Here is a 65,231-nt window from a genome sequence, read left to right on the forward strand (position 1 = left end):
ATGGATTAGTCATTTTTTTCCGAAACTCCTGGGGCATGTGGATATATCAACTGTAGACCAGTTTGAAAGATTGAAAAATAATATGGATTCGGTTCCTGCTATATTATCTGAAACATTTCGTTCCTTGAATTTCTGTGGACGTGAAGGAGTGGGACGTTTTATAGGTCGTGCACCTTTGTTAATGGTATGGATTCTGAATCATTTTAAGCCTGAGGAAAGAGCTCTTGGATGAGTATTTTTAGAAGATTTTTCACTTTTACAAGATTTTCTTTCTCGAAAATGGCCTGGAGGTTAAAATGAAGAAAAATGGATGAGCATCTTTCGTAATCTTGAAGACAATGACATGTTATGGTGAGCCTCATGGAATACTTCTCCAAATATATTGTATAAGTGTGCAGAGTATGATTGGGTCCCTTTACCTGGCATTTTGGGTTCTGTAGGATATTCACCTTTGATGGTCTCCAGACAGTATGGATCATGACAGTTTATTCCTGCAACATCAGGTTTATCTGAAACAGAATTTGCATTTAAAAGGGATCAATACAAGGATAAATTCAGAAAGTTTGCTGAGGTTTGGAAATGGATTCATCGAGTAAATTTATTCACTTTCAGTCAAAAGCCTTCACCCAAATATGAGCAATGGAAAATTAGCCGAGTCAACGACAACATTCCAATGGTTAATTTCGTGAATGTTCAACCCACCAAAGAATATTTGAGAGTTATACCATCTCCATTAGAGATGGCAAAGCAAGACTTCGAGAGCAAAAGAAAGTAATGGACAAAAACTCTGTAAAAGCTGAAAGAGAAGTATACTATAAGGAAATTGAGATAGACATCTATAAAGGATGAGCAAATCAAGTTAGAAAAGTTGAAAAATAGCTCAGGTTAGATTTCAACGATCTTCAGTCATCCTATCAGCGGGAAGTAAAGAATCAGATTACAGAAGGATCAAGTAAACAAGAGTCAACAGGTTTTAAAAGAAAAGATGAAGAAGGCAAAGAGGAGCCCAAGCAAAGAAAACACCATGTTAGGATAGTTTCCAAAGAAAAGGAGGCATTAGAGAAAAGACTATTGGAAAATCAAGCTCAAAACCATAAATTAAAAGGCAAGATCATAAGGTTGGAAACTGCACTGCAAAGTTAAGAAAGTAACTCAAAAGTTAAAAACTTGCGGAAGAAAGTAAATGAACTGGAAGCCAAAATTCAAGATCTTCATATGAAGGCGAATCAAATCCCTATTGTCCCTTATGAAGGAATTTTACAATGGCGTTATCGTTGGGAACGAGCTCAATAGAAAGTCAAACAAAGAGACGACCTCATTGCAAAATATTTGGAACAAACTCAGGGAGTGGCACAATATTTGGTGGACTTGGCATACGAAGCTACCACTTTGAGTGAATAATTAGAGCCAAGAACCGAAGAAGCTCATAAGGTCTTTGAGTTACTTGAGCATATACAACAGTTAGGAGAAGTTGCTCAGATATATATGTGATGTTGTATTGTACTATGTCTTAAAGCTTTATAATAAAACTTTGTTTTAGTATAAAAGTTGTACCAAATGAATCATCTCAATATCAACACCTTGCATTTTACATAAACATTTTTTCATTTCACATTACATTTTCCATACTTGTTAATAAACATCCACATTCATTAAGAAAAGGGTTTTTTTTTCTTTTTCAAAGAATACTGGACCCCCCTAAGCATCCATATAATACCAGAAAAGGGCAATAGACGATAAGATCATTCAAATTGAAAGGAATCAGCTTGAGATGCAAGAGAATTTCAAAAAAGCTCGTGAAGAAATGCACGAACAATTGATAAAATCTCATAATGAAATGATGGAAAATTTTGCAAGTATGTTAAAAAGGAAAAGTATGGACCAAATAAATGATAGGTTATATAAGAAATGATCAATTATTGATCCATTGTTTTCAAGAAAGCTTAACAGGTTCGGCCATCCGATAGTATAACCAATTAAGTAGGGCCCATATTAAATCTTAGAAAGATTTGGCTAAATATTTCTTGGAAAAATATAAGCATGTAAAGGATATAAGGCCTAATCGAAAGGTAATGCAGAACATGGAAAAGAAATTCAATGAAAGTTTCAGGCAATATGCCCAGAGATGGAGGGACATAGATGTACAAGTACATCCACCCATGGAAGAAGATGAAACAAATGTGCTCTTTGTAAACACTTTGAAAGCTCATTTCTTTACTCATCTCATAGGGAACTCTTTTAAAAGCTTTGCTGACATAGTCACAGCAGGTGAGATGGTTGAAATGGCAGTTAAGAGTGGGAAACCTGAAAGCAGTGAATCTAGCAAGAAGACATTTATGAAAAAGAAACAAAAATGAGGTAAATGATGCAAGGAAATATGAGTCCAATAATATTACGGTGTGTCGACCTTAGGATATTGGATCTTCTACACAAAACCTTGCCAAACAAGGGACAAGGGAACCAAGGGAGGAAAGAGATAAACCTTAGTTTGACCCAATTCCTATGACATACAAAGAGTTATATCAGATATTATATGACAAGCAGATAATATCACCTTATCATGTATCACCCATACAACCTCCATACCCCAAGCAGTACAATGATTACTTGCAATGCGAATACCATGCAAGAGCTCGCGGACATTCTATCAAAAATTGCGTTGTATTTAAAAGAATTATTTAAAGCTTGAGAACAAAGAATATCATAAATTTTGGCGATAGAGAGCAACCAAATGTAGCTCAAAATCCATTACCAAATCATGCAGGAGTAGGAATCAATGCAGTTATAGAGGAAAAGGAAAGCATATGATAAGGCAAATAAGTGAAGTAACATCACCCAAGCTATGGGTATGGACTCAAATGATCAAATTTGGTTTGCTAAAATCGGATTTGTCAGTAAAATGATTAAACTGTGGAAATATATGTCATTATCATTATTGCGAAGGAAATGTTATACAACAATGCCCATATTTTTCAGAATTTTGTACAAAAAATGATGGATGAAAAGAAGATGAAATTTTTCAAGGAAATATCAGAAGAACAAATGGATATTTGCGCCTCTGAATGATCATCTAGAGAGATTTATAACTCTAATCATCCACTAATTATCACACCAAGAACTCAGGTACCAAATAAGAAAGCTCTAAAGGTGGTCATCACTTCACCATCCCTATTTTCTTATAAAAATAACAAGCATGTACCATGGAATTATGAATGCCAAATGAAGGAAACAATGAAAGGAAATAAAGAGGTAGATGAAGTTGTACATTTTACTAGAAGTTGGAGATGTTATTCTAAGGAACCTGAGAAGCATGTTCCGGTTGATAAAGGGAAAAAGGTCGAGTTACAATTGAAAGAAGATGAAACTGTCATCAATGAAGCTGTAGAATTCTTGAAGTTTCTCAAGCACAGTGAATACAATATTGTTGAACAGTTGCATAAATATCTAGCTCGCATATCAGTCTTAACACTTTTATTAAGCTCCGAAGCACATCGTAATGCTTTATTAAAAGTGTTACACCAAACTTTTGTGCCAAATGAATTACCTGTAAACAAATTGGATAAGTTGATTACAAATATACAGGCTGACAACTTCCTTTCTTTTTCCGAAGATGAAATTCCTTCTGAAACGAGTGGTAGCCCTAAAGCTCTGCATATCACGTTTAAGTATAAAGGACATATTCTATCCCGAGTGTTAGTAGATAATGGCTCAACTTTGAATGTAATGCCATTAGTGACTTTGAAGAAATTACCAATTGACAGCTCACTCATGAGAAATAGTCAGAGTATTGTCCGAGCTTTTGATGGAACCAAGAAAGAAGTATTGGGAAAAGTCGATATTCCTTTAACTATTGACCCAGCTACCTATGAGATAGAATTCCTTGTAATGGATATTATACCCACTTACAATTGTTTGTTGGGAAGACTCTAGATTCATCAAGCAGTGGCAGTTCCATCCACATTACACCAAAAAATAAAATTTATAAAAGATGGTAGACTGATATGTCTTAATATTGAAGAAGACATTATTACTTCAGTCTATACCACTACTCCATATGTTGAATTGGATGAAGAAGCTATTGAGTGCTCATTCAGATCATTGGAATTTGTCAATGTGACATTTGTGGTTGAGGACAAAAGGATGCCTAAACCCAAAATTTTTAATTGAACAAAAATGGGACTTAGATTGACCTTAGGAAAAGGGGTAAAAATTGGAAAAGGATTAGGAAATTATTTGCAAGGACCAATCAATCCAATTTTTCCTATTTCTAAGAAATATCAATTTGGTTTGGGATATCAGCCGACCATAAAAGAGAGACAGATGGGCATTATAAAGAATCAAGAACTGAGAAAGGCCAAATTAGCTGGAATAGATCCCACATGGGAATCGATGACTTTTACACTATTGAATAATACTTTTGTATCTGGAGGACATATATTTCAATAAAATCAAGAAAGAAAAGGGATGCTCGTTGAAGATACTTTGAAAGAAATGAATAGCAATGTCATATCAGATGATGAATTTGTGGAAATGAAAGCTATGGGTGTTTATCCCACATCATCGGATTTTGAGTTAAATAATTGGACTGTGGAAGAATTACATGTAGTTTTCAAGTATTTTTTAGAGTAATACACCAGAACTTTCGTTGTTGCCTTTACCCTGAGGTAATAGTTAGATTTTGTGTAAAGGGTTAAATTATTTGTTTTTCTTTTTCAATAAAAGATGCATTAGTTCTAAATGGCAATAAATTTTAATGCATTTTCATGATTATATATATACTCTTGTTTATTTTTCTTTCAGGAACTCAAGTATCAATGACATAGATGCTAATGATATTGGCCTAAAAATTGATTTGAGCAGCCTATGTGTCCTGAGGAGGTTGAGAGTTCTGATAATGGTGAAAGATATGATTTACCTTTCGAGCTGTTAAAAATGGTAGAAAAAGAGGATAAGCAAATCTTACCTCATAAGGAACTTATTCAGATCTTAAAATTAGGGTTTGATATGGACAAGAAGGATGCAAAAATTGGCACCAATTTATCGAATAAAGGATGTCAGGGTTTGATTAAATTACTGCAAGAATACAAGGATGTATTTTCTCGGTCATACGAGGACATGCTAGGGTTAAATACAGAATTGGTAGTACATAAGTTACCAATAAGACCAGAATGTAAGCAAGTACAGCAAAAGCTAAGAATAATGAAACCTGAAATTCTACTCAAGGTTAAGAAAGAAGTAAAAAAACAATTTGATGTTGGATTTCTTAAAGTAGAAAATTATTCTAAATGGGTAGCAAATATTGTCCATGTAACAAAGAAGGATGGTAAAGTCTGTATGTGTGTTGATTATCGAGATCTTAATAAAGCCAGTACAAAGGATAATTTTCCTTTGCCACACATATACACATTAGAGGACAATACTGCTAAGAATTAACTATTCTCATTTATGGATGGTTTCTCTGGATATAATCAAATTATAATGTACCCTGATGATATGGAGAAAACCACATTTGCCACCTTATGGGGAACGTTTTGATATAAAGTGATGCCATTTGGACTAAAGAATATAGGGGCAACATATCAAAGGGCTATAGTAACATTATTTCACGACATGATGCATAAAGAAATATAAATTTATGTTGATGATATGATTTTCAAATCCAAGTCAGAAGAAGAGCATGTTGAGAATTTGAGGAAGCTTTTCCAAAGATTAAGAAAATGTCAGTTAAAGCTTAAACCAAAAAAGTGTACATTTGGGGTGACATTTGGTAAACTCGTGGGATTTGTTGTGAGCCAAAAAGGAATTGAAATAGACCCTGATAAATTAAAGCTATTCAAGATTTGCCATCCCCGTAAACACAAAAGGAGGTTCAGGGATTTTTGGGGAGACTTAATTATATAGCTCGATTTATTTCGCAGCTAACTGAAAAATGTGATCCTATTTTTCGCCTCCTTAGAAAGAGTGATTCTAGAACATGTAATGAAGAATGTAAAGAATCCTTTGAGTCAGTTAAGAAATATATGTCAAGTACCCCAATCTTGGTACCACCCATCCCAGGAAAACCCTTAATTCTTTACTTATCGATCTGGGAAAAATTCAATGGGGTGTGTATTAGGACAGCATGATCTAACTAAAAAGAAAGAAAGAGTTATTTATTATCTAATAAAAAGTTCACTGAATGTGAAATTAGATATTGTTTAATTGAAAATTTGTGTTGTGCTCTAGTATGGACCACTTGAAGGCTTAGGCAATACATGTTGTATCACACTACATGGTTTATATCCATATTTGATCTTTTAAAGTATTTAATGGATGCACCTGCATTATCTGGAAGATTAGCTCGTTGTCAAATTCTGTTGTCAGAATTTGACATCCAATATGTCAGTCTAAAAGCAGTAAAATGGAGTGCAATAACTAAATTTATTGTAAGTAGAACTTCTCAAGAATATCAGCCAATAGATTTTTATTTTCCTGATAAGGATTTGATGGCAATTTCAGTAAGAAAATCGGTTACATCTATCAATGAATATTGGAAGTTGACTTTTGATGGTACTTCGAATGCCTTGGGGCATGGAATTAGGGCAATTTTAGTATCACTCGAAGGAAATCATTATCCATTTACTAGCCATCTTAATTTTAATTGTACAAACAATACAGCTGAGTATGAGGCATGTATTTTGGGTCTTGGAGCGGCCATTGAATGTAAAGTAAAAATGCTCAAGGTTTATGGGGATTCAGCTTTAGTAATTTACCAAATTAGAGTAGAATGTGAGACAAAAGATTTCAAGCTTATAAAATATCAGAAACTGGTTCTGGAACTCAACAAAGAGTTTGAAGAAGTGGCTTTTGATTACATCCCTAGAGAAAAAAAATTAAATGGCAGATGCCTTGGCAACTTTGGTAGTCGCGTTTAAGGTAAATGAACATTCAAGTATGATGCCTACTGAAATGTAGGCTTATGAATATCTAGCTCATTGTTTTAATATTGAAGAAGAAGAAGAGGAACCCTAGTACTATGATATCTTGCAATATATCAAATATCAAATATCAAAATTATCCTGAACAAGCAAATGAAAATGATAAGAGAACTATCCGAAGAATGGCATAAGGATATGTACTAGATGGTGAAATTTTGTATAAAAAAAAACCTGAATCTGTTGAGATGTGTCGATACTAAAGAAGCTAAATCGATTCTTAAAGAAGTATATAATGGAGTATGTGGTACCCATGCTAATGGGCATACAATGGTTAGACAAATTATGATATTTGGATATTATTGGTCAACTATGGAAACTAATTGTATTAATTATGCCCGAAAATGGCAAAAGTGTCAAATTTATGGAGACAGGAAGCATACTCATCTTCATACATTACATGTAATGATAGCTTCTTGGCCATTCTCTATGTGAGGCATAGATGTTATTGGAGAAGTTTTTCCTAAAGCTTCAAATGGACATCGCTTCATTTTGGTAGCAATGGATTATTTTACCAAATGGGTAGAAGCAGCTTCTTATGCAAATATTACTCAGTCCAAAGTCTGTAAATTCTTGAAAAAAGAAATTATTTATCGATATGGTATGCTAGAGAGAATTATTATTTATAATGCTTTGAATCTGAACAACAAGATGATGAAATAAGTCTGTGAATAATTCCAGATAAAGCATCATAATTCCACCACATATCGACCAAAGTTGAATGGAGCAGTTGAGGTAGCTAATAAGAATATCAAGAGTCTTGTAGAGAAGATGACTAAAACTTATAAAGATTGGCATGAGAAATTACCATTTGCTTTCTTAGCCTATCGAACTTCAGTATGAACATCGACAGGGGCAACTCTGTTTTCATTAACCTGTGGGATGGAAGCAGTTGTAACTATTGAAGTAGAAATTTCTTCATTACGGGTTTTATCAGAAGTGAAGCTAGATGAGGTAGATTGGGTACAAACCAGATATGACCAGTTGAAATTAATCGAAGAAAATATAATGAAAGCTATTTGTCATGGTCAGATGTACCGAAAAAGGATGATACGAGCATATGATAAGAAAGTTCACCTCCGAGAATTTTACGAAGGGGATCTTGTACTCAAAAGTATTTTACCTTTTCGAAAGGATTTATGGGGAAAATGGATGCCAAATTGGGAAAGACCATATGTTGTAAAAAAGGTTTTTTCTGGAGGAGCTTTAGTCTTTGCTGAAATGGATGGACCTGAATTACCTAACCCAGTAAATTCAGATGCAGTTAAAAGGTATTTTTCATGAAAAAAAAAGGATTTGAGGAACTCCACACCTTCATCATAATTTCGAGATCCTTTTGACAAAAGCTACGCTCGAATTACTTTGTGGCATGCCAGTTCAAAAGTATTTTTGTTATTGGTGTTTGAAGATGCCTACTTTTTCCTTTACAAGTAAAAGTTTTTCATGTAAATTCTTTGCATAAATAAAAAGAGAAGTTTTTTTATATGCATCTTGCTTTGAAAATTCAAAACATGTAGTTTAATTTGAAGTAAATGAAATCATGATGTATTATTGTACAAAAAGTTTTTGAAAAGTGCAAATATTCTGAGGCTCACAATGATTTTAATATTTAATGACATAATAGGAGGTTTCAGATACTTGATGATGATCTGAAATATTTCTCATTAATGGTTTTTCATTTGTACAGGTGGAATTCAAGAAGAACATGAACAAGTTCTGGTTTGATCAAAAAGAATCAAAGATGGTCGGTCGAGATAAAATGATTATGTTTGTTGTACTTGTGATGAGACTAAGCCAAGAATGGACAATTAAAAGGGGTCCTTATTCGAAGAAAAAGAAAATACCCTGAAATTTTTTCATTACACACATTTTAGGCATAAATAGGATTATGACATTCATAAATACATGATAGCAAACATCTGTAGGTTTTTTGAAAAAGAAAGCCGAAATTTCAAATCCTGAGATAAGAATAATCAAAATACCTAAAAAGAGGGATATCTAAAGATTGCATGAGTATAATATCCATGGAAGAACAGTGGAACAATTTCTTTCCAATGTTGCAGATTTGATCTCCACGGAAGAGTAGTGGAAGAAAATCAACCTTAAATCTGGTCTTCATGAAAAAAGTAGTGAAATAGATTCTTTCCAGATCAATCCAATCTCCACGAAAGAGTAGTGGAAGCAATTCAACCTTAACTCTAGTCTTCACGAAAGAGTAGTAAAACATATTCTTTCCAAGTCAATCCCATCTACATGGAAGAGTAGTGGTAGCAAATCAACCTTGAATCTTGTCTTCACGGAAGAGTAGTAAAACAGATTATTTCCATGCAAATCAAGCATTCACAAAAGAGTAGTGAAACAATGCAATTCGACCTTCACAAAAGAGTAGTGAAGCAAGAATAGATCAAAAGTTTGATCTCCACGGAAGAGTAGTGGAACGAATTTTTATCAAATTAAAGTAACTCGACGAAAACTTCTTGTCTTTTTATCTTTGCTTTATTCTTGTTAACACAAAAATAAGCAAAGAGGGACAATTGTCGACAGTTGTTTTCATCCGAATTTGATTTTGATATAATTATATTATTATTATTATTATATTATTTTTATATTGTTAATAGTTACAATTTTATAGGCCCAAATGTAAAGCCCAAATTACTACCCAAAGGCCCAAACTAAAAGTCTAAACCCCAAAGCCCAGTTATAACCCAAACATCTATGTTACAAGCAATTCTTAGGACCTGATTCAGGCCTCGGTTCAACCCAAATAGCCTAACAGGCCCAAGGAGCAGACTTTATCTCATCTCTAGCGCCACGCAGATCCTAGCCGTTGGATCTGGAGAGATCTAACGGGCCTATGTCCAACCAGCAGGAACCCTAGGGTTCTCATTACACCCTAGTGCTATTTCGGCCGCCGTCATAGTGGTATGATGCCTCCGCCGCCGAACGCTCCAACCAGTACATGCCATGTCCTCACCGGATACATGAAATCTGAGTGCATTAAATGCACCCAGCCTCTTCATCTCACAGTTCCCTTCCCCTAGGGTGAGTCACCACCATAACTCCGTTAACTCACCGGGGTTTATCCTTTTAACTGGTACAAAAAGGGACTCGAAGAACCCTATAAATAGGGTAAACATACAAACAAGAAAGACAAAGAGAAAGAACGAGCAACCACCCCAATACACAGCAACCAAACTACCAAAATATTGAGAGAAGAAAGAAGAAGAAGCGTTATCATCGTCGGAGAACCCAAGCGTCACCTGAGAAGTTGAACTTCGAAGGTATATTTTCTTAGATATATTGCGATTTAAGGCTTTTTAGGAATAAAGGTTGTTAAATTCATGTTTAGGGAAAAAGGGGGATTGATTTGGTGTAATTGGTTGATATCCGACCACCATGGGTGGTGGTCAGCGGTGGCTATCTGCGATGGTGCATGGTTGTCGGACGGGGACGAATTCCCTCCGGTGAGGGAATTCTAGTGAGAGGCGAGAGCTTCTCTCTCTAAGAGAGAGAAGCAAAGGGGGGAAATGAGTCTTGAAGCCTCTTTAGACTGGTTTAGGGTCTATATATACCCCTCCCTGAATGGTGTTGTTTTGGGGAGAGAGTGTCGACGCAATTTCAGAAATGGGAAATCCCATCCAAGGTTCTTTTAATTTTATAATCATTTAGTTTAGTACCTAAAAGCATGTTTTCGTATATTCTGATTTAGTTTTCAAGTATTATTTATTTTTATTTTAGTCATTAAATATATATATATATATATATATATATATATATATAGAATAAATGACATGTTTAGTCCCTAAATATTAAAAAATTCTACTTTAGTCCCATATTAGTAAATTAGGATAAATTATATAATTAGTATATTATTTTAGTATTATTTCGAATTAGGTTAATTAATTTTATTATCTTATTTTTTAATCATTAATTAATTATTATTAGTATTTATATTTTAGGATTACTATTTTACATAATTTATAATTTAATATATATAGTTAATATTTTATAATAAGATTAATATTATTAAATATTTAGTAATTCTTTATAATAAGTTATTAAATTTATTTAAAAAAACAAGTTTATCATTTACTGCAAAGACATTAATTAATAAATATCAGTACCAATTTTGGGCGTTATGGGGATGCTAATCCTTCCCCATACGTAACCGACTCCCAAACTCATTTTTCTGGTATGCATACCCGAGTTGTATTATTTTAATATTATTCCTAAGAATTTTATTCGAATAATATAGCATTTTGGTGACCAATCTCACCAAATTAAAAGATTGGTGGCGACTCTACAACTTGGTGTTTCATCTGATTCAAGGAAGATAAACACTTACTTTTTTGAGACTAGTTACACTTATAGGGTGTAGTATTTGCACTCTCCGTCGACGGGTAGAGAAACGTCTCGACAATGATTGGCCACCTATTCACCCCTTAAGGGTGCATTTTTAAGCCGTTTTGTAAGCCATAAATAGGCATTTATTTTTCATTTGGAAAACAATCAATTACAATTAATCAACTTATCAGCTCGAGTGCAATTTAGTGAGAATTCACTTCTCTTTGTTTTTGTTTGAACTCTTTGAATTATTAATCATTGCTTGTGGTGTCAACCCTTACTCTTGGTATTTTTGGCTCCTAGTTTTCATAACTAGTGGGTCAAAGTCCTAGAGATTGAATATTTTATAAAGTTCTGGGTCAATACTCTTTATATTATTGGTTATACTTTGATCCTATGTCTTTCTTAGCATCACCATCACCTATATCCAACCTTAGCCATCCTTATATCACTATTCCTACACCACCTTCCTAAACAAGGGTTACACACCCAAACATATATCCAATGCTTATTATCCTTTACATATTTCCCTCATATAAATATTATCACCCTACACGCTTATCCTTTTTCTTCCTTTCTTATCAAAACAAGTGTACAAGGCCACAACTTACTTGCATTCAAGACTGGGACATCACTAAAGCTTACTTGGCAACATAGTCTTCCAAGTGTGTCTTCTATCATCGGTGGATCGATCAAGGGATTGAACCCTTGCTACTGGAATTCAAGGGATCGATCCTTCGGTTAAAGGGATCGAATTTTTTGCTTAGGGAATTTATCTTTTAAGCTAAAATATCATAGAAACTCAACTTTAAAGCACAAAAATGACAAGGTATTTTTTTAAAAAAAGGTTCCACTAAGTTGGAAAATATTTAAAACATGTTTTTCAAGTAAATTTGGACTTCAAATTATTTTTTAGAATTTTTTAGTAAATTTAATTAAGTCCAAAATCTTTTTTGCAATTTATTTGTTATATCAAAATAGTAATTTAATAGTGTTTTAGGAATTCAATTCATTCATCAAAGGGTTTTCATTATCTAAACATTTTTTTCAGGAATTTGAGAGCGGAAAAATAATCAAAGTGATATTAACATAAATAAGATATGCACAATAGAAAAGATTTAACGTGGTTCGACCTTGCCTATCTCCACGGGTGAGATGAATAATAATCCACTATAAACGTAAAGAACATGAAGGTACAAATACATGAGATCACATGTATCCCAAAACCTGATATAGATACCAAAATCTGGTATATCTCAAAACTATCTCTACAACATAAGCCCTAAAAGTTAAAAAGATTCCAAAAATGATTACATCTCTATGAAATAAGTCTCTCTCAAAATACCCTAAAAGCGAAGACATAATCTATATTAATAGAGTCAAATACTTGGTCACCAAGAATTCTTATTCCATAAAAATTCTTGTCTAAAATAGAACATATGTTATATAAGTCACAAGAAATACAAACAAATATTATCACTAGTAGTTGCACAAGATAGTGATTGTAATACCTTTTAAATTGTCTTTGTGATTGTTGAGGCTGAGACAATAGAAGCTTTTAACTTTTTATGAACAATTTGCATAAGGCTTTGTTTGGCGTGGCTTTCTAAACGCACTTTTAACTAAAAAAATTGTTTTGACCATAAAATCAATGTCAAACGGGTAAAAAAATAAAAGAAAATTTACGATGGAAACGGTGGTTTCAAACCAACCACAAAAGTTAGGTTTTTTAGCTTTTTCATTTTCAACTTTTTTGTTTAGAAGCAAATTATAATTTTTTAATTGCTAATTTATGAGTTCCATTCAATTATGTATTTACATTTTATTTAATAATTTAATAATAACATCCTTAAAAATTAATTTATTACTTAATAATTTATTTTAATTACTTAAAAGTAAATAAAATTCATAGTTTGTATATTAAATTTTACTTTAATTTGCGAGCACGAATGTATTTTTTCCATATTCTTTTTGTCAAAACAAGTATTTAAATTATTATTTTGTAATAATTTTATATACACATGTTAAAAAGTATTGTTAATATATTATTTCTTAATAAAATATTTTATTTATAAAAATATTATTAATGAGTTATCTTCAAATATTTTTTATAGTTTTTATTATACTTTAAGTTGATATATTTTATATATCATAGTATTAATAAGTGTAAATATAATTTAAATTCTATATTTTAAATTTACAACATAATGTCTATAATGGAATTTTTTTTCTTTTCAAACTCACTTCTTAACAACAATATCAAATAGCTAAATTATAAACTGCACTTTTAAAAAATACTTTTAAAAGTTCTTTTCTACCTTTAAAAGTCAATTTTCAAAAGTCCTGCCAAACTGACCCTAAGTAACTTATAAAAAAGATGGATTTTGGTTAAGAATTTTTACCCAAACCCAAAGGGTGTCGACCCAAATCAACCAGTCAGATTGGTTTTTTTAATATGTTTGTGTCGGTTTATTTTTAAAATTATGGTTGAGTTGGATTGGGTTCGGTTTAGGGTGAAAAAACTTGACCTAACTCATATTATGTTTTATATGTATAAGGGATAATTTTAACAAATCAGGTATCTCTACCGGTTTTGTCAAATTGGAACCGGTTTTGTCAAACTTCAACCTGTTATATTGTTATTTATCGATACTTCTTTTCAAGGTATCGATACCTACTGACAAGCTAAGTTTTCCGGTTGCCAAATATTTTAATATTTCTTCATGATTTCCACCTATAATATTATTATTACTCAACATTTTCGGTAGCGCTAAATCGACTTTAGTAAGTATCTTATTATGTTTCTGGTAATGTCGTATATTATTCGTATATTAGTCCACCTTTCCTAAGACAATTCATGAAGAAAGTTTTCTAAACAAAGAGAAGGATTGGCTATATGTGTCAAAATAGTTGCAACTCGAAGGGAAGTAGGTTTTTGGTTGAGGTTGGTTCCTAAATTCTTTATGATTTGTTTTTCATGTTGTGTTGCTTCCTTTGGTACTATCTTTTATTTTTCTCTAATTAAAAAGAACAAAAATCTTGAAAGTTCTAATTAAGTTGTAATAAGTGACTAAATCCAAAGTCCTTAAAGTCTAAGGGCTTTTATTTTTAATTATACACATGACTAAAATAAAAGAATTCCAAATTAACACACGTATCCAGAAAATAAACACATTAAAAGCACATGGAACAAATTGAAGACCGAATTGCATTAAACAGAAAAGTAGAAGTATTCGATTTACAATTACATGTTGACTAAAATAAAAGAAATAAAAATCAAGTATGTAATTTAATTAGAGTGCTACAAAAACAAGAAATAAAAGTTAGGAAACCAATTTAAAATAAGCAAAGAAATAATAAATAGGACTAAATTGAAATAAAGTTAAAATTTAGAGATCAATTTAAAATGAGGATCAAAATGAATTACACATCAAAATATGAGAAACTCTATAAATAATTAAAATATTTTATAATTACATGGAGGTCTCTGATATATAAATTCACCCAAACCCTTTTCCTTCTTCATTTCAACCCTTTCTCTCAAAACTCATCCTCCCCTAGATCTCAAAACACTCTCTCCTTCCATCACTCCGGCCACCGAATACCAATGCTCCGACAACCGTCTATAGTTGCCCAAAACCTAAAACCTTCCTCAAAACAATCACATCATCACGCTAAACCTGAATATAACCTCCAAACCATGTGAATATGAGCCAAACGCCGTAGATCTACCCCCAAAGGTTCGGGTTTTACCTTTTGACAGTTGGTTTTTCGACAACGATCTACTTCCCTTGGAAGCAGCAAAACAGAAAGTTAAGAGGCCTCTCATTCTTCTCCTTTTTTTTTCTTTTTCTTTATTTTTTGATTCTTTTTGAAACATTTGTATGTATTTTTTGTTGTTGTTGGGATTTGTCTAGTGAAAATGAAAAAACATTCTTGGTAATGCTTTCTGATTTCATATTTCTTTTAGGGTGACTGGAAATTTTACTTCTGTTTGCTTTTTGAAAAAGAAGGTTTTATTTATTTTTTTTAGGGAAAAAATGGGAGATCCTCTGTTTTCTTTGTTGGGTTCTTTTGAATAGAGCAACCTTTCTACAGAGATTAAAAATTTATAGAGACTAAAAGATAAAAAATCTTTCTAATTCATTTTTTTCCTGTTTGGTTTATATTAATGCGACGTTTATGTTTTATGTAATAATTTTGGTTATTTATAACTTGAAACTGTGAAATATATTTATTTATTAAGTTTCGTCACGGATTTTAATGCTTTTCTTCACTCTTATTGCTGATAGATTTGTTAGTTTTTCTTTCTTTAGATTCATATCTTTCAGTTTCCTCTTTGTTTGGTTTCGAGTAAATTGCAGGATAAAACTTAAATTCTTAACAGAATTTTGATAGAAATTCTAGTATCAGAAATATATTATCGTTCCACTGGTCAGTTGCTCAGCTATTTTTTGTTTTGTTTGATTCCCGATAACATATAGAAAAATAATGGAGCTAAACTTTCTTGTCAATTGGTTTTAAAAATACTTTTTAAATATTCTTTTATGGTTTTCCACTCATACTGCGTGTTTTTAGTCTTTCTTTGGAGTCACATATTTCACTGTTTGTTTCTCATGACGAAACTGTAAAAGCAAAATTTAGTGTATGTATTTTTTTCATTCTTCAGTGACCTAAACTAAATGATTAAAGTCAGTTTTCATTTTTGAGTTTTAATCTTATCATTTAATAATTAAGTAATCCTGCTGCAATTTTCTTAAGGTCTTTCGAAAGGATAACAGAACTATGCTAACTAGGAAAGGCTTGTTTAAAGATACTTTGAGAAAAGCTGCTCATGCATGGAAGCGGATAATTAACCTTCCTCTCTCGGGTTTGTTTTCAACTTGTTTTCTCTTCTTCTAAATTGATTTTTGACTTAGCTATCTGATTAATATAAAAATCTTATTATAACAGAGGAAGAAGCCAATATGTTAAGGTCTTATGTGGATCAGTCTACTTTCACAGATCTGCACTGGGTACGTGTTGAAAACTGTATATCATGAAGAATGTATTGAATTCATGTTTTACACACTCACTAGTACACCATCTTTATAGCACACAAAGCTAGTCTGTTAATCTAACAAAATCTGTTAACAGACTAACAACTTTTGGCGCCAAAGCTAGCTAACTATTGCTAGTTATACTAGAGTACAAGCAAGTACACAGCAAGCTCTGCTATAGCCTAAAATTCTCCCTACTCTTCTCATCCTTTCCTTGTATTTTTCCTTTCAAAAGCCACTCTACAACCCTGGCACCACACATACACTGCGACGAAATTCCTCAAATGCAGATTTTGATGGAGGCTTTGTAAAACCATCTGCAATTTGATGTGTAGCCGGTATGTAGTTAACTTTCAATTGGCCAGCTGCAACCTTCTCTCAAACAAAGTGAATTTCGAGATCTATATGTTTAGACTGTGCATAGTACACGGGATTATCACTCATAGCTACTGCTCTTGTGTTGTAACACCAAACCACCGGCTCCCTCCATTGTTGAAACCCTAAGTCTGCAAGTAAAGAACTCGTCCAGGTAACTTCAGCAGTTGCATCAGCAAGGCTCTTGTACTCAGCCTCCATTGTGGACCGAGACACGATTTTCTGTTTCTTTGAACTCCATGCAACAAGACATTTGCCAACGAATACACCGTAACCAGAGATTGACCGTCTATCATCTATGTTTGCTCCCCAATCAGCGTCTGTAAAGGTTGATACTGTCAATTCTGCCTCATTCGCTTGAAACATTAAACCATAATTTACAGTACCAACTAAGTATCGAAGAATATGCATGACTACAAGCCAATGTGTTTCTTGTGGTCCATGCATGAATTGTGCCACCTTTCCAACACTGTAGGCTAAATCAGGATGAGTATGGCACAGGTAGAGCAATGAACCTACTATGCTGCGATATTCACTCGTATTTGCAACAACTCCCCAGCATTTTTTGATAGTTTTGATGCCAGAATCATTGGCGTGGAACATGTAGCTGCACCTATCATGCTAGTTTTCTCAAGCAACTCTAGCACAAATTTTTTTGATTCAAGAAGAGATACCCACGAGAACGGTGAACTTCAATTCCTAGAAAAAATTGAAGTGTGCCAAGATCCTTAAGTGAAAATGTAGCACTGAGTAACCGAACTACTTCTTGTATCTCACAAGATGAGTGTCTACTGATGACAATGTCATCAACATAGACTAATACATATATGTCACCAACACCTTGTTTACAAACAAATAACGACTCGTCTGCTCGAGATGCTGTAAACCCTATCTGCACAAGGTTCTCATAGTTTAGCATGCCAGTTCCTAGGTTCCTGGTGCAGTCCATATAGTGCCTTCTGAAGCTTGCAAACAAGGACAATCCATCTTCAGCAACTTATTCAAACCCTTGTAGTTGTTGCATGAACACGTCTTCAGTGAGAACTCAATTGAGAAATGCATTATTAATGTCAATATGCCTCAACTCCCAATTATTTTATATTGTCAGCATCAAGACATCATTAAGAGAGGAGAATTTAACAACCGGGCTAAATGTATCAAGGAAATCATTCTCTGGTATTTGTGAGTAGCCTTTAGCAACCAGTTGCGCCTTATAGCGATGTATGGAGCCATCTGGTTACGCTTCAGTTTAAACAATCACTTACACCCAATAGGAACACGACCTTCTGGTAGTTTGACCAACTTTCATGTGTCGTTCCTTTAAAACACATTGACCTCAGCTTGAACTGCCTCCTTCCACTCGATCGATTGTAATGCCTCTTGAACTGGTAGAGCAGCTGATGTTGTTGGTGATTCAGCAGGTAACATCAGTTCTTCATGCTCTCGAGTTGTACTATTGACCATATCAACATTACTTGTATCTGACAATCTAGATTCTGACCCCAAGTCAACAGTAGTAATTGGCACTTCAAGGGGTGTGATCCTAGCAGTATCGCCTTATGAATTAGACATATTTTGGCAAGATTGTTCTACAACTTCATCACTCTCCTCAGTGTATACATCATCTGATGAATAGTTGGAAAACATCACTAACCAACTTCTTGCCTTTGCAACGATAGGAATGTCTCGTGATCAAAACCCTTGTGCACCATGTGGCAAGCTAGCTGCAACCTTATCTGTAAATAGAAAAAACATTTCATTAAACACAACATGTCTAGAGATATAGACTCTATCGTTACTTGCCAGACATTGTAGCCCTTGTGTTACGGGCTAACGCTGAGGAATGTACAGGGATAGATCAAAAACATAGTTTGTTATTCTGAAAAGGTCTGAGGTGTGGGAAACACTGGCACCCAAAGACCTTTACTAAAGCGTACTCAGGTTTTCTCTGAAACAGCTTCTCATAAGGAGTTATCCCTCCAAGTACAATTATGGGGAGACGATTTATCAAGTGAATAACAATCACTATTGCATATGACCAGTATTGCATGGGCAAGGATGCTTGGGCCAGCAGGACAAGACCTAATTCAACAACATGGCAGTGCTTGCGTTCGACCACTCTGTTCTGCTCAGACGTGTGAGGGCAAGTCAACGGATGCATTATCCAGATTTGGGAAGTAAGATAGAAAACACTCAATATTCACCACCCCAATCTGACTGAAGAGCTTTGATTAAACCACCAAACTAATTTACTACCAGTTTATGAAAGACATAGAATGCTTCAACAGCTTGAGCTTTATCTTTGACTAGATAAAGCCAAGTAAACTGGGTGAAATCATCCACAAAAGTGACATAATAACGAAATCCATTTGAAACAACATAAGGAGGTCCCCACAGATCTGAAAATACTAGTTCGAAAGGTGTAGTATATTGGGTATTGGATGAAGAAAACGGTAGCTTGTGACTTTTTCCCATAAAGTAAGCCACACAAGTTTTATTAATATCAACATCAAGTTTTACATCAAGTTCTCTAGCAATTATATTAAAAGCAAAACTAGTTGGATGTCCCAACCGTCGATGCCATAGTTCTGACTGAGATATAGTTGCAAGGTGAGCTTCAGCATTCCAACCTTCTGCACCAAGACCACTGTGCGAAAAAGTGTATAAGCCTCTTTTCTCTTCACCTTGTAGTAGGATTGCCTTAGAGAGTTCATCACGAACAAAGCACTTTTCAGCATGGAATTCAAGGTAAACCTTATTATACCTAGCAAGCTTAGAGACCGAAAGTAAATTTTTGGTTATGTTAGGCACGTGCAATAGTTAATTCAAGATAAAGGTTCTTGAGGAAGATGAAGAAGTGAAACAATTGCAGTGCCAATGTTATGAATATCAATAGAGACCATATTGCCAATAGTAATTTATATGGGCCTATAAACTCAGTAGAGTTTGAGACATTTGCAGCATCTGGTGTGATATGGTGCGTAGCTCCTGAATCCACCATCCAATGATCATTGGATCTGGAAACTGTATTGGCTTGCACATGACCTGTTGCTTGAGAATGACCTTTGCAACATTCATAGCCCAGGCTTAAAGTCTCAGTAACTAAATAGTGAGCATTGGCAGACTATCTTTTATGAGCATTGTGAGCTTGAGAGTCAGATGTAACACACATAAACTCTTCATCAAACCGGTACCAGCAGCGATCAACTAGGTGGCCAATTTTGTAACAAAGTTGACTTTGAATCTTGGCTTGCCCTTGACCTCGACCACCAGTTCTGTTAGCAAACGATGAGCGTGTAGGTTTAGAGTCACGTCACCATTAGCAAATGAGTCATGAACCTCCTCTCTTTCAGCAACATTGGCACCCATAGGGATGTAGTCGAACTGCTCATTAAAGTCGGCCAACTATGCCTCATCATCTAAAAGAACAGTATAAAGACTAGCTAGGGATAATGCTTCTTTCATCGTGGTGATAAATGCCATAAATGGTTGACACTCCCTGGGCAGACCTTTCAAGATGCTGGCAACATGGCCAACATGTGAAACATCACTACCACACGATGCAAGCACATCGCATACTTCATTTACTCGAGTGAGGTACACCTGCATACTATCACTGCCTTTCTTAAGTGACTGTAACTTGCAATGCAAACTCATGGCAGCAGTCGTTGACATGCTCGCAAATAGCTATTGTATGACATTCTATACTGTAACTGTCAATTCAGCACCCACAAAGTGAGGAAGCATGTGAGGACTAATGGTCAACGGAAGCCATGAAGCGAGCGCACTATCCTATGCCACATAGTCTCAAATGTATCATTGGCATAAACTACACCAGTATCATCAAGAATCGTCTCTGACGGTGGCTTCAACACTCCAGTCACCAAGTGTTTGAGACGGTGACTCCTTACCGTGAGCAGGATTTACTGCTTCCATAGGAGGAAGTTCATCTCGTCAAGAACAACATTGATTTTCTTGTGAGAGAAGCCTGTACTAGTGGATGACTCCATGAAACACCAAGCAAGAACAACAACAGTTGTTAGTCAAGGGACCCAAGACCAACGGTGAAAGATACCATGTTGAAAATTGTATATCACGAAGAATGTATTGAATTCATATTTTACACACTCACTAGTACACCATCTTTATAGTACACAAAGCTAGTATGTTAATCTAACAAAATCTGTTAATAGACTAACAACTTTTGGTGCCAAAGCTAGCTAACTATTGCTAGTTATACTATAGTACAAGCAAGTACACAACAAGCTCTGCTATAGCCTAACAGTACGTTATGTTTTTCTTTTCCTATTTCTAAGCTTCACAAAATTTCAAGAATTTATAGGCCTCTTAAAATGCTAAGTAGTTTATAAATGTTTGGAAAAATAATATCATGATTAACTTAATTAGTTTGCCAAATATAATATAAAAAGATAGTATGTGCTCATCAGGTTTTGAAATACATAGAAAAAGGGATTGGAAGTTTTTTTGTACATTGATTCTCAAGAACTTGAAAAGTTTCAAGTTCTTAGTGATAGGAAAAAAAGTAAATTTTTTAATAGTGTGATTCTAGCATTAACTGCTATGAAGTTATTGCTACAAATTTGTCAAGTTTTCTTATTGAACGATATGGACATTTAGACTTTCATTTGAGATGAAAATGATTCAACTGTTCGAGAATAATTTCTATGATCTGGAAAAGTTATATAGATTTCCTTAAGAATGAAATAAGGAAATTCTAAAGTAGAGATATTAAATTCGACTTGATATCAAGAGATATTATAGCGTAAAACCTATGGTTCATGATGCAAGTGTGAGTCAGACAGGTAGTAAATGTTCGATAAAGATTCATGAGCTTATGTTCCTGATGAATCTTATGGGATTATCATTAATGAGTTTTAGATCATTTTGAGCATGAGTTTTAGATCATTAATGAATCTTAAGGTTGGGTTAATAGTCGCAAGAAGTGATAAATTTAGAAAGATGCGAAGAAATTAGAAATTTTAGTAATTGATGAAAAAGCGAAATCATCGCGTGATATTAGCATTGGTTGTGATTAAGTTAAGAGTATAAGGCTCAATGGCAAGAACTTCTAGATCGAGGGTTCATTTGACCGAGTATTTTACCTTGGGGTGCACCGGTGTTGTTCGTTAAAAAGAAAGATAGATCAATGCGATTATGCATAGATTATCCACAATTAAACAAAGTAACTATCAAGAACAAGTATCTTCTTCAGAGGATTGATGACTTGTTTGATCAGCTTAAAGGAGCAACAATTTTCTCTAAGATTGATCTTCGATTGGGATATCACCAGTTAAAGATTAAAGAGGAAGATATTCCAAAGATAACTTTCAGAACACTATATGGACACTTTGAGTTCGTGGTAATGTGTTTGGTTTGACAAATGCCCCGATAGTATTCATAGATTTGATGAATCAAGTATTTTAACCTTACTTGGATCAGTTTGTGGTGGTCTTTAGTAATGATATTCTAGTATACTCGAAAACAAAGATAAGAATTATGCCCATCTTTGTACTGCTTGAGATACTTGAGGATAAAAAGTGGTATGCCAAGTTGTCAAAGTGTGAGTTTTGGCTGTCAGAAGTTATTTTTCTTGGTCATGTGGTTTTAGAAGAATGTATAAGAGTTGATCATAAGAACGTTCAAGCAATAGTAGAGTGGAAACCTCCAAAGAATGTTACCGAGGTTCGAAGTTCTTGGGACTTGTTGGTTATTATCGAATGTTCGTGAAGAACTTTTCGATGATTACTTCTCCATTTACCAATCTCTTAAGAAAGGATGTTTCATTTATTTGAACTGAGAAGTGTCAAGAGAGTTTTGAAGCTCTAAAGAAGATTTTAACATAAGCACCAGTCCTGGTACAACCAAAATTGGAAAAGAATATGTGGTGTACAGTGAAGCATCTCATAATGGTTTTGGTTGTGTACTTATGCAAGAAGGTAAGGTGGTAGCGTATGCTTTCAGACAACTAAAGACGTGTGAGAGAAATTATCCCACTATGATCTTGAGTTAGTAGTCGTATTATTTGCTTTAAAGATTTGGTGTCATTATTTGTAAGGTGAGCGGAGCCACGTCTACACTGATCATAAGAGTCTGAAGTACCTATTGACTCAAAAAGAGCTAAACTTGAGACAGAAAGGGTGGATAGAACTCCTAAAGGACTATGATTTGATCATTGATTATCATCTAGGGAAGGCAAATGTTGTAGCAGATGCACTTAGTCAGAAAACTTTTGTAGCTTTACGAGCTATGGATGTGCGCTATTGTTGAAAGAAAATGACGTACTATTGGCTGAATTAAAGATAAAGTCAATGCTTCTAGATCAGATAAAAGAGCTACAAAGGAAAAATGAGAGATACATGGAAAAAATTTCACATGTGTGAAAAGGTGAGACTAAAGACTTTGAAGTCAAGTCTGATGGATGTCTATATTACCGATGAATAATTTGTATTCACATGATGATGAGTTGAAGAAAGATATTCTTTTTGAGGCACATTATATTCTGATGACTATGCATCCAGGAGGGAACAAGATGTATCAGGATGTAGAGAGTCAAATTTTGGTGGTCGGGTGTGAAAAGAGCCATTACCGAGTTTATTGCTACATGTTTGATGTGTTAACAAGTAAAAGTTGAGCATTAAGTGCCTTTGGGATTGTTGCAACCGATTTCTATTCCATAATGGAAGTGGGAAATAGTCATTATGTATTTTATTATAGGGCTACATTTGACATCAAATCATAATGATTCCTTTTTGGTGATAGTTGACCGGTTAAATAAGTCGGTACATTTCATTCCAGTGCGAATGGACTATTCATTAGATAAGTATAAAAAGTTGTATATAAAGAATATAGTTTGACTGCATGGAGTTCCAGTATCGATCATATCCGACAGGAATCCAAGATTCACTTCAAGATTTTGGAATTCTTTGCATAAAGCTTTAGGTACTCGATTGAATTTCAGTACGGCCTTTCATCCGCAGACTGATGGTCAGTCAGAGCGTACTATTCAGATATTAGAAGATATGTTGAGGTCATGTGTGATTGAGTTCAAGGGATCATAGGAAAAGTATTTTCCTTTAACATAATTTTCCTACAACAAAAATGATCAATCGATCATCAAAATGGCTTCGTATGAAGCTTTATATGGGAGAAAATGTTGAACACCATTAAATTGGTTCGAGTTAAAAGATCAAAATCTTTTTGGCCTAGATTTATTGAAAGAGTTTGAGGATAAAGTGAGGAAAATTCAAGATAATCTCAAGATGACATTTGATCGGCATAAGTCTTATACAGACTTGAAGCGAAAAGAGATTGAATTTCAGGAAGTCGATAAAGTTTTTATTAAAGTATCGACTTGTAAAAAGATATTGTGTTTTGGGTGCAAAGGAAAACTAAGTCCAAGATTCATTGGACCTTATGAGATCTTAAAGAGAGACCGGTAGCTTACTAGTTAGCTTTACATCCGGAGTTAGGAAAAGTTCACAATGTTTTTCATGTGTCGATGCTTATAAAGTATCGATTAGATCCTTCACATGTCATTGAATCGGAGAAAATTAAGATCCGACCAGATTTGACTTATTAAGAATAACAGCATGGATCTTAGCTCGAGAAATCAAAGAACTACATAGAAAACAATTATTCTAGTCAAAGTGCTTTGGCAAAATCATAAAGTCGACGACACTACTTGGGAAAGAGAGGAGGACATGAGGAAGCAGTATCCACACCTCTTCATATCATGTACGTCTTAAAATTTGAGGATGAATTTTTTTAGGAGGGTAGAGTTGTAATATCCCAAATTTTGGATAGTGACTAAAATACAAATTTTGAAAGTTAAGTAACCAAAGTATAAACTTTGAAAAATTTAAGGGACTAAAATTATAATTTTAAAAATTTATAATTTGGCCCCTTAAATAAATAGTTTATCTCAAGAATAATGTTTCTATTATAATCAAAATTTTCGTACGAATTTTGTATTAAAAGTTATAAAGTGATGAAGTTTGAGGAAAAATTTGATAAAACAGATCGAATAGAAAATTCATGAAAATATGAAAGATGATAAATTATACCTAAAAATATTATTTTCATATTTTAAAATTTTGGAAAATAATACAAATCTTTGGATTTAAGGATTTAATTATATGTTTAATATGAACAGTTGGATTAAAGTTGTATGGTTGTAATTTTTGGAAAAAGGCAAAGGCAAATTGGTAAAGTAGGATTTTGTTTGTCCATCTTTGACTTTAAGAAGATGATAAGGTTGAGATGTCTTGGTTGGATGATAAATATGAAGTTTCATTAAGGGTAAATTGGTCTTTTCCCAATTTAATGAATTTAATATTCTTTAAAGATAAATTAAAGATAAATTTAGCATGAAATTATCTAAAATTCATGCCAAATTGTTATCATCTTCTCCAAGCTTGCCCTGACCCTCTCCAAAGGTAAGAAAAAAATTTGTTTTCTATTTTGGAGCAATTTCATTAGGATTTCAAGTTATGTCGTGAGACAGAAAAATAATCTAGTCGAAAATGCTATCTTTTGGTACCAATTTTGCTTACTAAACTAGCTTGATTTCAAAATCCCCAAATCATAGGGTTTGTGTTCACACTAGAGTTCATGAAATTGATGATGAATCTTGATGTTTTTGAGGTTGTAGATTCATTTTCAAGCTTGATTTATGATTAAAACATGTTCAAACTTCCTAGAAATGATTATATAATTTTCGGTCAAATGAATTTATGGAACTTTGTGTTTTGATGAAATTAGATTAGGGATTTGATTATAGAGATGTTGTAAGGTTGATTGGAAGTTGATTTCATGTTTGAATCGAATCAAAATCGAGTAAATCGTGAAAACCTAGTTTTTAAGGTTAAAATATTCGTCCATGGTATTGTTGAGTTAGAAAATTATGGAAAAATTATATAATGGTAGGAAATGATGTAGGAAGTATGTTACAAGTCTTAGAAAATTTTGAGGACTATTAATTTTTGAAAAGTTGGGGATCAATTTGATAATTTTGGAAAAGTTGTGAGGGTTGTGAAATTGTTTAATAATTTATGTACTATACTAGAAATTATTGTTTTGTAATTGAAATGAGTGTTAAGATGTAAAATATGACCATTTTGGAAGTTTGAAAAATTTGGTGATTTAAGTGCAATATTCGTATAGATGGGATGCTTAAATGTAATTATGCCTTTGTAGAAGAACTTGAATGGTAATAATTTCAATTCTGTAATTTTGGTATTAATAATTTAAGTGATAAAATTGTGAAGGACCATTTTGTGTAAATAAAAAGGTTGGTGCCAATATTAAAAGGAATTATTAAGTGTTAAGTATTTTTTTTAGAAAATAAGTTTCAAGTATATTATAGATTTTGTTTTGGAGATGTGTTTATGTTAGTATAATAATAACATACGTATCGACATCAATTTGTGATTTATACAATTTGCGATTGATTTTGTGATCGAAGCAAATCGAATATAAAAAGATCTAGTGTGGAGCATAGTATGTCACATCTTTTGATAATAAAATGTCAGGGTGAGTGCAATACATGCATGAGATTGTACATACATCATCAGAAAGACTTGGACAAGTCTACCTTATTTATATCAGCTGATATTATGTCATTTTTATAACTTCGATATGACATCAATATGTCATAGTATACAATTATAATGCATTGATCGCGGATAAATGTAATATTTTTACCATGGATGTTATTTTAGGTATGAACTGCCCTAATATTCATTATATGGTCATATGATGTCATGATGAATAAATTATATTATATGCCCAAGTAAGTTGTTGAAGGATAGGGTATAGTTGGCATGCCATAGAGTATAGCAGCTAGAAATTTATATTAGCACTAAGTGCAGGTGGTGGGCACAATCTTATGTGTCATATCCGGATTAGCACTATAGTGTAAATCTAGTGTAGGTGATGGACACCACCCTACATGTCATATCCAAATTAGCAGTAGAGCTTAAGCTTAGTGTAGGTTTAGCACTACGTGTATATATTTTACTAGAATACCCAGGGTCTTCATATGTTTACATTTGGGCTATGGTTATGGTTGGTGGCATAAATAATATTAATGATATTATTATCATTTGATTATGGTAAAATATTATTCATGCAGGTAAGGTGATATTATTGCATTGGAAAAAATGATATTAAATTTCATGCATGAGTTGTATTGCACTGATTATTTTTTTTAATTGTCTCACTAAGTATATACTTAGTGTGTGATGATTTTCATGCGTAGGTAAAAACCAGGATTAGAAGTTAAGAGTACAAAGAAATTTTGACGTAGTTTAGTGGCATGTATTTACAAATGTTCTATTAGCTCTGTTTAACTATTTTTAAAATTGGTTTGTAACGGATAAACTGAATCGTTTTATGCTATTTTTAATATGGATAATATGAACCAATATTATTATTTTGAGTAGATGCGTTTAATATATATATATTATGTGATAGTTTTACTTGAGATAATATTTTTATATTTTCAATTACCGTTTTAAGAAAATAAATTTGTAAATCACTTTTGGAATTGAGAAACGTTTTAAGAAATTCATGTGACATCTATAATTTATATTGGTTTAATTATACGGGTTTTAGGTGTTACAGGTATTTACAAGACCAAGTGTGTCATTTGGGGTGTACTAATCTTATCTGTGAAAAAGAAAGATGAGTTTATGCAATTATGCATGAATTATCGTCAGTCGATATAAGATAGTAGCGAAAAACGAGTGTCCTCTTCCGAGGATTGTTGTGGCTTCTTCCATCGTTGCATTGTTCATCTGAATCTTAGTGGCTTCATCTTTTTTCTTTTTCTTTTTCTTTTTGGTTTTAATGGTGTAAGAAATACTAGATGAATTAGTTTTATATTTAGAATTTACAGCTTATGGATGGTGAAATGTATACTTGCTACTGAGGTACTATATCAAAATCTAGGAAATCAATTAAGTATTCACAAAATTTTACACATATTTAAGTTATTATAATTTAAAGGATTAATTAAAAAATAAATGTCAAAATTAACCTAACATTTTTATACTCTAAGTGTTTGAAGTTTTTTTTATTGAAGTAGTTGATTAACCGTTAAATTTTTAATGTTATTATTTTAAGTGTATGGTCTGTAAGACGTTAAAAGATTTATTTGTATCAACCACTCAAAATGTGATACATATCGAGTTTATAAAATATTTAATTTTTTATTTAAATAACTTATTATTATTATTATTTGAAAAAAATTAATTTTTCCTAAAACCTCAACAACAAAAATTCCAAACTCGACTGTGTTGGTGAGTATGAATGAGCTGTTGAAGGGTGAGGATGTTGATTGGAGGTAGTTATTTGCGGTGATGGAGAAACATGCTTTGGAGTTCTTTCCTCCGGTGAATCGTAAGGGTGGAATTGTTGTTAATCCCCCTCTTGTTGTGTTTGATGAAGGTATTTCAGAATGAAGATTCTTTTTAGTGGGTCAATTTATTGGTTACGCTCTGAATTTCGATTCGATGGAGAATATCGAGGAGATGCTTTGGGGGAAGACGTCGCTGGTGAAGATAAGCATGGTTAGCTCTGGTCTCTATGTCTTTTCCTTTTCAACATGAAAAGAAGGTATTGTCCGTTCATTTACGTTCGTGAATGTTCGGTAAACCATTCGTTTATGTTCATTAATTATGTTCCTTTATGTTCGTTAAGTTATGTTCATTTATTTTCGTTCATTTATGTTTGCGTATGTTCGTTTATGTCCGTTCATTTATATTCAGCCTAATCTCCATGCCCAATTAAAATATTAGGACCAATCATTAATATTTTAAAACCCAAATAATTTTAAACTTGGATAAATTAAAGAAAATATAAAGGCAAAAAGATAACTTTTGCCCATGTAGTAGACCTAATTTATCACTTTCGCCCATATCGTATTTTTGCATCAATTTAGTCCTTGAAGTTACTCAATTGAATCATTCTATATCCTAACCCTAACTTAAAACCTAAATTATAAATCCTAAGTTAGGGTTTAGGGTTTATAATTTAGGATTTTAAGTTAGGGGTAGGGTATAGAATGTTGCAGTTGATCAACTTTGAGGGTTAAATTAATATGAAAATACGATAGTGTGAAAGTGTTAAATTGGGTCTATTATAATGGTAACAGTTAACCTTAAACCAAATATAAACCATTCCCATTTAAAATAACTCTGAAGTTGTATATTATATTAATGAATAATCAATTTTATGTGGTTATTGTTGTTATTGCTTACGTTTGTTTACGTTCATTTATTTTGTTCGATTTTGTTCATTTGTTATGTTTGTGCATGTTCATTTATTTTCATTTGTTGTGTTCTTTTACGTTCGTTTATTGTGTTCATTTACATCCATTCGTTATTATTTAAATGAACGAACAAGCTACATTCCTTAACGAACGAACACAAACTAGAAATTTTGTGTTCGCTTATGTTCGTGTTCGTTAATCTTTATTCTCGTTGTCTTATAATCGCATGTTGTCCTGAAATTTAGTTAAACGAAATCTTTTTTCACCCTAGTCGTTGCATATTCGTTATCGTTATGAAACTATATTGCCTCCTGAATCAAAATTGGGTCTTTTCAATACCCAACTGCATACTTCCCTAGTCACCCGTCTTTAAAGGAATTAGGGGATGTAGGATTTGGGTTTAAGAAATTAAAAAATTGTATTTTTAAAAAAATAAAATTTATTATTTTTAAAGTTAATATTAATAAAAAAATAATAGTATATACGGAATTCTTTTAATGATAGTTGATGGAATGATTTTAAAACAATAACAAAATAAAATGTTAAATACCCTAAAGAGAAAATATTAAACGTCTACATTTGACAAAAAAAACTTTAAGAAAAGTAAAAGAAAATAATTAAAAAGAAAAAACGAATACGGTTGAATTCAATTTAATTGTAAACTTTATAAAAATTTATTTTTAAAAATGATTTCATAAAAAAATAATTGACTAATACCTATATATATATTGATAATTATATGGTATTTTTGCAGTAAATTAGGTCTTTCGTTTGTAGTCGCCTACTGTAGCTATTGTCGTTAATCATCTGGTAAAGGTTTCTCCTTTGTCATTTTTTGTTGATATAATTCAACAACAACTAATAATTCTTTTGTTAACGAATATGATCTTATCTATATCTTTGCAAATAATGGAAAATCCGTTGTATCAACAAATAATTACACTCAAAATTGATGCCGGGCAAGGCAAAACTTCAATGTTTTTTTAAACGATCACATTGTCTTTAGGCTTTCAATATGTTGCTGGAATTAGTATTTGGAAATTCCCTTGTCAACTATCTTTCCTAGTTTACTCAGCTTTGAATCATAAATTTTCAATTGACATGTGAATTCAGATGAGTCACACAGTCGAAATTACTCAGATTGACAAAAATATGTCGGAAAATGCAGATAAAATTTGTATTCAACGACCCTCTATCTTTTTCCTTTTTTGCTTTTGAATGATATGTTAAGAAGGGACATTTTCCGGACACATTAAACAATTATCGAGCACTTGCCAAACACATCACGTGGAACACGAAATCAATTTTACGTAAACATGCGAACACCAGGTTTGCTGCACATTTTAGTAAACTTAGTGTGCTAATTAAGACCATTATGTTTGCAAATGTTTTAAAGGAGGCACTTAATAGAATAGTGGCTATTAGACAACTTCTGTTGGGGCAACCTATTTCTAGGAAAGTTGAAGAACAATGTGCTCATTTCTACTCTGTTGCAGTAACAAAAGAAGTAAGAGATGGGTTTGTTTGCCAAGTACAATCATATGATAGAAGCAAGTTCAAGTTATTGTATTTTGATCTAGAAGATAATAGTGGATTAAGCTTTGCGCTACAAGAGGATAGTGCCAAGATGAAAATAGTTACATGATTACATCTACTGAAATCTATTTTCTTGGCTTCTCTGTTTATTGCCAGGATCAAGAAATAGCTGCCGCAAAGGATCTAGATGCAGCTTCTTTCAAAATGCTGGATGAATTTCAACTGTGTGAAATAACTGAATTAAAACCAGGTACACATGTATTTGCCGTCTATGGTGACAACTTTTCCAAAGTGTAAGTTACACAATAGAAGTTATTTGCGCCGTCCCTTTCATAGAGGAAAAAGAGAACCTTAGGCAGATGCTTGGATGCCTATGGAGGTGTTTCGAAGAACAATACCGGCTAAGAACCTTGAGGAAAAGGTTCTTTTCCCAAGGGATGGTATTGTTATGAACAAGGGATTAAGAGAGAACAACCAAGTCGACAATCATAACTATTACCTCTGTACGAGAGAACACGTGTCAAGAAAGAGCCAAAGAAGTTGAATGAATTTATGCATTGAGTTAATTGCTTTATAAGGAAAAGGGTCTGTAACAGAACGGACATTGCAAATTGTTTATCAAAATACTTATCTTCTCCAGTTCTTCTTGCTTCTCTATCTATTTCTCTATTTTCTTCTTCTTTCTTTCTTTGAGATTGCAGATCTGTTTCTCACATATGCCATGCAGCTGATTCAGAAATGACTGTGAAACCTGAAGAAACTGTTATGGGGGTGAAGAAAAGGAAGGTAATCCTGGAATTCTGTGCTTTTCTATTTTCCACTTCAATGCTTGTGTTTCACTTTCTCACTTGGCTATTTTGGATTTTATGGGAGTCTGTGTTTTATTTGTTTTGATTTTATGGAATTTGGGAATCCACATATGCTATTATTTGGTTGTGGTGGATTTTATGCTACAAAAGAATTAACAAGCACCGGTATATGTGCCTCGCAAGGTTTACAAGTGTGGTTATCTTTGATTTTAACTTGTTCGCTACTCATTGAACACTTTATGTGTTGCAGGAGGCATACCCCTAGTACCGGAACAGAGCAAAGACGAGGAGGCGAGAAAGGTTGACTCCTTTGGTTTGTGGTTGATGATTTTCATATAATTGACTTGCATTATTTTCAAAGAGGATTATAAATAGTAGACATGATGCATTACTATTTCTTCTGTGGTAACTGAATGTGCAATTGTAGTGGTACAATATAAAAAAAATTCTGGTATAGATTTTGAAGAACAGGGATTATTGCTGATAGATGCACTTCCTAAGTAAGCATGGCTCTTCCACTTTCATTTGATTCGGTCTGATTAGTATATGTATGTTATATTGGTACATTGAATTGAATTAGATTGAATATTGAAAAGTTCTTTTTTTTTTTTCTTTCCCTATTTTTTCATCAACGGTAAAAGAGTTGTTTTTTCTTGTAAAGGTTGAAGATCGTCGTATAATGGAAGTTTACATGACTGAGAAAGAAGTCCATAAAATTGAAGGTCCAATTTATTAAATTTTAACTAATAAATATATGTGCTTATATATGATTCTTCTAGGAAATTAATGCTTATGTTTATTTTGTTCATCCAGGGCTAGAAGAAATTGAATTTGTGGAGACAATGCGTGGGGAACATCGTTTTATATGGTCGGACTCGGAGCCAGAAGATGAAGATGGATATACTGTGTTAAACATCTTTGGAGCCACCTGGTCCAAAGCTGCTTATACTTGTGGTGGCTTACGCATAAATTTTATATATTTATGGGTATTTGATCACTATATCCATGAATTTGGCTGGTTGTTTAGCAGGTTTCAATGATATTGTTAATCCTAAGCGGATTTTATATATTTTGATCCTAGAAATGAAACCTTAGAGCTTCCTCGTTGTCGTTAAGCCAATTCTATAGACCCGAGAAAAGCCTTCATCGTTCCTTACAATTCATCCCATTCCTTCGAAAACTAAATGTTTTCCTCAAATGGGTATAAATGTTTTTTTCTTAAAGTTGTCATTTTAAAGTGTCTAGTTGTTAACGTCATTATAGAAATTTATTATCTAATTAGTGTTTAATGTATATTATGTTTTATAGTTTTTCTATTTTATTTTTAAAACAAAAGCATCAATTTTCAAATACCCTTAAACCCCATAATCTTTAAATCTCATACCACCATCATCCAATCAACCACAATTGATCATCTTTTTAACAAGGAAGGTCAGATCAAGTGAAGCTTGGTCGATAGCAATGGATGATGACAAACGTTAGTTTAGGGGTTGAAATGAAGATTTGAACTTTTTAATTTTAAATAAAATTATTAAAACATGACATGTTTTTAGCAACAATTACGGTCATATCACCTAAAATGATAACATTTTGTAATATGAAACATTTGAATGATTCAAAAAAAAAATATGTGAGTGTCCGCGTACGTGTGAGAGATAAAATCAAAACGAAAATCAGAACAATAAAACGTTGAAGATGACCATATCATATTTGCAATAAAAGGTTTGACAGGTAACAAAATGTTATTGGGCCTTTAAAACCCAGTAGCTTTTACAGAATTTAACAGCAACAAATAAAAAGGCAATATACTAATACCAACCACTTCTCCAATACACAATTGGGTTCACAGCTGTGATTTAGAAAACGAGATGCATTTCCTTTGAAAGTTGCATCGATTGTGAAATTTTTTCGAATTTCACACATGTAAAAATTCTTCACCCCTTTGTATTTCATGTCCCAGAGCCTCTTTTCACACTGAGCATCATCAATAACTGCAAAGGAAGATAGTTATTTAACCAGAATTCAGCTCTTATATAAAATAAAATGAAAGATAAAACTTTTGACGTAGGTATGCAATTAAAAGCTTGATTATATTCAATGTATAGATGAATCATAGTATAATCAGGGAATTGATGCGAGAAAGGCTCACTGTTTCTTGGTATAACGTGAAACACTCGGTAATAAACGACACATTACTAGTTCTTTTTATCAAATTGATTTCACACATGCCTATACCTGCACCCAAATTGATTGCACACTGAGCATCATTAATTATATTACTTTATGAACATAGTATATACTTCTTCAACAAACAACCTACAGAATGCAAAACTTTGGAATGAACGATATATAAAAAAAAAAAAGAACTCGAAGAGAAGTATAACATCTCAGAATGAATGATAAAATAAAATAAAATAAACAAAATACAATCAATCAATTCAAATAATAATAATAATAATAATAATAATAAAGTCAATAAGTGAATAAATCAAAATAAAATGAAACAATATGAAATTCAAGTATAAAAACAAACTTGAGACCAGAGTGCAATAAATGATAAATCAGTAGCTAAATCAACATAAACAAAATGTAAGAAGTGACTAAAATAAAATAAAACAGAAATTACAGGTTAATTTTGAAAATGCAATAAATTAAAAGAAATAGAGACCAAAACGTAAATGTGCGCTAAACGTACTAAAACATAATGTACCTATTTTAAGACCCTTGCAATTACTTAACAAAGGAAGAAAGGGAAATTAGCATAAACAAATCCTTCACATTCAACTTAAATTTAAAATGGCCCAAACCAGTTTCCAAAATACAACAAATAATAAAATAGGAGAAACATTAACATGAATAAAATGCAAAATATTGATAAAAATGTAATAAATAATAAAAATAGTATCTAATCAAATCAAAATGGCAAAACAATTTTACCAAAATTAAATAAAAGTAAAACAGTGAGCCAAAAGTCGAAATAAATAAAAATGATATGAATTAGGGATCCAAAATGTAAATAAAAGGCAATTACTGAGGGACTTAGATGAAATTAGACCCTAATTCCTTAATAAAACCTAAAACTAAGATATGACTTGAACTAAATCCCCTCAGTCGCACCATTTTCTTCTACTCTTTCTCCCCTTTCTTTCTTTGCTCCCGAGAGCAAAATACTCAGCCCTGCCAAACAACGCCGGCCACCGTACTGGTGGCAATCTCTTTAGTGGTCGGCTCTCCTTCCGACCGGCGCCATTCACAGTGAACAGACCCACAAGAAGCCTCAAACCGGACGACGTCTCCTCCTAACTGAAAACCAAAAGCTACCGATTTCTGGCCGTAAATCGGCCTCTCTACGAGCCTCGACCACCAGCAATGGTGGTCGGTTGAATCTAAACGAAACTCTAGGCGAACTAAACCTCCCCTCCTTCTCTTCTAAAGCCCGAACTCGAGAGCCACACCGACCATTCGATTCTAAACCCGACGATGGCGACATCCTTATTCCGGCGACGTCACCACTATCAAAGGTAACGACCGAAATCCTCACTCTCTCCCTGCTACGTTTTTATTTCTTTTTTTTTTACTCTATATTGAAATATATGCCAAAATAAATAGAGAAGAAGAGATTAAAATACCTAAAAAGGAAAGAAGCTTTTTCGATTCTTTGTTTGATTCTCCAAAAAAAAAATCCTTTGTTACATTGTTTTTTTGTTCTTCCCTCTCTGTTTCGAATGCTTCTCTCTTTTTTTCTCTTTTTTTTTTTGTTCGAATGGTTCTCTCCCCTTTTGTTACATTGCTTTTTGGGTTGGTTATATACCTATTACAGACTGAAATAAAATAAAAAAAATTCTGATTGGCAGTTGAAGGTGCCGTGATTTGTGAAGATAGTGGCCTTGCTGCTGCAGCAGGGTATGGCGTTGGTAGGCATGGGTGGGGAGCTGGCAGGGATGGTGTATGCAGGGCATAGGACAAAAATTGGTGATTACCTTCTATATTCATCGTCAGAGTATATTCTAAATAATTTAGAATCATTATTAAACAGCATGTCAGATTCATAATTAATTCATACAAGTATGTTAATCATTTAGCATTTGAATCATTTCGCTATTAATCATTCTAAAATAAATAAACAGTTCTTATGTCTTTCATTAAGATTCCTATATAGTGGGGTTCCTAGAAAGCAGGATGATAAAGTAATAGCATGAGCTTGCTGTTCTAGTGTGATTGGGGCACCTTGAGCTTGCATTGTGTAACTTCCTAGTAGGCAACTGACTTGAAAAACCTCTTCCGTCTCTGTTAGACATCGTGATTGTTTTGCTCACTCTATAGGAGATACGGGTCCTGATTTTAGTCCCAAAATGGCTGTTAAATCTATGACTGATCAGTAGATGGTTCGCATTCAACAGTTATTTTATCAGGCTAAATTTGACGACCCCGGTGGTGATGTAAGCTACATTTGTTTGATTGTTCAATTTTCTGTCAATAATACAAATAGTGCCTTGCTATTTTATTTATTACTGCAACTTGCATTTCAAAACACTTTCCCTGTTAACTTCAATGCTCTTTTCAGTGTCTAAGCCATGCAGATGAATACAATCTTCGCTCAGGAATTATAAAGGAACTACACCCTGCTATGGTTGTAACTTATTCTGGCAGGTTTGTCCCAACGGGCTGACTTAGATCAATAATACACCTTGCTAAGATAATGGCGGATAAGTTCATTGCTAAATGATTGATTTTATATAATTTTATACAGTGCTCAAGTTTTTGAGCGACACCTATTCATTGTGGAAGCTGGTGTTGGTTTGGGTGGAAAAAATGTCGAACAGGCTAGTGCATGCTCTTCCGAGAATTTAGTCAGTAATGCAAAGTCTCCTGCCAATTGTTTTGCAAAGTACAAGAACATTGTTGGCCTTGATGATGTGAGTTGCGTTTTATCTCTCTTTTGCTTTTGGAAATATATTTTTCATTCTGTCGTTATTTTAATATACATGAAATTGCAATTAGGTGAACGGTGTAAAGGATTCTTTCTGTCTTAGCATCTTCCTCGGTGGGATCCGTAACGTGAAAAATCTGAATTTTAGTATTAGAATTTGATTTCATTTAATTAGAGAAAACACAATCGTAAGAACAACTTATGTATTATTTGTAAAATTTATTTAGATTGATTGAAATTCTCAAATGGTTTAATTGTATTACTCTATATTCATTTAATTATATTACTTCATGAGTATAGTATATACTTCTTCAACAAACAACCTTTAGAATGCAAAACTTTGGAATGAACGATAAAAAATTACTCGAAGAGAAGTATAACATTTCAAATAAAAGCAGACCAGTAATTGGAATCATTGACTCGGGTGTAAACGCCAATCACGAATCGTTTCACGATGAAAATATTTCTGATATAATCCCTGACGACAAATGGAGAGGTTGCAAAATAAAAGTTACTTATAAGACGTAAAATCTTTTACTTTTTTATTTAAACATAATTCATATATTTTTGTTAACTATAAAGAATTTTAAATAGTTTATTTCATCAGTTAATTAGGACTAAAACCAAAATCCTATTATGATTGAATGCAGAAAATTGGTGGCCTTGAGGGATTTTATCATTTCCAGTTCTGCTGAAGATCTAGATCGTCGTGGGACTAAATGTTCTTAAGTTGTTGCCGACTACCGTGTGGAATTATAATTTCTTAAAGATTTTGATGGAATTCCAAATAACTCGATCTCAGGTGCAAATCCAAACGCAATAATTGCTTCCTACAAGATACATAGTAGTGAAGTGGAGGTAGAAGATGAAGTACACAAACAAACAACAAAAGGAAATATCCTTGAAGCAATCGAACAAGCAATCAGTGATAAGGTGGATGTGATATCTATTTCTCTAGCAAAACGAATGACTAAAGAAGAGTCTTATCTTGAAGACATGATCAATCTTGGAGCCTTCATAGCAATTGAAGAAAATATTGCGGTTTGCACATCAGGGAATTATGGTGATGAAAATCCAATAGCTACTTTAGCACCTTGGGCCATTACAGTTGGGTTTTGGGATTCTGGTGGCCGATTTGTCACACATATTTTGTTTTAAGATGGATCGAGAGTTAAAGTAACATTTATTTATTTTTTTCAATAAAAAGTGTTGATCAAATTTACTAATATTACTTTTATCGATACAAGAATCAGTACATTAATCCCTACAGACAGAGAATTTCATGAAGTTTTTTTGTGTTTCAAGTAAGTTAATTATCGTTTGTCCAATTTTATTAATAAAATTTTAATTGATTAAATTACTGACATGATATACACATCTTTATCTTGTAGTTGTTATCAAGAAGAACGAAGAACACTTACGGATATGGATACACAAATAATTGTTTGTAAACGCGCAAAATGTTCACTGACCAAAAGTTTAAGATGAAAGATATTAGAAAATTTGTTTGTTGAAGTAAAACTTGATAAAAATATCAAATATCAGTTTGGATTGCAAAATCTTTATATGGAACTATCAGAAGTCGCAAAACTTGTAGGTTACATTGTTAGTGAGAGATATTTTTCAAAAGAGAAATAAATTATATTTTACAAATTAAATATTTAAATTTTATAATATTTTTCAGAAAATCAAAAAAGACACTCATCATAAATTTTTTTGAAGAGTAGTTATGAAGAAAACGAAAATATTTGTACAATAAGTACTCATCCGCGAGATGTCCTACTCACATTCATCTAGAAAATTCCTTACTCCCCTATAACAGCTATCCAGCTGGCACAAGCTAGCAAGTACTCACCCCAACAAATTCTTAACAACTCACAGTTTACTCACGCCACTTACATGCATTTATAATACTTCATACTATAATATTATAATATCAACGTGCCGCACTATTATAATATCAACATGTATTAGTCTCTGTATATGTCGTTGAGTTAAAAAAGGATAAAAGATAGCATTAACAGTCTTTCCTAAAAATATTCTCCTTATTTCTTGCTAAACTGTTAAAAGTTTATCAATTCCATTTCGCCCATATGAAATAAACAGATGCACTCCACGTTAATTTTGTTATCTATAAATCGATTGATGATGAATCCTTATGATGGGTATATTATCAAGGTAGATAGTTATGATTATAATATTTTTTTACGTTTTGGATCTGTAAATATAATTTACTTGTTTATACTTAACGGTTATAACTCAATTTTTAAAATTTTACGGCATTTTTTTATAGTATTAATGATTTATTTTAATTTTAATCTTGCAATAGCATGATATTTGTGCCCCTGAAGAAAATATCACATGTGCAAACAAATTTGGTCCAATCGATATGTATGGTGTTATTGCATAAGAAATGGTACCTCAATTTCTACTCCAATAGTGGTAGGAATGGTATCATACATTCAGACAATTCATCCTTCTTGGAATCCTACAAGAATCAAGTCTGCAATTATGACTACAAGTAAGTGTTAAATTAAATTATGAATAAAATATTTACTTTTCAAAATATATTATTTTAAAATTTCCAATTTTTAGTATATCATTTTGGTATCGATACTCATCCAGTTTTGATACTACTTAGAACAATAGTATTGATATTCTTATGATCTATATTGATATCATTATTATTTTTTCTATTGACTATTTCTTTAATTCGAATGACTCAATTGATATGCATGTAAATATAAGTTTATGTTAAATATGCAAATTATTGTGCATATTCATTCTATATATGTTTGTAAATTTATATCTTATGATTTGTGATTTTATTTTATGTGATAATATGATAGCAATACATCTTAAAATAAGGATGAAGGAGATTTGATGTGACTAGGAACTGGACGAATAAACTCGTTGAAAGCCATTGAGCTCGGTTTAGTTTATGACATAAGCCGGAATGAATTCAGAATATATATTCTAAACTGACCAACAGAAATAATGACGTTATCAAGAATTGGTGGACTAGATCCAGGGGAACAAATAGCTGGAAACAATCTAAACTTACCGAGTTTCAGTGTGATCTTAGCAAACAATACTTCTTACACGTTTGATATAGTGGTTACGAATGTTGGTCCTAAGAATGAATGTACCTACAAAACTGCTATTGAGCGAGGGAGTATATGCCCTTCACATGTTGAGATTTTTGTTGGGCCTTCTATGCTAGAATTTAACGACATCGAAGACAAACAACATTTCAAATTAACGATAAAGAGCTCGATTATAGAAAGCAAATGGTAGCGAATGCAAGGTTAGTATGGACTGAACAATAAAATAATGAGTCATACACCGTCTACTGTCTCATTTTCATGAGAGGTCCAACTTTCAGTTAGTATGATTATACTTGAATTAGAATTTTGATTATTTGTTAACATTTTATCCTCATCCAAATTAATATTCTTTCTTTTATTTAATACACGAATAGTACTCGGGGTAGACTTGTATAAGAAACAAGTGGAGGTGTTTGAACAAGTTCAAAAACATTCAACAGTACAAAAACATCAAAGGAAATGAAAAAGGAGATTTTTTAATAGAGTATATTAGAGTAAGTAGTTTCACTTTTTATGACTTCATTCTTTGCAGTATTTACCAATGTTATTAAAACCGGACCGGCCGGTTCGACCGGTTGAACCGTGAACCGGTGGCCTGTCCGGTCCGGTTAACTCCCAAAATCGGATTAGCACAGAACCGGTAAAGAACCGGCTGAAAATCGACAAAATCGGTTTGAACCGCCGGTTCACTTTTTTTCTTTAAAAAAAATTAAACCAAACAACGTCGTTTGTTCAATGAGCCGAGTCAAATTCGAGTATTGCTGAGCTCGACTCGAACTCGAAAACTTTAAAAGTAAGCTCAACTCGACTCAAAAACTCACGAGCTAAAAAGTATCAACTCGAAATATAATATTAAAACTTGAAATCAAAAAGGCTCGAACTCAAAAAAAATTTAGAAGTTCGATTGAAGCCTAAAATTTGAGCTCAATTGAAGCCTAAAATTTGAGCTCAATTGAAGCGAAAGAATAGTTCACTTTGTGCTCACCAAAAGGATCCATGATTTTGAATGTCAAATTACCTCTATTATTTATAGAAGTAAGTTGGGATGCTCTTCTATATTTCTTAGCCATGTGGATTGTTTTGTTCTCATATTTTTACTCTTTAAACTTTTGGGATACTCTTCTATGTTTCTTAGCCATGTGGGATTATTTTTTTTAAAACAATTAAACCAAATGACATCATTTGTTATGATTTTTTTAAACCCCAATTTTATTTTTTTGATTTTAGTTATATAATTATATTTATTATTTAATATGTTTTACCTTAAATATTATGTTGTAGTTGATTTGAATCATTTTGTTTCACTTGATTTTATGGTTTTTCATTTATACATGTTATGACTTGTGATATTTTTATACCTTTTAATATTGTAAACTTAAAAAAATTGTTACATATATATTAATATTGCTTTGAATATTATGTAAAATTAAAAAAAAATATTCTTTAATATAAAATCCGGGTCAATCGCGGTTGAACCCGGTTGAACCAGTGAACCAGTACCTTCACCGGTTCAATGTCCGGTCCGGTTTTGAAAACATTGGTATTTACGGTATATCTAAATTCAGTTCTACTTTTTACTCTCTTGAAGCTTCTTTTTATAAAATTCTTAGCGGTATGATTGTCAACTCATAGTTACGAAAAACAATCTTGCATTTAAACATCCCTGAAAAGTTCTATTATAGTAAGCATGTGCTTATTTGTCATCAAAGATCTCTATTTTTCTAATTGCAGCATCAATCTTTGGCGTGTATATTTTCTGGTAGCAGAAGAATACTATCAACCAAAGATGTATGAATCATTTATTAAATTGGCACGAAGTTTTAGAAGTCATTTGAAAGGAGATTTATTTATTGTGTTTGGGCTGCAAATTAATTATAGTTATGAAATTAGTTAAAAATCTTATCATAAGACAATTTACTTGTACTTACGAATCATGCATAGACATCTTATACACTAGCTAGTTAAACTGTTTGTTTTGGATAACATAGACCATTACATATGATAACCAGCTCAACTAGCTAGTGTATTAGCATGTCTATGCATGATTCGTAAGTACAAGTGAAATTGTCTCATGATAAGATTTTTAACAAATTTCATAATTATAATTAATTTACAGCACAAACACAATAAATAAATCCCATTTCAAAAGACTTCTAAAACTTCATGTCAATTCAATAAATGATTCATACATCTTTGGTTGATAGTATTCTTCTGCTACCAGAAAATATACAAGCGAGAGATTGATGCTGCAATTAGAAAAATAGAGATCTTTGATGACAAATAAACTATTGCTTAATATAACAAAACTTTTCAGGAATGTTTAGATGTAATATTATTTTCATACCTATGAGTTGACAATCATATCGCTAAGAATTTTATAAAAAGAAGTTGTAAGAGAGTAAAAAAAATAGAACTGAATTTAGATATACCGCAAAGAATTAAGTCATAAAAAAGTGAAACTACCTTTTCTAATATACTCTATTACAAAATCTCCCTTTTTCGTTTCCTTTGATGTTCTTGGACTATTGGATGTTTTTGGACTTGTTCAAACGTCTCTATTTGTTTCTTATACAAGTCTACCCCGGTTACTATTCCTGTATTAAATAAAAGGAATAAAATTAATATGGAAGATGATAAAATGTTAACAAATAATCAAAATTCTAATTTAAGTATATAATCATACTAACCGAAAGTTAGATCTCTCATGAGAATGAGACTGTAGATGGTGTGTGGCTCACTATTTTCTTGTTCAGTCCATACCAACCTTGCATTCGCCACAATTTTGCTTCTTATGATGGAGCTCTTTATCATTAATTTGAAATATTATTTGTCATTGAATTCAAGCATAGAACGTTCAACAAAAATCTCAACGTATGAAGGGCATATACTCCATCGCTCAATAGTAGCACTGTAGGTACATTCACTATTAGGACCAACATTTGCAACCACTATGTCAAACGTGTAGGAAGTATTGTTTGCTAAGATCACACTAAAACTCGGTAAGTTTAGATTGTTTCCCCTAAATCCAATCCACCAATTCTTGATAACATCATTATTTCTGTTGGTCGGCTTAGAAGATATCTTTTGAATTCATCCTGGTTTATGTCATAAACTAAACTGGGCTCAATGGCTTGCAACGAGTTTATTCGTATAGCTCCTAGTCCCATCAAATCTCCTTCATACTTATCTTATAAATGTATTGCTATCATAATATCACGTAAAATAAAATCACAAATCATAAGATATAAAATTACAAACGTATATAGATTGAATATGCACAATAATTGCATATTTAACATAAACTTATATTTACACGCATATCTATTGAGCCATTCGAATTAAAGAAATAGCCAATAGGGGAAAATAAGGATATCAATATAGATCCTAGGAATATCGGTACTATTGTTATAAGAAGTATCGAAACTGGATGAGTATCGATACCAAAATGGTATACTAAAATTTGAAAATTTTAAAACAATATCATTTGAATAGTAAATATTTTATTCATAATTTAATTTAACACTTACTTGTAGTTATAATTGCAAACTTGATTCTTGCAGGATTCCAAGAAGGATGAATTGTCTGAATGTATGAGACCATTCTTGCCACCATTGGAGTAGAAATTGAGGTACCATTTCATATGCAATAACCCCATACATATCAATTTGATCACACTTGTTTGCACATAGGATATTTTCTCCTGAGGTACAAATATCAATCTATTGCAAGATCAAAACTAAAATAAATCATGAATACTATAAAATAAAAATAACTTGAAATTTTAAAAATTTGGGTATAATTGTTAAATATAAACAAGAAAATTATATTTACAGATCCAAAACATAAAAAATATTATAGTCATAACTACCTACCTTGAGAATATAACTATCATATGGATTTGGACATCTCCCGAATGTTGTACTTACTGTACAAATGTTCTCATTTTATTCGTAAGTGCTCTTCAAAAAATTTATGATGGGTACCCCTTTTGATTTCTTGAAAAATGTTATAAAACTTAAATATTTATTTGTAAAATATAGTTTATTTATGTTTTGAAAAACATACCTCTCACTTTATTAAATGCTTAAAGATTGAATTATTTTTTCATCAGGGGGAAAGAAGAATCAGTTGAATGAAAATATAAATGAATTATCATTTTATTTAGATCCTCGTACATAGTGATGTGAATCAGTAGTTCATAAGATAATTCATTACAAGTTAATTGTTAGAAATATTTATTTACCTAATGAGAGTAATCAAGTCTCATATACCAGCTGAAAATGCTCTAAATTTGAATTAAAATCCCTGAAGGATATCGTGTTAGAGCGAAACAATGTAAACCAATGCCTGAAGCATGATTGTTAAATTATTTCTGACGGATAAAATTCTAGTAAATGAAAAGTAGGATAAGATGGTCATATAGTGGAGGTGGGTACTCCTCAGAGACCCAAGACCTAACTAATAATACAACTCTAGAAGAGTTTCAGGTACCTAAAAAATGAAATAATGAAGAGATCTCGATAAGTTTATGTCATTATGAGAGAAGAATGGAACCAAAATAAGAAAGTTGTCGACAACAATTTTACAAACAACATTTATATGCAAGCAAATAAATAAGAGGATCTTGAATTGAAATCTATCGTAGATTATATATGTGGAAATAATTGGGAAAAATAGGAAGACATTATCTAAAACATGAACAACTTGTCTGAACACTTAAATGTGCAATGCAAGTAAGGTATAAATGAGTAGTCGTCACATATGCAATACGACTTGAATCGTGAAGAGTTTTACTTTGTTGTTGATGTAATTAGTTTATTACTCTATTAGTTATGGAAAACTTTATAACCCATCAAATGATTTGTGGATCCATATATAATGATATTTATCGCTGAAGGATTTAAATACGATAAGCGTTTAAAAATTCATAGGAAATTTGTACAAATATATTTTTCTAAATATTTAGATGGAATAAATTAATCTAAATGTGTATGATATATTTAAATCGATGAGAGTCCACTTGCTCATATGTCTTGTAACCCCCTAGACCCAGCCTATGTGTTACGACTAGATCTAGCGAATTACAATAAAAAAATTCCAAACCATTTTTCAATAATGTAAAACCATATTACGAATAAATATCTTTAAAAATATAGTTGATAACATTAAAATTCAATTCCAGATAATTAAGGTAGTAGAAACTGAATAAAATAAATATTCCAACATTTTCAAAATATAGGCACATGTCGCCCAAATTAAATGCAGCTCAGAATATAAAAACATTACACCAAAAAGTACTGTATAAATGCATTGATCCTCTAGGTTCCAGGTACGGGTCGCCTATCCAAAATATCTGAAAGATAAAAGTTCCGGAGAATAAGCTAGGGAGCTCAGTGTATTCCATCAATGCAGAAATAAAACATACAATTTAGATCGCAAAACCAGTTCATCAATAAAGTTATGAAACGTCAAAAAAGTTTCCAAATTATGAAAACGTCAGTAGTGTTTTTAGCTTAAAAATACAGAATCTCCCTCCAACCAAACACCATATGCAGTTTGCCATAACTGCATCCATAAGGCCTTACCATAGGTTCGAAGGGAGGGAGCACCTTGTGTCCATAAGGTCTTACCCTAGCCGAAGCGTTGGTGCCCACCTGAGGGGAGTGCCCTCAGGCCCATAAGGACTTACCCAAAGCACACAAAAGAGGTGCCAACCTAAGGGAGCACCTTAGGGTCCATAAGTTCTTACCACTAGGCCTAGGAGCCCACTAGAGAGTCGTCTTTGGTCCATAAGGAATTAATAACTCGATCGATATGAACCTATCTAAGGAATTAGTAATTTGACTGAGTTGAACCTACAGAGACTTCATACTAAATCTCAGAGTACATCGAAGAAAAATATTATTTTTCAGATAATAATAAGTGGTAGTAGGAAATCAGAGTTCAGACATATTTATTTATCAGTAACAAAAGTAATCAGAGAACAGGAATCAGACAATCGGGCTTAACCTGTAGTAAATCAGAAATCAAACTTTAAATCAGATAAATCATACGAAATCAAGTCAAACATATAGTCATATTGCAAATCAGATAAAACATTCATGTGCACATGATATATTTCAAACAGGTATTTAAAACATATATTTATATATATATAACACCAGGAACACACCACACAAAATATATCAGTCTGGGAGATCTATTGAGCATCAGCTTCACTACGCTCTTCGACTGAACGAGAACCTAAATTATTACATAACAGGGTTATAATCGAAGTAATAATCTAAACTGAATATTCAACATGGTCATAAAACTATATGAGTATTCAGGGCTCCTGCGGACGAGCAGGTCGGGAAGAACCGGGTAGACAAAACGAACGGTTAACAGATCCACGAGTACCGTAAATATTCGATAATATTAATTGGTCCTTGATCCTTCAGTAAAATTTTATACACTTAAATAAATACTTAATTTACAAATGCACATTTGGTTTTAGCGTTCAATTCAGAGGCTTTCGGGTTTGAATTTGGAAAAATGAACTTTGGATTCGAACTCAAGACACGAAAAAATTAAAATATGACTTTTTGAAAATTTTGCCTTTTTGGTCAAAATCATCGGTCAATGGTCAACTCTGGTCAAAATCAACAGGTCGGGTCAAAGTAAACGGGTCAGACCGGTTTGGGTTAACTCAGTTCGGTCCGAGTCGACTCGGACATGTTCAAACTGATTTGGGTCAGTCCAGACCGACTAGACTGGTCTAAAAGGTTGCCTGGAGCGTGGGAGAGCCCCACACGCACACGATAGTGCGTGGTGGGGTGTGGCAACGACGACAGGGTTAGGGGTGATCTTTGAATGCTTCACAAGCAGCCAATCAACAACATCGACCAAAACAACATCCAATCAAGACAAAAACCATAACAATTTAACCAAAAAATGCTCGAACTTACTAATGCTGACGATCAAAAAAATGATGATGATGGGCGAAGAACTCAGTGGGGTCTTGAGCACACATAGGAGGGGAGACTGATGGTCGTGGCAGTGAGGTGACACGACGTCATAATCGACCGAAATTTGCAATAAACTGAGGTGGTGGGCTAGGGATTCGATGAAGGTTTCTTGGCTTGTCCATGGAGAACGGCAGTGACTTTCGATGAATTAACCGAGGATTTTTTGTCACGGCTGGTGACGGCGCACGCTGACGACCCCCGGATTGGATAGATCGAATCGAGGAAGGGTGGTGACGGCTAGGTTAAGAAAATTTAGGGATTTTGGGGGTTGAATCACAAGTGAGGGGGTTCTGGTTCTAGGTATTGAAACCCAAAAATAAAACAATTAAGTTATATATTTTATTATTTTAAACCTAAATAGTGAAATAGGCCAGTCGATAAGGGCATAGCCGACCATACCCTAGGCCACGTATTCAGGACTGGCCAGCCCCTATCTCCTTTTTTTTGTCATGAGAGTATGGGAAAATTATAGGATTGTTTCCTAAATTTCCCAAACTTTCAAATTTAGCCCAGAAGTTTTAAAAATTTATAGTTTAGCCCGAAAAACAATTAATTTGTTTTAAATAAATTTTGGGGTGTGACAATTCTCCTCCCCTTAAAAGAATTTTGTCATCGAAAGTCACAAGAGTTAGAGAGGAAACAGAACTTAGATCTAAAATAGTTCTTCCAGAGAACAAAGGCTATTTACTCTATTGAAAATAACGGAGAAAATTGTTAGACTCAGAGCGGAAACAAGGGTCTCAGTGCCTTAAATAAAAAATATGAGGGTCTTAGGATACGAAACTCAGGTATTGAAAGAGTGTTGTTTGGAATGCATGGAAAGAAACAGAAATAGTAATAAATATACATGTAGAAGTCCCTAATTCATCTTGATCACCATAACGTTGAGTAGCATGGACAATGGTAGGCTGTTGAGCCTCGGAAACAACTGGTCCTCTTCTTTGCGATCAATCTTTCCCTAGAAACAGATCTGGAAGTCCTACCTTGACTATGACTCCTAGTGGGAGTCTAAACAGAACCCCGTGAATGTACAGGAGTCTGAACTGGGGTCTGATCGACAGAAGCTGGATATGGACAATTACTCAAAAAGTGCTCACTAGATCCACATCGATAACAGGTACCCATTTTCTTATGACTTTCTCCCCCATGTCAATTTTCAAAATGCTCATAACTCGACATTAGAGTGAAACCTGAAGAATCACCTTGACTAACTGACAGAGGTGGAGGTGGTGTAGTCCTCGAACCAGAATGAATCTTCTAATAAGCAATAGTACGAGTCCTCTTATTAGGGCGTGCAGAAGGCTCAAACTGACCGGAAGACCTCCTAAAGCGATCTCGATCTACCCTATCTCTATCAGGAGTAGAAGCCTTGACTTCTTCAACATTCTTTGCTCTACCTACCACAACATCAAACACCTCATCTTGGTGAGTAACTACCTGACGATGCAGCTCGTACTGGAGCCACTGAGCAAACTTTTGACACCTATCTCTCTCGATAGGTACCGGACCAGAACCATACTTCAGTAACTTCAACAACTCGATCTCGTACTCAAAAATAGTCATGTCAACTTGAACCATATCCTCGAATTGATGTTGCCTCTTCATGAGATAACACTCTCCCATAAAATAACTCCTAAAACACTCTATGAAGAAGTCCCAAGTCAAGCGATCAGCCGAAACACTACTGACCATATACTCCTAACAAGTGTGGGCATTCCCGTCTAACATAGATACATATCCTAAATAACACCGATGCGGGTCTAATCCTAGCTAATCAATACGTCGCTCGGTATCACAGAGCCAGTCCTCCTTCGGAGCTCCACCATTAGGTCCTCTAAAAGTCTTAACACCATTAGCAATAAAGGTCCGAGTAATAGGAACCTTGGGTACAATTTCTACAGCTCAAGCCTCTCCTTGAATCAATAGAATAAATTCTCTACCAAGATTTTCATCTAACATAACCATATCAGGCTCGGTCTCAGAAACTATCACTCCTCTAACCGGAGTAGTCAAACCTATTCCAGGGGCAGGAGGTAGATCCACTGGGGTCGTATGAGCAAATTTATCTACCGGAGATGGAGGATCTATATGTATCTCGTCTATGGGGTCCACAAATCTAGCCACTCGAACTCATCCTATACCAGATTGAACACCACGTCTAGCACTCATCTTCATGGATCTCGAGGTTCACTATAGAGAGATAAAGCCTAAGATTAGATTGGTACTTGGAATCCGTACATAGTTAAACTCATAAAAACTTGGAATCCGTATCTAGCATATTACGATAAAAAAATTTCAAAACATTTTTCAATAATGTAGAACCATATTACAAATAAATATCTTTAAAATATAGGTGATAACATTAAAATTCAATTCCATATAATTAAGGTCGTAGCAACTGAATAAAATAAAATATTTCAATATTTTCAAAACATAGGCACATGTCACCCAAATTAATTGCAACTCAGAAGATAAAAACACTACAACAAAAAGTATTGTACGAATGTGTCGACCCTCCAAGTGCCAAGTACGGGTCGCCTATCCAAAATATCTGAAAGATAAAAGTTTAGGGGAATAAGCTAGGGAGCTCAGTGTGTTCCATCAGTGCAGAAATAAAACATATAGTTTAGATTTCAAAACCAGTTCATCAATAAAGTTATCAAACGTCAATAAAGTTTTGAAATTGTGAAAATGTCGGTAGTTTTTTTAGCTTAAAAATACATAATCACCCTCCAACTGAACACCATATCAGTTCCCTAAAACTACATCCATAAGGACTTACCCCAGGCCTGAAGCACCTAGGTTCCAACCTAAGGGAACTCCTTGGGTCCCTAAGGTCTTATCCTATCTGAAGCGTAGGTGCTTACCTGAGAGGAATGACCTCAGGTCCATAAGGACTTACCCAAAGGACACAGCAGATGTGTCACCTTAAGGGAGTACTTTAGGGTCCATAAGGTTTTACCACTAGGCCCATTAGTCCCAGGAGCCCACCCAAGAGTCGCCTTAGGTTTATAAGGAATTACCAACTCGTTCAGTCTGAACCTATATATACCAATTTGATTCAGCTGAACATGTAGAGACTTCATACTAAATCAAAGAGTACCCCGGAGAAAAATATTTTTCATACAAAAAACAGTGATAGCAGAAATCAGAGTTCAAACATATTTATTTATCAGTAAAAATAGTAACAAGAGAACAAGAATCAGACAATCAAGCTTTCTTTAGTAATTCTGAAATCAAACTTTAAATAAGATAATTCATACGAAATCAAGTCAAACAAATAGTCATATTGAAAATCAAATAAAAAAATCATGTGCACATGATATATTTCAAACATGTATTTAAAATAAAAATTTATATATACAGCACACAAGGAACACACCTCGCAAAAAGTATCAGTCTGGGAGATCTATCGAGCACCACCTTCACTACGCTCTTCGACTGAACGAGAACCTAAGTTATTACAGAACATGGTTATAATCGGGTAATAATCTAAATTGAATATTCAATAAGCTCATAGAATGATGTGATCATGTATAGCTCCAACTTTCTCCATGACTTGATCACACCGTGGATGTTATTCAAAGCTGGTTCTAAGGGAGTTCTTCCTTACTTTATCTTTTATTATCTTCTATATGCATCACATAATGTTATAAGCATGCTTTTTCTTCTAAAACTATGATTGAATAATTATATGTTATCATTCACTTGCATACTATATAATTTTCATGCATAACATATGTTTTCACATCTTTACTTAGCTTTATTATGTTTGCATATCATTTAGATATCATGGCAGCATATATTCATTCATTTATTAGCTCATGTCATGTTATTCTAGCTCATACATGTTTTCTTAAGCTCATGAACGTCCTATTCCTTCTATATAGCTTATATATATGTTATCTTAGCTTCTAGATGATCATTCATAGCTCATATCATTCAAACGCCTCACGACATCATATATTTTACCTTACATGAGCTCAAACGTTGTATACTTGATTTGTTTGTTGATTCATATAGGTGAAACACAAAGCAAGTCATATTATGGTAGCTTGATTAGCTAAAAGGACAAGCATAGCAGCTCACACTAGCTCATGAATGTTATGGTAGCTCATTTTATCATTTAAGGAGCTTCAACTTAGCTAGAGGAGCTAGCATGCAGCTGAACTTAACTGGAGGAGAGATTTGGACCAAATTACTAAAAAGTTGACTAAAGGTAGCTGGGAGAGTAGCTGAGGAGTTGAGAAGACCAAAGCTAACTAGCTTGAGTTCATCAAGCTATAACTCACCTAGTTAGCTACCAAGACACTCACTTAGCTTACCTTAGAGCTAGTTCATTTCTAGGCTGCCCATGGACTTAAAGACATCATCCTATGGTTGCAACCTCACCAAAGCATTGCAAGAAGACCCATGTGCATTCATGTAGGCTGCCATGTACATCATTCAAGCATGTGCACTCCATGTGACATCAAATAGGCGTCAAAACACCAATGGATGCTTCCTATTCGGCCAAAGACTCATTCCTATCCATTTTGGCTCCCAAATGACTTCCAAAAGCATTCAAAACATCCTTAGGCCGAACCAAAACCTTACCATTGGGCCAAGAGCATGTATATGCATTAAAATCATGTATTTTCATTAACAAAATCATGTATTTTCAAAGGGGTTTTATCCATAGCCGAACCATCATATACCTATTCGACCTAAACCCTTTGAAAACTATAAATAGGCTTTGGCATTTCATTTGTAGATCATCTCATCTCATATATAAAAATTACTCTTGTGAGTTAATTTCTCTTCAAAGTTCTTTGTGAACTTTATCGATTAAACAAGTATAATTCATATACTTGTGGTGTCATTCCTTCCATCCTGATTCCAAAATTCCTAGATTGATATCTAGTGGGTTGAAGACACTATCACCACCCCTCAAACAAGTTTGTAAAGACCGGGATTGTGCTCCTTAGCATTATTTCATCTTTGGCGTGTTTTAGATACAACAACACCACCATTTCCAATTCATCATCAACACCATCAACTTCATCCATCAAGACCATCATTTCCGCAGCCATCTCTATCCCTACTATTTCATTTCATTATTTATCTTATTATTCCATTTATTATTCTTATATTAATCTTATTTCTTTCTTATCTTTGTTGCAGCCAAACTTATAATTCAAGGACATCAGTACTTGTCAATCATAGATCGGGACACAATAAGGCTATCTACCCTCTTCTCCCAAAGCGTATAGATCACCGTACTTCAAGTGGTATCAAAGCATAGTTGGATTGACAATAAAAAGTGTCATTCAAAAGCAAAAGACTCCTACATCAAAATTGGAGTATAAAAAGAAAGAAAAGATAAAAAAAAAGAAGAAAAATTTAGAAAAGAAAAAAAAGAATTTCAGAAAGAAAGCAAAGCCAAGGAAAGTGTTCTACCATTGCAAGTACATCAAAGAGGCTTATCTACACTAAGAGAAGATAACCTTATTATTTCTTGAGAAAGGTTGCAGTAAGTTTTTTTTCTTGAATTGTAAGTCACCTCTTCCCTTTTCATCCTTTCATTTTTCTTGTCTTCAACCATTTCTTTCTTTTAATACCTTAATTCATTTCTTCTACCTTTCCATTTCTTTTATTCATTTCTACCCTAACCTGTTTGCATCCGACGCACACAAGGAAAGAATTAACTTGCTCTAATCTTGAGTAAGTTCTTCAAAGGACTTAGAAAGAGAGATCGAGTGGAAAAAGGCTAATTGAGTGAGTGAGATCAGAAGGGGAATTGTTAAAAGCCAAGTCATATTCCCGAGAGTAAACACGAGTGTTGAGTGGAGTGATCTTATATTTTCTTTGGAGTGAAGATTGTGAGGCTTTGTGAGTGTGCTGGTAAGGTTTTAATTTTCTTTATTTTATACTAACAATGTCTTGTGATCTTCCATCTTTCCAAACATTGAAGGACGAACAACAAAGGACAAACACCTTTCACACTCGTTTCCATGTAAATGGTAAAGTGTGTCTTGTAGCTATTGAAGGAGGAAGTTGTACAAACATTGCAAGCACATACATGGTGAACAAATTGGGGCTTACGCAATGGTTGCATGGCAATGAAGAAATGAAGGTTACTGTACAAGTACTTGTTCCATTCTCAATTGGAAGTTAAAAAGAAGAGATTCTATGTGACGTGGTACATATGAATACGAGTCATTTACTCTTGGGGAGGCCATGGAAATTTTACAAGCGGGCTGTCCATGATGGTTTCACAAACCGATACTCTTTATTTCACATTGAAAGGAAAATCATCTTGAATCCACTATCTCCTAGCAGAGTAAATGAAGATCAAAACACCTTGAAGAAGAACATTGAAACAATGAAAAAACAACTTAAAGACAATGTAACTGAAGAATGTTTGGAGAAACATTCAAATGGACAAAAGCATTTTGAAGTTGAACAAAATGTTGGAGTTGAAAATGATGAATAGAGAGTGGATGCCAAAACCACTGGAATTGAAAAGAATGAATCTGGAGGAAAAGATGAGAGTGAAGAACAATTTTTATCTAACCTTACTTCTTCTTCTATTCTATCTTTTATTTTGCAGGATAATTCAAGAGATATATCTTTTCAAGGAGATGATTCAAAAATCATGGCTTTTGGAAAACCAAAAGATGTGAATTTTGAAGAACCAATAGCCATGACTTTTGGTGATTCACAAAACATGTCTCTTGATATTATAAAGGTTATGCCATTTGAAGTTCCAAAAGAAGCATCACTTGAAGTTCCAAGAGTTGTGTTCGTTGACAATCCAAGTGCATTGCCAATCCAAAAAAGAATTCAGTAACCAACTCCTGTTAAACATCCACCCTGGTTTGAAATTTCCTTTCATCTTGTCAATAGTTTTCCATTTACATGTTTTGATTTATTTTGCAGCAAATCGATTCATGTCTATGGTATTATCTTATCAATTTTTAATGACAGGGTCATTCGAGAATGCTTATGGACGAGGCAAAAGATCAAGGATGATTATTCTAACAATGAAATTGTAGAAATTTTCTTTGATTTGCAGGACAATCTAAAAGGCACAACTTGTCATGAGAAAGAGCCAAGAGGCGTGATTGATAAAGGCTTAAAGGATGTGACTCTTCAAGAACCTAAGGCTATGACTCTTCAATCAAAGGACATTATCCTTGGAGGAACAAAGAATGTGTCTTTTAGAATGCCAAAAGTTATGAACGTTCAAAGCAACATCTCTTGTGATTCAAAAGATATCACTCTTGGACATCGAAAAGATGTGAACATGGAGTATACTTTCAACCTAACAATGATTCATAATTCCCTTACATATGAAAGTTTTCTTTCTTTTTAGGACAAGGAGGTTTAAGGTACTAATTCAAGGTTCATAACTTTTCACAAGGATCATTTCATAGATCTTTTAGAAAGGGAATATCTTGAACAAGTTGTTATTGAATGGATATATTTTGAAGACAAATCAACAACGTTTGAATGGAAAGATAATAAGGAGAATTCACCTTTCGATTTGAGGACAAATCGCCTAAAATAATGGGAAGATGATGTGATCCTGTATAGCTCCAACTTTCTCCATGACTTGATCACACCGTGGATGTTATTCAAAGCTGGTTCTAAGGGAGTTCTTCCTTAGTTTATCCTTTATTATCTTTTATATGCATCACATAATGTTATAAGCATGCTTTTGCTCCTAAAACTATGCTTGAATAATCATATGTTATCATTCACTTGTATATTATATGATTTTCATGCATAACATATGTTTTCACATCTTTACTTAGCTTTATTATGTTTGCATATCATTTAGATATCATGGCAGCATGTATTCATTCATTTATTAGCTCATACATGTTTTATTAAGCTCATGAATGTCCTATGCCTTCTATCTAGCTTATATACATGTTATCTTAGATTCTAGATTATCATTCATAGCTCATATCATTCAAACGCCTCACGGCAACATACATTTTACCTTACATGAACTCACATGTTGCTTACTTGATTTGTTTGTTGATTCATATAGGTGAAAAACAAAGCAAGGCATATTATGGTAGCTTGGTTAGCTAAAAGGACAAGCATAGTAGCTCACACTAGCTCATGAATGTTATGGTAGCTCATTTCATCATTTAAGGAGTTTCAACTTAGCTAGAGGAGCTAGCATGTAGCTGAACTTAACTAGAGGAGAGCTTTGGACCAAATTACTAAAAAGTGGACTAAAGGTAGCTGGAAGTAGTTGGGAGAGTAGCTGAGGAGCTGAGAAAACCAAAGCTAACTAGCTTGAGTTCTTCAAGCTATAACTCACCTAGTTAGCTACCAAGACACTCATCTAGCTTACCTTGAAGCTAGTTCATCTCTAGGCTATCCATGGACTTCAAGACATCATCATATGGTTGCAACCTCACCAAAGCATTGCAAGAAGACCCATGTGCATTCATGTAGGCTGCCATGTGCATCATTCAAGCATGTACACTCCATGTGACATCAAATAGGTGCCAAAACACCAAGGGATGCTTCCTATTCGGCCAAAGACTCGTTCCTCTCCATTTTGGCTCCCAAATGACTTCCAAAAGCATTCAAAACATCCTTAGGCCGAACCAACACCTTACCATTCGGCCAAGAGCATGTATGTGCACTAAAATCATGTATTTTCATTAAAAAAAAATCATGTATTTTCAAAGGGGTTTCATCCATAGCCGAACCATCATATACCTATTCGGCTTAAACCCTTTAAAAACTATAAATAGGCTTCGACATTTCATTTGTAGATCATCTCATCTCATATATAAAAATTACTCTTGTGAGTTAATTTCTCTTCAAAGTTCTTTATGAACTTTATCGATTAAACAAGTATAATTCATATACTTGTGGCGTCATTCCTTCCATCCTGATTCCAAAATTCCTAGATTGATATCTAGTGGGTTGAAGACTCTATCACCACCCCTCAAACAAGTTTGTGAAGATTGGGATTGTGCTCCTTAGCATTATTTCATCTTTGGCGTGTTTGAGATACAACACCACCACCATTTCCAGTTCATCATCAACACCATCAACTTCATCCATCAAGACCATCATTTCTGCAGCCATCCCTATCCCTACTATTTCATTTCATTATTTATCTTATCATTCCCATATTAATCTTATTTCTTTCTTATCTTTGTTGCAGCCAAACTTATAATTCAAGGACATCAGTACTTGTCAATCCTAGATCGAGACACAATAAGTCTATCTACCCTCTTCTCTCAAAGTGTGTAGATCACCTTACCTCATAGAACTATACGAGTATTCACGGGCTCTCGCGAACGAGTTGAATGGGAGGAACCAGGTCGAGCAAGACAACGATCAGGAGATCCACGAGAACCTTAAAATTCGATAACATTAATTAGTCCTTGATCCTTTAGTAAAATTTGATGCACTAAAATAATTACTTAATTTACATGTGCACATTCGGGTTTAACAATCAATTCATAGGCTTTCGAGTTTGAGTTTGGTAGAACGGACTTCGAATTCAGAGTCAGGATGTCGAAAAATATAAAATATGATTTTTTTTTTGAAAATTTTGACTTTTTGGGTCATAGTCAATGGTCAACGGTCAAAGTCAATGGTCAACTCTGGTCAAAGTCAACAGGTTGATTCAAGTCAATGGATCAGGTCAAAGTTAATAGATCAGATCAATTTGGGTTGACTCGGTTCAGTCTAAGTTAACTCATAACTGTTCAAACCGGTTTGGGCCGATCCACTCCGACTGAACTGGTCTAAAAGGCTCTCTGGAGCGTGGGAGAGCCCCACAAGAACACTATGGCGCATGGTGGTGTGTGGCAATGGCGATGGGGTTGGGGTGATCGTTGAATGCTCCACAAGCAGCCAATCAACAACATCGACTAAAACAATATCCAATCAAGCCAAAAATCATAATAATTTAACCGAAAAACACTCGAACTTAACAACACTGGTGATCAGCAAAAACGATGTCAATGAGCGACGAACTTGGTCGGGTCTTGAGCGCACAAATGAGGGGAGACTGATGGTGGCGATAGCAAGGCAACACGACGTTGAAATCGGTCAAAATTTATAATAAACCAAGGTGACAGGCTAGGGATTCAATGAAGCTTTCTTGGCTTTTCCATGGCGAATGGTGGCGATTTTAGATGAATTAACCGAGGGGTTTTGGTCACGGGAGATCGTCGGTTACGTTGGTGGTAACGGCGCACGCTGACGACGGCCATATTACATGGATCAAATCGAGGAAGGGTGGCGGTGGCTAGGTTAGGAAAATTTAGGGATTTTAGGGGTTGATTCACAAAAGAGAGGGGTTTTTATTCTGGGTATTAAAACCCGAAAATAAAATAATTAAGATATATATTTTATTATTTTAAACCCAAATAGTGACCTAGGCTGGTCGGTAGAGGCATAGCCGGCCATACCCTAGGTTACAGGTTCAAGCCTGACCAACCCCTACCTCCCTTTTTTATTTTTTCTTTCAGGTAAGTATGAGAAAATTATAAGTCTAGTCCCTGAATTTCCCAAAAATTCAAATTTAGTCCATAAGTTTTAAAATTTTACAGTTTAGTTCGAAAAATACTTAATTAATTTTAAATAAATTTTGGGTTGTGACATGTCTTTATGAATACATCAAGATTAAATTATGATAATTGTTGTATACTTTGAATTTGAACTCTTGAAGAGTTTCAAATGTGTCTTGATCGTTTAAAGGAATATTTGGTATAAAGAATCTTGAATCAAAATTTTATCTCTACATGTAGATTGAGTACTTAAATTAGATCAATTGAAAAGATATACATAAAAGGAAACATATTTTTCTAAAGTTTTCTTCCTCATTATCTTAAAAGGAAGAGTAATATAAATACTAGATGAATCCGTTCAAGTGGTAATTTGAAAAATCTATTCATTGATGTATTGTTTGCTTGAACATTTAAAGATTTTATTCAAGATTGAGTTGTACTATATAAAGATCTTATGTGATATCATCATGAAGGGGAGTAAATAACTTTGTACTCTTTTACCGTTAACCAAGGTTTTGTCTGACTATATTTTCATGGTAATGTTTTTAATAAGGCAACATGTTATACATATTAAAGATATGTGTACTATTTTTCCTTCACCAAGATTTCCCCCCACAAGGTTTTAACTTATTAAGGTTTTAACGAGACACATTAACTTCATAGACATCCAAAGAGGGGTGTTATAAATATTTATTTATGTGGATCTCCATCTCAATCTTTTATCTCTATCTATAAAATAGAATTTCGATACACTTTATTATTAAGACTTTAATATCCATTAGAGTTAGAGTTCTATATGATATCTACTCCTTATACTTATAAACATGGAGTTCAGAGAAAGCATTGTACATAACTCATATTGAGATAATAATATCCATTAGAGTTAGAGCTCTATATGATATTTCTTGTTCATCTTGTTCCTACTATTTCTTCGTTTGTTTATTTCATAAAACATTATCATCATGAATTTGATGAGAAAATTTTAGTTAAAGATTAAATCTTATCTTTATCGATTTCTAGGTAAGTCATCCATTTATCATTGTTTTTTTTTTCTTATTTTCTTGGTTAGTCATTTTTTTCATTTCACATTTGCGTCATAATTGATATTTGATATTTCAATTTATTGTTTACAAGAATAATGTTTATGCCAATTCACTTTATAAACACCATAATTTTTATGTTTTAAAATCTTTATATATTTTGAATATTTTTATGATATCTATTTATTTTCTTTCAAGAATACGATTACTTCTCAAATACAATCTGCAATAAATGGTGACGACTTATTCTTAGCAGACAATGTAACTACTCATACCATACTTAAACATAAGTAATATTTTTCTCATTTAATAATTCAACAAGATAATGTTAATACTATATCTGGAAGTACTAAAATCATAAAAGGCTCCAAAAGAGAAAATATATTATTGTCAAATGGAATTAAATTCCAAATTAACAATGTGTTATACTCTCCAATGTATCAAAGAAATTTATTAATTTTACATATATTTGTTAAAATGGATATCATATTGAGAATATAAATAAAGGCTTTGGAAGAGCAAATATATTATTGTCGACACTCTATTTGGATTGTACTACACTAAAATTAGTACAATTGAAACACATGTTATTGTAAATCAGAAGTTTACTAATTACTTTATTATTTAGCATGATAAATTAAGCCATCACAATTCAATTTTGATGTGGAAAATTATTGGAAATTCATGTGGTCAATGATTGAAGAACCAACAAATTCTTCAAAGAAATGATTTTTCATGTAATGCTTACTCTTAAGGAAAATTAATTATTCGACCATCACCAACTAAGATAGATTATGAATTTATTCATTTTTTAGAACATATACATAGTGATATATGTGGGCCCATACACCCTCCTTGTGGGCTATTTAAATATTTTATGGTATTAATCAATGTATCGAATAAATGGTTAAATGTATCCTTATTATCAACTCGTAACCCAACGTTTTTGAGGTTACTTGCTTAGATAATTAAATTATGAGCATATTTTCTAGATTTTTCTATGAAGACAATTCGTCTTCATAATGTTGGTGAATTTACATCCCAAACATTCAATGATTATTGAATGCCAATTGAAATAAATGTTGAACATCATGTTGCTCATGCTCATACACAGAATAGTTTTGTAGGGTTACTAATGAAGTCAAAACTTTCAATTTCTTCTTGTGGTCATGATATTTTACTTGAATCATCAGTAATTCACATTAGGCCAATAAATTATCATAAATTCTTCCCATTATAAATGATTTCTGGTTAGGAACCAAATATTTCGTGTCTTAGAATTTTTTGGTGTGCAGTTTATGTTCCTATTGCTCCGCCACAACACACAAAGATGGTTCCTCAGAGGAGATTGATAATATATGTTGGATTTGAATCCCCTTCAATACTTAAATATCTTGAGCTTTCTATGAGGAATTTATTTACACCTCAGTTTGTTGACTATCATTTTAATGAGTTAGTTTTTCCAATATTAGGGGTAAAAATAAAAAATTGAGAAAAGAAAAATGTTGGAATGAATTATCATTATCTCATTTCAATCTACGTAACCAACAATTGAGATGAAAGTTCAAAGGATAATTCATTTACAAAAATTAGCAAATTAACTGTCAGATGTTTTTATTATCCCTAAAGGAGTGACTAAATCACATACACCAACAATGAATGCTCCAATTAAAATTAATGTCCTAAAGGGACAAACTCTAGTTGCTAATGAGTCGTTGGCACACCTAAAGTGTGGTATACTAGTAGGTTTTAAAGATAAGAATCATCAAAAAAGAAAAGGAGCTATATCTAATAACGGTCTGATCAAAGAATCTGAAAAGTTTCTAGAAGATATTAAAGGATCTCTAGAAGAAAATTTTGGCATAACTTAGGTACCTAATAATGAATATATCTCAATAAATTATGTCATGTTTGATAATAAGTGGAAACAAAATCAAATTGGTGTCGATGATATATTTGCATTTAATATAGCACTAGAGATCTTGATGGATAATGTGAATCATTCAATTGAACAGTGTAAACAAAGAAATGATTGGCCAAAATGGAAAGAGACGATTGAGGCGGAACTAAAATCTCTTACAAAGAGAAAAGTATTTGTAGTCTGTACACCAAATGGAGTAAAAACCATGGGATATAAATGGGTTTTTGTGAGAAAAAATGAAAAGTAAGAAATTGTGAGATATAAAGTTTGTTTGGTTGCACAAAGATTTTCACAAAGACCCTGAATCGATTATGAAGAAACATACTCCTCGATTATGGATGCAACTACTTTTACATTTTCAGTTAGTATGATAGTAAAAGAAGGATTTACTTTTAACCTAATGGATGTTGTTACAACCTATTTATATGGGCCTCTTGATAATAACATTTACATGAAACTTCGAGAAGAATTTAGTTTTCCAGAAGCATCTAGTTATGATTCTGGGGAATATTATTCAATCAAATTAAACAAATCCATTTTATGGATTAAAACAATATAGGTGCATGTAGTATAATTGCCTTAGTGAGTACTTAATAGTTGAAAGTGACAAGCGTTGTAATTGTCCAATAAAATATTCCTTTTTCTCTTAAATAAAATAAATTAAAATGTAGTATAGAGAAGAAAGGGTCGATCCGTAGGGACTAAGAAATTTTCAATATCGTATTGTGTTGATCCTGATCCAAGGAAATAATAAGTAAGAAAAAGGGTTTGGTAATATAAAAACTAAATAAAATGAACTAAGTAAAAAATTGACAAAGAATGGAAGTAGTAGTTGAAAACAATAATGATGAAAAATAGCCTCAAGCTTCACTTTGCCTCAATTCATTTCGATCATTGATAGATATTTTACTTTGGGATTCATGCCAGTTACAGTCTACAAGGACCAACCCTTGTAACCTATTTTTCTTTTCGATAAACTAATATTCCTAAGTCAATCTTTGAAATACAGTCCTTGATTGGACAAACTTCGGCTATCGTTGTTAGCACCAATATAACTTTAAGTGTTAGAAAAGTCTGACTCGGGTTATATTATCTCAATGAAAATCAAACACAATCTCAATCTCCCTTAGCAGACCGCCGCTAAGTGTGTTCATAGAAAGTCAAATTTGCAATCAGCCGACTGTTCCTCCCAACTGTAAATCAGAACAACATTCAAACAAATAAGCTCTTTTTAAAATCAAAGTGTTTATATTTTTTAAGGAAATGTCTATTTTCATTCCATGTTTGCAAAAAAAAAATAAGAATGATATCCGAGATATTATGTGCTTTTCAATTTTCACCAAATGAATTGAGTTATCGCTAAGCCATTGGTTGATTAAAAGTTTAGCTAAGTATGATGAAAATCATACTTAGCATTTTTAGAAAACAAAGTAAAAACTTAAAATAAAAGTTGAAAGAAAAATATAAAACAAACACGAGAAAATTATAAAAGAAAAGAAAAATGGAAAGATAGTGCATTGTCAAGCAATGACTCAATGGGGTATTTATACTCTCGGGATTTCTAAAAATAACATGAAAATTTAAAATAAAATATTCAAAAGATAAATCCTAAATATAATCAAAATATAAATCCTAAAATATTTTTAAAATTAAAACTTAAGCTTAAGCTCCTAAATATTTTCGTCCGTCCTCTTTCCACATAATGCTGACTGGATTGCTTCTAGAAACTGCTGTTGTTGATTGGACCTTCTAGAAACTACCACGTTAGACCGCATCATTCCCTAGTTTTTGACCATATCTCCACCCACGATCGAATAATAAAAAATGTAGAATGCATACTGCATGCTACTGAGTTTAGAAAATATATTAATGCACATAAATAATTGAAACATAACCAAATCAACAGTAATAAATTGATAACATGAGAGAATTAAAAAGTAAATGCCTTCAGTTTAAAATACTCATCAAATTCTCCCTCACTTATCTCATATTTTTTCTCAATCATACTTCAATCAAACAAGTTAAAAACTCCATTTACCATTCTTCGTCTCGTCTCATATCCTAGAAAGTCATGCAAGTCAAGTTCATAACAATCATCCAAATCGAGATATCAATCAATTGGAAAGCACAACTAAGAGATAAGTTAAGAAAAATATTGACATCTATTCATCCATCAATCTCAATCCAACCTAACTCAACAGCTCACTCAATTCACTCAATGTGTTTTAGGTGTGAAAATGCTCAAAGTCAGAACCAAACATGATATTACCATAAGCTTGTAAGAAAATCAAATCTCCACTACTAATTAGAACAAGATGCAATAATCAAAAGGTCTTGAATAGGTTGTAACGGGGATTAGGTAAAGGTAGGGAGAAAGGATAACATATGACTAAAGATCAAGACAAGAGACTCAATTAATTAGATCAAATTCCATAAAGTAATCAAAGTAAATAAAGTGATGCAAAAAAATATGAAACAAACTTCAAACAACATTTTTTTGAACCTTTTTATTTTTCTTCTTTTCTTCTTTCGTGGATCATGATCATACATCGGGTAACTAGTTATCTTATTCTGAAAAGGGTAGAAATAGATAAATAAAAAGGGCTCAAGTTTAATGAATGGGTTAAAGCAAACGAAAAGTAAAAGGCACAAAAATGGTTATCTAGGGGAAATTGATGGGTAGGTAATTTAGGGGTAAATAGTGGGTGAATCCTAAGTTCCCTAATCACCTTAAACCATCAAGTTCACAAGTAATCTCAATATGCATTTAAGTACAAATTCTAGAATATCGATGTCAAGTTCAACACACTCAATCAAACAAGAATAAAAGAAAGAATATAAATAATATGTTTGCAAAGGCTCAAATCTTACTGAAGTGTGTACATGCATTGAGTTAAGCACATGTCAACTCGCAAATTTATGTAATATCAAAAAAAAGTTTAACAAAATCTCTATCCATGCCATTCGCTATCATGTATATCCAAATTCAAACAAGAGTGTGTTCTTAAGCAAGCATGACATTCTAAATTATTTATAAAAAATGAAGGATTTCAACGAAAAATTTCTACAAATTCAACCAATGCATACTAAAGACAAAGCATAAGAATAAGCAAAGAAAATTTTAATTAAATACTCTACTCCCTCGCTTAAAGTGTATTGTCCTAATACAAAAAATAAAGCAGAAGAGAAGCAATAGATATACTCCCCATGTTTAACGACAACCTCGACCAAAAATTAAATGATGGAGATGAGGGTAGTTGGGAAAAAAGTCGGCGGAATATGGATCGATGCCGAAGTTTCCTGTAAAGCCAAAGGAAAGTACCATTAGTAATGAGTAACAAAAGTAAGCTCATTTATTTACCTTAATTTTTTTTATTCAATAGTGGCTGTGAGGGAATAATAGTCGACATCGACTATGATGACCCGACAGTGAGCAATGAATAGTGCAAGATAGACTGCTGTTGAAGGTGAACGACATCCAGCAAGCAACAAATGGGGAACAAGTGGGGACGAAGTGGCGAGCGGTGAAGTGAAAGAGTGCGGTCGGTGTGGTTTACGGTCGTGTGACTATGGCTTTGGTTTCGTGCAAATAAAAGTAAAGGCTGATGCATTGTGATTTTTGAGCGGCTGATGAAGTAAATAAATGAAGAAGGTTAAAGGGTTTTGGTTATTTTAATGTGAAAGGCATGAGGGTTCTGAGAATAAAGAAAAAATAATAATAGAGTTATAATTTTAACGGGATTTGTTTTGATGATAGGATTGTGTAGGGTCCATAGGTTTAAAAGATGGATGTTGAATGGTAATTTAAATGGTGGAAAGAGATAAGGTTAATTTAAGGGTAAAGTATAGTAATGGTCACATAATTTTTCTGGCGCTTGTATTTGGGTCCCCAACTTTTAAAAGTTGCAATACAATCCTTCAACATTTAATCTGTTTGCAATATGGTCCCCGACGTAACCGACCGTTTGATGTCGTTACACTGTCGTTAGAAGAAGAAGATGTGGCAGTCCTCTAACATTTAGTCTATTTTCAATATGGTCACTGAACTTTTTAGGCACTTGTATTTAGGTCCCCCAACTTTTAAAACTTGCAACACAATCTTCAATTTCATTCTATATCCCAAATTCCAAAATAATTCAATTATATTTTAAACTCCAAATTCTAAAATACTTTAATTTAGGGTTTAGAATATAATTAAAGTATTTTGGAATTTGGGGTTTAGAATGTAATTGAAGTGTTTTGGAATTTTAAACATGAATTTGCTATTTGATAGTGTTTACTTTAATATAAATTTGAGGTTTATTGCATACACATCCAACGGCTACTGCACTTTGAACATGAAAAGTGCACCTATCACGTTTATTGCATAAATTGTTGAAGTAAAAGTAATAAGGTCAATTTGCCTTGTTTGCAGCTGTCGCACTTTGGTATAACAATTCATTAGGTTTGGATGGAACTTAAGCATGCACATCCAACGACTGCAAAAATAATAAAGAGTTTTATTTCATAGGATTACAACATAAAACCAAGCAATAACTAAAATAAACCAATAATATCAATTAATAAATCATTCAAAAGAAGGACTTAATAAATAAAGGGAAAGAGGTTTGGTCATAGTCAATCCAAAATCTAAAGAATCAAATGGGTTATTTAAAATAGACATTAGATGTCAAATACAACATTACCAGTTGAGAATGCATTAATGGCCTACCCTTTTAACAAATAAATGTTTCTAATGCTCAATGTTTAGTGTTCCTCAATAGCCAAACATGATGAAAATCTAAAGCAGATAGCAAAATTAAAATCATAGGACCCCATAATTCTTGTAAATTCATGGCATGACAGAAATAAAAGATTTTGTAAAACAAGACACTGCAACAAACATATAGATGCCATAAATGAAAGTGCAAATGTGCAATGACTAGACAACATGTCAAGTACTTGCTCCAAATATACTACTCTTTCATGATGTCTTTCGAGTTGCATGCATCCAGAATTGTCTTCCAAAGTTATAATTCAATACAGATTCAACTGTAAAATTTCCAAAACATGTAAAAAAATCCAGTTCGTTTATGATATATCAGTCCCATAATCAACATGAACTTATTAAAAAGAATACGAGCTCACATAAAGCCGAAAACCACTGGTCTGATCAATATAATTCCCAACAAACTAGTACCGACAGTCTCTCGAATTGAGCCTATCGATTTCACTATGTTGATACTCATAACCAATTCCCTGATTTAAAGAAAAACTAAACAAGAAGATAAAAAAACTTTAGCCTATGACCCTCTTTCACTTCTATTATGATGGATTGAA

The 65,231-nt window shown here is 33.2% G+C and overlaps 2 protein-coding genes across 9 annotated transcripts; both read left to right on the forward strand.

The window, feature by feature from the left end:
• The first annotated feature begins 14,863 nt into the window (after positions 1 to 14,863).
• LOC120146731 (peroxisomal acyl-coenzyme A oxidase 1-like) lies at positions 14,864 to 32,452 on the forward strand. Of its 7 annotated transcripts, none has more exons than XM_039160245.1 (8): positions 14,864 to 15,130; positions 16,080 to 16,188; positions 16,272 to 16,333; positions 30,717 to 30,810; positions 31,255 to 31,346; positions 31,620 to 31,669; positions 32,031 to 32,091; positions 32,183 to 32,452. In XM_039160245.1, exons 2-6 carry the CDS (start codon positions 16,104 to 16,106, stop codon positions 31,632 to 31,634), a joined length of 348 nt encoding a protein of 115 aa, XP_039016176.1. In that variant the 5' UTR covers positions 14,864 to 15,130; positions 16,080 to 16,103; the 3' UTR covers positions 31,635 to 31,669; positions 32,031 to 32,091; positions 32,183 to 32,452. The 7 variants fall into 7 exon arrangements, 6 of the variants coding, with proteins under 6 accessions (XP_039016176.1, XP_039016180.1, XP_039016188.1 ...); XM_039160249.1 differs by having other exon boundaries at positions 31,288 to 31,346; XM_039160257.1 differs by lacking the exons at positions 31,620 to 31,669; positions 32,031 to 32,091; positions 32,183 to 32,452 and having other exon boundaries at positions 31,262 to 31,558.
• A 2,035-nt stretch (positions 32,453 to 34,487) lies between these two features.
• Positions 34,488 to 36,473, forward strand: LOC120146358 (DNA topoisomerase 6 subunit B-like). 2 transcript variants are annotated; one of them, XM_039159949.1, is made up of 5 exons: positions 34,488 to 34,890; positions 35,224 to 35,808; positions 35,934 to 36,019; positions 36,120 to 36,285; positions 36,371 to 36,473. In XM_039159949.1, the coding sequence occupies exons 2-5, from the start codon at positions 35,752 to 35,754 to the stop codon at positions 36,458 to 36,460; spliced, it is 399 nt and encodes a 132-aa protein (XP_039015880.1). In that variant the 5' UTR covers positions 34,488 to 34,890; positions 35,224 to 35,751; the 3' UTR covers positions 36,461 to 36,473. The 2 variants fall into 2 exon arrangements, with proteins under 2 accessions (XP_039015880.1, XP_039015886.1); XM_039159955.1 differs by having other exon boundaries at positions 35,224 to 35,341.
• Positions 36,474 to 65,231: the final 28,758 nt, after the last annotated feature.

The sequence above is a fragment of the Hibiscus syriacus genome, unplaced genomic scaffold (genome assembly GCF_006381635.1).
Source record: "Hibiscus syriacus cultivar Baekdansim isolate YM2019G1 unplaced genomic scaffold, ASM638163v2 tig00002511_pilon, whole genome shotgun sequence".
Classification (NCBI taxonomy): Eukaryota; Viridiplantae; Streptophyta; class Magnoliopsida; order Malvales; family Malvaceae; genus Hibiscus; species Hibiscus syriacus.

What these genes read in the sequence shown, in the direction of transcription:
- LOC120146358 (XM_039159949.1), top strand. Translation starts at nt 35,752, where the DNA reads ATGGTTCGCATTCAACAGTTATTTTATCAGGCTAAATTTGACGACCCC. An exon ending in GTTGTAACTTATTCTGGCAG is followed by an intron (nt 36,020 to 36,119) that starts GTTTGTCCCAAC and finishes AATTTTATACAG; the next exon opens with TGCTCAAGTTTTTGAGCGAC. An exon ending in ACATTGTTGGCCTTGATGAT is followed by an intron (nt 36,286 to 36,370) that starts GTGAGTTGCGTT and finishes AATTGCAATTAG; the next exon opens with GTGAACGGTGTAAAGGATTC.
- LOC120146731 (XM_039160222.1), top strand. Translation starts at nt 16,104, where the DNA reads ATGCTAACTAGGAAAGGCTTGTTTAAAGATACTTTGAGAAAAGCTGCT. An exon ending in AATTAACCTTCCTCTCTCGG is followed by an intron (nt 16,189 to 16,271) that starts GTTTGTTTTCAA and finishes TTATTATAACAG; the next exon opens with AGGAAGAAGCCAATATGTTA. An exon ending in AATAACTGAATTAAAACCAG is followed by an intron (nt 30,811 to 31,287) that starts GTACACATGTAT and finishes TATGCCATGCAG; the next exon opens with CTGATTCAGAAATGACTGTG.